The sequence below is a fragment of the Vigna unguiculata genome, chromosome 6, assembly GCF_037176805.1.
Source record: "Vigna unguiculata cultivar grain cowpea cultivar isolate G323 ecotype 2 chromosome 6, ASM3717680v1, whole genome shotgun sequence".
Lineage (NCBI taxonomy): Eukaryota > Viridiplantae > Streptophyta > Magnoliopsida > Fabales > Fabaceae > Vigna > Vigna unguiculata.
Window position 1 is genome coordinate 2,905,716 of NC_140797.1, and position 65,487 is coordinate 2,971,202.

General features: G+C 34.8%; 3 protein-coding genes, 2 long non-coding RNA genes and 1 pseudogene across 14 annotated transcripts; 5 read left to right on the forward strand and 1 right to left on the reverse strand.

The window, feature by feature from the left end:
* Positions 1-2,529: 2,529 nt before the first annotated feature.
* LOC114187805 (uncharacterized) lies at positions 2,530-3,075 on the forward strand. Its single transcript, XM_028076179.1, has 2 exons — positions 2,530-2,694; positions 2,743-3,075. Exons 1-2 carry the CDS (start codon positions 2,530-2,532, stop codon positions 3,073-3,075), a joined length of 498 nt encoding a protein of 165 aa, XP_027931980.1.
* Positions 3,076-15,301: 12,226 nt separating this feature from the next.
* LOC146885386 (uncharacterized) lies at positions 15,302-17,011 on the forward strand (annotated as a pseudogene).
* A 4,987-nt stretch (positions 17,012-21,998) lies between these two features.
* LOC114187806 (uncharacterized) lies at positions 21,999-22,445 on the forward strand. Its single transcript, XM_028076180.1, has one exon. It carries the CDS (start codon positions 21,999-22,001, stop codon positions 22,443-22,445), a length of 447 nt encoding a protein of 148 aa, XP_027931981.1.
* A 16,790-nt stretch (positions 22,446-39,235) lies between these two features.
* On the forward strand, positions 39,236-40,399 carry LOC114187807 (bidirectional sugar transporter SWEET7-like). The gene is made up of 5 exons (XM_028076181.1): positions 39,236-39,278; positions 39,402-39,438; positions 39,525-39,903; positions 39,994-40,113; positions 40,205-40,399. The coding sequence occupies exons 1-5, from the start codon at positions 39,236-39,238 to the stop codon at positions 40,397-40,399; spliced, it is 774 nt and encodes a 257-aa protein (XP_027931982.1).
* An 802-nt stretch (positions 40,400-41,201) lies between these two features.
* Positions 41,202-45,623, reverse strand: LOC114166165 (uncharacterized). 10 transcript variants are annotated; one of them, XR_003599860.2, is made up of 6 exons: positions 45,281-45,606; positions 44,233-44,361; positions 44,121-44,161; positions 43,057-43,234; positions 41,957-42,057; positions 41,202-41,625 (listed from the first exon to the last, which is right to left on the reverse strand). It is a non-coding gene; the product is annotated as an uncharacterized LOC114166165 (long non-coding RNA). The 10 variants fall into 10 exon arrangements; XR_014995505.1 differs by having other exon boundaries at positions 41,957-43,234; positions 45,281-45,617; XR_003599859.2 differs by having other exon boundaries at positions 44,121-44,361; positions 45,281-45,607.
* A 9,251-nt stretch (positions 45,624-54,874) lies between these two features.
* On the forward strand, positions 54,875-56,123 carry LOC114188802 (uncharacterized). The gene is made up of 2 exons (XR_003605458.2): positions 54,875-55,409; positions 55,696-56,123. It is a non-coding gene; the product is annotated as an uncharacterized LOC114188802 (long non-coding RNA).
* The last annotated feature ends 9,364 nt before the right edge of the window (positions 56,124-65,487 follow it).

Genomic DNA, 65,487 nt, shown 5'->3' on the forward strand with positions numbered 1-65,487 from the left:
TCTTTATGGAAATCTTACTTTTTTTTCTATCTATTCTAAAAATCTAAATTTTGTTCCATCATTGTAATATTTGTTTGTGTACTGTGAAGATAGAAACTTTCTTCCATCAGTACCCACTTTCTTTTCTGTCTTAATGTTTAAGGGCCTAGCCTTCTGTTGGACTTAAGACCGGCCCATAGGTGCCCCAAAACCCCACTCCCAGTCCTAACCCCCTCATTCTACTAATTTTCAGAAAATTGTTCCCCTCCTCACTCTTAGAACTACACAAGTGAGTTCTGCTAGGGCACAATCGGAGCACCCGCTGTTTCACTCTAACGTCTTCTCAGGGTGCGTTGAACTTGAACTTTACCCCTTTCTTTCCATTCCAGTGTCTGGGTTCTACCTCGAGTTGACGTTGAAACCTTATGCTAGTCTCTATGCGTGTATTTTTCTAGTTTCTCTACACTTGTTGGAGTTACAGTACTCCTCTCTTCTCCTAGAACCGTTGTGCTTATGTTTTAGCTCCACTCTAGGTAAGGGAAGCTAGGGTTTCGTGTTTTTAATGTATCTTGCTTGTTTTTCAATTCTGTTTCGCATTTTTGATGATTATATGGTGCTTGTGATGGTATGAAAATACACTATGCATTGTTTTAGGTAAACTCTTGTTTTTGCATGAGTGAAAAGTGGAGAGAATCTGGTATTCTCGCCCAAACGAGTGGGTCTCGTCTAAGCGAGAGTATCAGAAACCCCCCCAGGCTCTTGCGCGAGTTGTCGCTCAGGCGACAAGCTCCAGTTTTGAGCGAGAAATCATCTCGCTCAGGCGAGGAGGTCTCGCCTAAGCGAGAAAACGTGAAAGCCCCATTGTTCCATTGCTCGAGCTCTTGCCTAGGCCAAAGGAGCTCGCCTGAGCGAGAGAACCTATCTTGTCTTAGCAAGTGCTTCCTGCCTGACCGAGATCTGTGCATGGACGTGCTCTGGTGATGTTTCCTTATATGTTTTTAGTTGTTGGATACATAGTTGATTTGATTACCCTATTTAAAGCATGAAGTGTGTGAATATGCATGTATTATATGATTTATGGGTTGGAATTGATAAGCTTGGTATGAATATGCGTATGAAACATGATGGGGTGGTTGGTTGTATATTGGCATGAGATTAATATGCATGATAAATCTATGGTTGGTTGGTGATGACATGGTTATGGTATGGGTTGGACGTAATTCCATGAACCTCTTGGTGAGATCTCATGGTGGTGTCTTATGTGATGGACGTAATTCCATGAACCTCTTGGTGAGATCTCATGATGGTGCCCTATGTGATGGACGTAATTCCATGAACCTTTTAGTAAGGTTTCGCGGTGGTGCCTTAGTGTATATAATTAGGTAAGGATTCAACTAAGGATTGCATCCTGAACCTCTAAAGAGTCAGTTAGTCTCACGTAGAGTGAACTGACTCAAGTGGTGAGAGTAGCAAGAGGCCCTAGTCTTTGGTAGGATAATGACCTTAGATGTTTGAGGCTAACCTTGTACATAGTAGGGTGAAACCCATTGGCAATGGTTCTGCAGAGCAGTAGAGGCCACCACAAGTGCAAACATCCAGTGAATCTGACCGATTATATGTATCCGGATAATTGAGTCTTAGAGTCTTGCTTGTTTACTATCATATGTTTAGATGATTGATATGTATTCTTGACTTTTAAATTGCATTATTAGTTGTATGATATAACCTTTTTACTCTAGCTTACCCTTCTTGTTTGTGTAGTCTTCTTGTGTGTGGTTTCACGTTTTGCAATGATCACCAAATCTCTTGGTGTGAGCAGATATAGGAACTCCTAGTGATCATAGTGACGACAAGAATGCTGCAGCGTAGTTGGGCATGGTTTGATATTGGGCTTCTGTTGAGCCCATATTTGAAGAGTTTTCATTATTTTGTAATTCCTTGCTTATAGCAAGCCTTTGGGCATATGTTGAACGTTTTTATATTTGTTCATGGCATCTAGGGTGCCTAGTATTTCCTTCCAACATATTTATGTATAACTGTAATGGTTGATACATATATACTTCTTAGTGTGGCTCTCTATATTTTACTGTATGTGATATTCCATTTAATTAAAATTATTTATTAAATGGGATGTTACATTTATGGTATCAGAGTCGTCGTTCCTTAGAGTCTGTGGACTTGTGTGGTTGCTTTATTTTCATTGTGTCTTCCTAGTGTTGTTAGCTAAGTCTCTCGTCTAATCAAGTTTGATTGATGGTTTTTCTTGTGTGCCCAGTGATATGGCACCCCCTCGCATGAATTCTCAACCCCCTCGGGGCGATGCACCAGATATCGCAAGGGCGATAGAGGCCATGGTGGCAGCCCTGACCTAGTAAGGTAATGCTATGATGCAGCTGTATGAGCTTCCATGCAACAACAAGCGGCATCATTGGAGCAACAACAATTGGTTATGCAGCAGATGGAGGCTGCAAGGGTGGCTTCTGAGGCTGCTCAAAGGCAACATATGGAGGCCCTCTGTTTACGATCCTAAACCTCGACCTACCCTTTCAAATGGAGCTTGGAGGATTTTTTGAAGCATCACCGGCCAAGTTCAATGGCAAGACCAGTCTTGATGTCGCAGATCAGTGGCTGAAGGACATGGAGAGGATTTTTGATGCCAAGATATGTCCTGAGGAGAGTAGACTTGCCTTCGCATTGCACATGCTCACTAGAGAGGCAGAACACTAGTGGGCTAGCATGAAGTTTATTATGGAAAAGAAATAGAAGCCAGTCACATGGGAAGCTTTTAGGAGGAAGTTCCTCTCCGAGTACCTCCTTGATAGTGTGAGATACGCTAATGAGGTGGAGTTCCTCCAACTAACCCAGGGGAACAAATCTGTGGCAGAATATGTAGAGAAGTTCCAACACCTCGGCTGTTTCTACACCATGCCGCTAGATGAGGAGTGGCGATGCAGGAAACTTCAGAACGGTCTTAGGGGAGACATTTGCTTGATGGTGGCTCCACTCTACATCAAGGATTTTGCAGCCTTGGTGGAGAAGGCTAGAGTCATGGAGAGGATGAAGGTGGAGGTAGAAGCTCAACATTCCCAGCAGTAGAGAGTTGGTGTACCATCTGGGTCCAAGCCTAGGCATGAAGAGAGGAAGAAACCTTATGCTAGGTCTCACCCTCAGTCTCAAGGGTCTAGGGGGTTTTCTTCCCAACCGAGCAAAGTATAGTGCTATAAGTGTGGAGGATCGCATATGATAAGTGTCTGCCCTTAGTTAGTAGGTTTCAAGAGATGCAACAACTATGGTAAGGAAGGCCACTTCGGCATGGATTGCCCCACTCTTAGGAGGGTAGTGGCACGAACCCCAGTCAGACCCCAGCCCAAAACCAGCAGAGGAGAAAAGGCAACAGGCCTTAGGCAGCAGGCAAAGTATGTGCTATGACAGGGGCAGAGGCGACTAGTTCAGGTAATCTTGTTATGGGTTGTTGTGTGATAGTTGGAAAGAATTGTTGTGTGTTGTATGATTCTGGAGCGACACACTCTTTTGTGTCAGAAACTTGTGTGCAAAAGTTGGGTCTGTCGGTTTGTGAACTTCAATATAACCTTGTAGTATCTACTCCGGCGTCGGGTTTGGTTAGGACGTCATCTTTGTGTGCTAGGTGTCCAATGGAGGTAGAAGGGTGCATATTCAAAGTAAATCTAATATGCCTACCTCTACAAGATTTGGAAGTGATCTTGGGGATGGATTGGCTCTCTACAAATTGTGTTCTTATAGATTGTCGGGAGAAAATGTTGTTGTTCTCCAACTCAATGGAGACCGAGTTGTTGTCTTCTCAAGGGGTTATGAAGGAAATTCAAGGCAGCGCGCAATGCTTCATTATTTTCACACATTTAAAGGTGGAGAAAAAGGAAAGGACGTCAGTTATACCTGTGGTGCACGAGTTTGAGGATGTGTTTTTGGAGGAAGTACAAGGGTTGCTTCCAAGTAGAGAAGTTGAGTTCTCTATTGATCTGATACTAGGAACCGATCCAATATCGATGGCTCCTTACCGCATGGCTCCGATGGAGTTGGTAAAACTCAAGAAATAAATAGAGGAACTGTTGGGGAAACAATTTATACAACCTAGTACTTCGCCATGTGGAACACCAATGTTATTGGTGAAGAAGAAAGATGAGAGCTCATGCCTGTATGCGGACTACAAGCAGTTGAACAAGATGAGCATCAAGAATAAGTACCCCTTCTCAAGGATAGATGATTTGATGGGTCAGTTACATGGGGCGTCGGTGTTTTCGAAGATTGATTTACGATCGAGATATCACTAGATCTTGGTGAAGACGAAAGACGTCCAGAAGACAGCCTTTAGATCTAGATATGGGTACTACGAGTACGTGGTTATGCCTTTTGGTGTGACCAATGCTCTCGTTGTATTTATGGACTACATGAATAGGATCTTCAGACCATTCTTAGATAAATTTGTCATAGTCTTCATAGACGACATACTCATCTATTCCAGAATTCAGGAGGAACACGCTGAGTACCTGAGGTTATTGCTTGATATTCTGAGGGAGAAACAATTATATGCTAAGTTGTCCAAGTGCGAATTCTAGATGGGAGAAGTACAATTCTTGGGACATGTGATACCTGCACAGGGCAGAGCGGTGGATCCAACAAAAGTGGAGGCAATGATAAAGTAGGAAAGTCCCAAGTCAAAGATTAGGAGCTTCGTGGGTTTAGCTGGCTACTACAAGAGATTCATAGAAGGATTTTCCAAGATAGTGGCGCCTCTGACACAACTTACCAGGAAGGACCAAACTTTTGCTTGGATTGATAGGTGTGAGGAAAGCTTTCAAGAGCTTAAGCAAAGGTTGACGAGTGCTCCAGTGTTGGTTACCCTTGATGTTAGTAAACCCTTTGAGGTTTACTATGAGGCCTCTCATTAGGGTCTCGACTGTGTGTTAATGCAGGAGAAGAAGGTAGTGACGTATGCTTCGAGGCAGCTTAAGGTGCATGAGAAGAACTACCCCACTCATGACCACGGTAGTGTTTGCCTTGAAGATCTAAAGGCACTATCTTTATGGTGCCCAATTTCATGTGTTCAATGATCACAAAAGCCTCAAATATCAGTTTGATCGGAAGGAGCTAAACATGAGTCAAAGGAGGTGGATAAAGTTCTTGAAGGATTATGATTTTGAACTCTTATACCACTCGGGAAAGGCGAATGTGGTGGCAGATGCCTTGAGTAGGAAGATGATGCATACGACAAATCTTATGATCAAGGAGTTGGAGTTGCTAGAGAGGTTCAGAGATATGAAGCTGCAAGTTGAGTTAGGATCTAAGTTCATTAGGTGTAGTACCCTGACTATATCTAGTGACTTTATGAGCTTAGTAAAGGAAAAACTGTTGGTTGATGCTAGTCTGAAAGAGGTGAGAGAATTGCTTGGATCAGATGAAGGAAAGGAGTTTGCCTTGGGTAATGACGGTGTACTGAGATTCAGAGGCAGGGTGTGTGTACCTGAAGATGCTGAGGTGAAGCGGTTGATCCTTGATGAAGGATACAAGAGTTGTCTTAGCTTGCATCCTGGCATGACTAAGATGTACTAAGATCTTAAGGAGACCTTTTAGTGGTAGTGCATGAAGAAGGATGTGGCTTAGTTTGTATCCGCCTGTTTGAAATGTTAGAAGACGATGGTAGAGCATAAAAGTCTCGATGGAACTCAACAACCTTTGGACATACCGGTGTGAAAATGGGATAGCACAACTATGGATTTTGTGACCCATTTGCCACGAACCTTTAAAGGTCATGATACAATATGGGTGGTGGTCGACCGATTGACCAAGAGTGCTTATTTCTGGGCAATGAACTTGAGAATGTCTATGGCCTAGTTGGCTCAGTAGTACATCAAGGAAATAGTGAGATTGCATGGGGTACCATCGAGCATAGTTTCCGATAGAGATACGCAGTTCATTTCCTGATTCTAGTAGACGTTACAAAGTGCTTTGGATAGCAAGTTGACCATGAGTTCAACCTATCATCCCCAGACTGATGGCCAGTTCGAGAGAACAATCCAATCGCTTAAGGATCTCTTGAGGACATGCATGCTAGATTATTTGGGTGCTTAGGATGAAGTTTTGCCTTTGATAGAATTCACCTACAACAATAGTTTCCATGCGAGCATCGACATGGTGCCATATGAGGCTCTTTATGACAGGAAATGCAAGATCCCTCTATGTTGGTACCAAGATGGAGAAGTGGTGTTGGTTGGGCCAGAATTGTTGGAATACACTATAGAGAAAGTGAAGATGGTGTGGGACAAGTTACAGACCTCTAAAAGTAGACAGAAGGCCTATGCAGACCGAAGGAGGAGACCCTTGGAATTCGCAGTTGGAGATCATGTGTTCTTGAGGGTGACCCGTACCACTAGCGTGGAAAGGGCTATCCGATCAAGGAAGCTTTCTCCTAAGTTTCTTTGTCCTTATCAAATCTTTAGGAGTTTTGGGCTTGTGGCTTATGAGATTGCCTTGCCTCCTTAGTTGGCAAATCTCCACCCGGTATTCCATGTCTCACAATTGAGGAAGTATATATTTGACCCCTTTCATGTGTTTGAAGCTGAGGACGTACAGATCAGGGAGGATCTTACGATGGAAGTACCACCCATTGCTTTAGAGGATCACCGAGTGGAGGAACACTGAGGAAAACCAGTCAATCTTGTCAAGGTCATATGGGACCGGAGGACAAGTGACTCTACTTGGAAGCTAGAGGAGGATATGAGGAAGTCACATCCACTTTTGTTTCCTGGTAAGTCTTAATTTTTGAGGTCGAAAATTTTTTGTTGTTAGGGAGAATGTAAGACCCACTTTCTTTTCTTCCTTAATGTTTAAGGGCCTAGCCTTCTGTTGGGCCTAAGGCCGACCCATAGGGTGCCTCAAAACCCTACTCCCAGCCCTAACCCCCTCTTTCTACTACTTTTCAGAAAACTGTTCTTCTCTTCCCTCTTAGAACTGTAGAAGTGAGCTCTGGTAGGACACAATCGGAGCACCCGCTGTTTCACTCTATCATCTTCTCCGGGTAAGTTAAACTTGAACTTTACCACTTTCTTTGCATTCCATTGTTTAGGTTCTACCTCGGGTTGACGTTGAAACCTTATGCTAGTCTTTGTGCATCTATTTTTCAAGTTTCTATGCATTGGTTGGAGTAACAATACTCATCTCTTCTCCTAGGACCATTGTGTTTACGTTTTAGCTCCACTCTAGGTAAAGGAAGCTAAGGTTTCATGTTTTTAATGTATCTTGCTTGTTTTTCAGTTCTGTTTTGTGTTTTTGATGATTTTATGCTGCTTGTGATGGTATGCAAATACATTGTGCATTGTTCTAGGTAAACTCTTGTTTTTGCATGAGTGAAAAGTGGAGAGAATCTGGTATTCTCGCATAAGCGAGTGGGTCTCGTCTAAGAGAGACTATTAGAAACCCTCCTAGGCTCCAGCATGAGTTGTCGCTCAGACGACGAGCTCCAAATTTGAGCGAGAAGTCATCTCGCTCAGGCGAGTAGGTCTCGCCTCAGCGAGAAAACGTGAAAGCCCCACTGTTGCACTGCTCGAGCTCTCGCCTAGGAAAAGGAGCTCACTTGAGCGAGAGAACCTCTCTCGCCTGAGCGAGTGCTTCCTGTTTGAGCAAGATCTGTGCAGGGACATGCTCTGGTGTTGTTTTCTTATATGTTTTTAGTTGTTGGTTACATGATTGATTTGATTATCCTATTTAAAGTATGACGTGTGTGAATATGCATGTATTATATGATTTATGGGCTGGAATTGATGAGCTTGGTATGAATATGCGTATGAAACATGATTAGGTGGTTGGTTGTATATTGGCATGAGATTGGTATGCATGATAAATCTATGGTTGGTTGGTGATGACATGGTTATGGTATGGGTGGAACATAATTCCATGAACCTCTTGGTGAGATCTCATGGTGGTGTCGTATGTGATGGACGTAATTCCATGAACCTCTTGGGGAGATCTCATGGTGGTGCCCTATGTGATGGACGTAATTCCATGAACCTTTTAGTAAGTTTTCGTGGTGGTGCCGTGGTGTATATAATTAGGTAAGGATTCAAGTAAGGATTGCATCCTGAAACTCTAAAGAGTCAGTTAGTCTCACGTAGAGCGTACTGACTCAAGTGGTGAGAGTAGCAGGAGGCCCTAGTCTTTGGCAGGATAATGACCTTAGATGTTTGAATGCTAACCTTGTATGTGGTAGGGTGAAACCCATTGGCAATGACTCTATAGATCAGTAGAGGCCACCACAAGTGCAAGTATCCAGTGAATCCGACCAATTATATGTATCCGAATAATTGAGTCTTAGAATGTTGCTTGTTTGGTATCGTATGTTTGGAAGATTGATATGTATTCTTGACTTTTAAATTACATGCTTAGTTGTATGATAAAACCTTTTTACTTTAGCTTACCCTTTTTGTTTCTGTTGTCTTCTTGTGTATGGTTTTCCTTTTTGCAATGATCACCAAATCTCTTGGTGTGAGCAGATATGGGAGCTTCTGGTGATCGTAGTGACGACGGGAATGTTGCAGCGTAGTTAGGCATGGTTTGATATTAGGCTCTTTTGTTGAGCCCACGTTTGATGAGTTTTCATTATTTTGTAATTCCTTGCTTGTGGGAAAGCCTTTGGGCATATGTTCAACCTTTTTATATCTGTTCATGGCATCTAGGGTGCCTTGTCTTTCCTTCCAGCATATTTATGGATAACTATAATGGTTGATACAAATATACTTTTCTGTATGGCTCTCTATATTTTAGTGTATGTGATATTCCATTTAATTAAGTTTATTTACTAAATGGGATGTTACAATTAGTGCATCATTTTTGTGTAAATATTAATCTTTCTATTTGTATTATCAAAATGAAATCTTTCTTCCATCATCAGTTTGTTGTTTGTCTCTTTCTTTCTACATTACAACTTTCTTTAAATAATATCCATCTGTATCTATGTTACTAATTTCTTAAGAAATTGCATAGTGCTTAGAGTTTTAATGCTTATTTTAAAGTGTTTTTTTATTACTTAATTAGTTATTGTGTTTTTTTTATGCGTGTGACCCTTTTATGTGTTTCAAGAAAGATTTCAAATAGAATTAGGAAGTCCTCAGGTAAAATAAATATTATTTTCTTACATTATCATTCTTTCTCAATCCATTTGTTATTCAAACTTCTTCAAATTTAATTCTTATACTGGTCATTGAATTCAATGCTATGAAAATGTAGATATTAAAACAAAGCTCTAAAACACAAAATTTATACTGCAAGAATACCAATCATAAATCATGTTTATTATTTTTCTTTTATGTTGTTGAGTGTAAATACAAATGAAGTAAAATGCATGTAGAGTGAAGCATTTCATTCTCCAAAAATTAACACATCGTGGTAATAATTTATTCATTGACTATAAATTGAATCAAAGTTCATGGTTTTGAATTTAATACATTGTTCACAGTTTGATTTCAAATGTGTTTTGCAAGATATTGATATAAACAATACACAAGCTGCAAGAAGGAGGAAAACCATTGTTAATCCGAAATTTCCACGAAGTAGTAACACCAATTCTGTTATTAGTATAAAGTAACAAATTTATATTCTCGCATACGATTATTATTAAGATTGCATAGTTAGAGTGCTTTTACTCTTAAACTAAAAAAAGTTAGTTTAAATGAATGTGATCTGTTTTGCTATAATCTAACTTTTGACCACTTATCCCAGTGTCCAATGAAAACGATTCACCAAATTCAACAAGCAAAAGCTCCAAATTTGTCAATGAAGATATAGACATGTAGAATGAAGAATTTGATTTTTCAAATAGCATACCACTTTTGGACTTGACACATCGTGGTAATTTTGTTGTTATTGAATTTTAAATTCATTGAAATTTAGAAGAAATGGTACCACGAAAGAGGTATTATTATCAGTGATCATGTTGAAATGTATTCTTTGATTTTAATTTATCCATATTCACTATATATCCAATTGAATTGACAAAGATGGAGAGTGAATCAATTCATGTTGCAAACAAGAAGCCATTGACTGAGTTAGTACTTGGTGGTAATTTTCTTCTCATTCATCTTTATATTGAATATACTATTTCAGTTGTAAGTTCCATAAATTTTTTAAACTTTGTTTAATTGCATTTGCAGACATTGAGCTAAATAATTCAAAAGATGCACGAAGAAGAAGGAACATTGATGAGATGCCTCTAACCAAGGGACCCACAACAAGAGCAATGGCTAGGAGGATACAAGAGGAATGGGCCTCCAATGCACATATAAGGCCCAAGATGAACTTTACATGGGCCAAGGAAGATGTGAAGACCTAGCCTAAAACTCTTTGTTTGTAAATATTAGAAAAGGGTTTATTTTTGGGCTTTGTATTTTGGGCCTAGTAGAATAGGGTTTTCTTTGGGCCATGTATTGGGTCTTAGAGGAAATTGGGCTTTAGAAGTAATTTTGGACCAAAAAGGGGAATTGGGCCAAATGGGCCAAGAGTAGTGTGTCTACTCTAGAAAAGCCTATAAGCTTCTCAAACTTGCTCTCCAAGGATGAGAGTTAGCTTCCCATGGCAACACAAGTGTGACTTGCTTAGGTGGCAAGTCACACCTCCCACATGCTCCTTTTTGGCTCCAAAATTTAAATTTCTAGACTCCTTTTTCCCTCCACTTTTTGGAGACTCCTTGGTCTCATTTTAGCCTATAAATAGAGAGCTTAGGATGCTTGTATTTTCATTCGATGAATATAGTAGAGAAACTTTGTTGAGATGACTCCAGACTCCTCTCTTTTTGTGAATCAACTTAGGCTAGAGTTCTCCTTCTTGGTTTCCTCTAGACTCCTTCCTTGAGTGTTGGCCCAACCTCACTTGAGAGCTTCTCCAAACACCATTGCCGCACCACTTCTCCTCTCATCTTCTAACTTCCGCACCTTCATCCTTCTCCATGGAAGCTTCATCAATTCCGCATGGCTTCTCCTTAGCTTACTTACTCTTGAAGATGGACTCATCATGTGGTATCTAGAGCCTTGGTTGATCAAGCTTGACGTCAAGAGATAAGTTCATCTTCCTTGTGGTTTTTCTTTCAATTTCCGTGTTGTTCATTACTTCCTTTGATTGTCTTGTTGTTTTTCTTCTTTTCACCTCATTGGTTATATGGTTCTTATCATAGTTCCTTTGGAACCATTCGACCATTGTGCCTAAGAACTCAACCATGGTGAATTTGTGTGCCTTTTACATTTTCATTTGAGTCTTGTTCATTTTCTATTTCATCTATTTGAGTCATTTTAATTTTCTCATCCATATGTTTTGTCTAGAGTAATGTGTAGTTCAATTATGTCTTAAATTCCTTTGTTTAGCTTTCCATTTTGCTACTGTTTTGCTTTGCTACTATTTTGCTGCTATTTTTGGTTCATAAATACACCTTCTATTCTCCCTTAGAGCCTTGGAAATGAACCTTCACATCTAGATAACCTTTGTTATCTTAATATCTAGTGGGAATTTTCCTCGTGCTTGTTGAATCACGTAAGTTTCATTTTCTTTCTAGTGTGCTTTGTGTGCTTTTAATTTTCGCATTTGAGTTCATACTTGTTAATTAGTTCTTGGCAAGTTCTTTATAGTTAATTTCCATTGTGTTTCCTTGAGTTTCATAATCTTCTTTTGATCAAGCATAGTGTGATGGTGATTCTAATTTGTGGTGGAAACTAGCTGCTGTAAGAGCTATAAAAAAAGAAAGAAAAAGAGCACAAAAAGAGTACAAGCAAGTGCCAAAAATAATCAAAAGAAAAGATCGAAAGAAAGTGGCAAAATAAGTACACTAGAATCACAACCATCACTTGAGTTTGAGAGCATTTTTCTGTTGCATTTTACTGTTGTTCCAGTTCTTTCTGTCTGCACACTTTCTGTATTTGTTTTATCACAAAAAAATTGGCTATTGCAAATCCAGATCTGATTTTGCCTCTTGTAGCTAAAACATAGACAAAAAAAAAAAGAAAACAAAAATCATTGAAAATGTTGAGAAATGAAAAAATGATAAATTGCTGAAGTAGAGGCTGAATTTCACGTTTTTAGACAGGCAATGGCTGAAAATTCAAATTCTGTGCAGATTTCTAGCTTGTTTTTGGTTGTTTTTAATCCATTCTAGTGTCATTCTTTAGGTAATTCATTTGAGTGCTTAACTTGTTTCTTTGTCTTATTTCTAGTTTGTCTTTCTTTGTTAAATCTTTGAGTATGTTTCAACTATATTCCACTTGAGTTTAGCTCTTCTTTCATTTAAGCTTTTCTTATTTTTCCTTATTGGCTTCTTTGGTTTGGTGTTACATTCTTGGTGGAAGATTTCTTTGGAGGTAACCAAATACTCAAGGTAGCATCCTCGGAGGTGGAAACCAAAGTGGAACTCCAAGCTACAAGTGAAGTTCACAAAGGAGAAAATTCAAAGCAAACACTTGAGTGAGACAAAAGAAGAAAGAAAAGAGTGGAGTGAAACACTTGAAGACTTTTAAAGTTTGCGCAAATTTGTGATTGTATTCATTTAAGTTGTATTTGTTCAAGTTTTCTTTCTTGTATCTCTTTGGACTAATTAAGTGTCTTGGGGGAGCCTTAGGTGTTATCTCATCTCTTAATTAGAACCTTCTTAAATAGTAAAAGCGCTTGTAGACGGTGAGTGTGTCTTGCAACATCAAGCCTCACCAAAGTAGGCCGCATAGTTAGACTCCAAACTTTTTTGTTTTTTTTTGTTGCTTAATTGTTAGTGTGTGTGTAATTCTATTTTAGAATTTTTGTGCAATATTCTTTGAATTACTTTGGCAAGGAAAGACTTGGTAAGTAAGCAATCCAAGTGATTCACCTCTCTTTCCTGGAAGATAATTCAAGAAGTTTGCTATTTACTTCTTCTTTAGAATTTCTTAGTTAGCTTTTAGTAATCATGGCTAGTCAACCCTCCCTACATAGTGCAAGTGATTATGAGGATTCAATTCATAGTTTAAAACATGTTTCTCAACAACTCAAATCACTTGAACTATGGAGACAACAAGAGGCAATTTACAAGGTGAAAGATCAATTGGAAAGAGATGGCCAAATTGCTCTCTTGGAGGAACAAATCAAAGCTTTAAAGAAAAGAGATGAGAAAATAAAAAATAAGCTAAAAAGTAGGAGTAATTCTAGCAAAGGGTCTAGAAGTGGAGTGATGAGTTCCAATTTTTGCCCTCATTTAATATTTAAATTTGGGGATTTAATTGAATTTTTTGTGCTTAAAGATTGATTTAATTAGGATTTGTGATTATTGGATTTATTGAATAAGTGAGGTAAAACTGGCGTAAAAATTGATTTTAGTTGCATAAAATATTATTGGATATTCTAACGTTTGTTAATGCAGCTGGAATTTATTTTTGGTCATTAATAATGTGGATTTAAAATATTCAAAGTTACGAAATAAGTCCAAAATCAGAAAATTCTAGAAAAGAATAAATTAGGAGCTAAATGCACCCCCAGATTTTATTTGCACACTCCTTTTAAAGTGGACCACCAAAAACCTGTTCTGCACCCCCAGTTTTCACTAAGTTGCACCCCTCCTACCACTTAAACTCCACTCAACCAGATCATGCCATGTGGCAATTCCCACCTTTTAAAATTAGCCAACCAGAACAAGCCACGTGTCATAATCCTCCACTCACCAAATTGACCACTCAGATCTTGCCACATCATCATCTCCTCTATCTCACACATGAAACCCTAACCCTAATTTTTCTCCTCTTCCACTATCACCAGCCGCGGCAGCCGCCACCTCCTTGTCTGCCACCATAGCCACCGCACCTGCAATGCACAACAACGACGAGCAACACCATGAACGAACCTCCACGGATCTGCACCAAGCATCAGCATCTTCGTTGCCGCAATGCCATCCCTACATTGGAAACGAAACAGCACCGCTCTTGAAATCACGTCATCGTCAACGGAAACCTGCACTCAGAACCACCACCATGGAATCACCGTCTTCATCGCTGCAACGAGACAGATTTGCACATGCATCTCGAACCAGCAGCCACGGCAGTACCTGCACCAGCTTCGAATCCACCATTTTCGCATCGCAAACCTCCATGAACCAGCGGCAGCGGGCAGAAAGAGCAGTAGCGCATACAGCAACAACACCTTCACTGTTCGTCAGAGCAGCACCACGCTAGCACATCCTGCACTTCACCTCGCAAACGCACTTGCACCAGAACACCATGAGCACACTGTCGTGAGCACCACCGCGAGCCAGTTCGGAGCAGCAACTGTCACGCGAAGCCAAGGGACGACTGTGAAAGTGAAACCCTAATTTTGGAGAGAGAAAGCACTCTGCCACATGTCAGGCTGCTATTGGACAGTCAAACTGGTCAACTGGTCAACACTGGTCAACTGGTCAAAGCTAGCAGTCAGCTCTGGTCAAAACCGCAAAACTGGTTAAATAAGAGGGGCAAAATTGGAAATTGGACAGGAATTAAGTTGCTAATTAATTAAATAAAAATAAAAGATTTTAGCAACCAACAGATAAAGTCCAAAGTCCAGTTGAAGCCTATATAAAGAGACTTAAGGGAGCAGAAGGGACAACTTACAACTAAGACACTTAGAACTCTCTGGTTTTGGCAGACACCGTCATCCATCACATCTCTCATTCTCTCTTTTCTTTTATTTTCTTTCCTTCATCATATATTATCATGTATTCCATCAAAGCCATGGAGGGCTAAGCTTTAAGGGTTGATTCCACTGGATTCTGAGGTTAGATGAATTTATGTGTTTGTTATTTTGATTATTGTTGTGGTTTTTGTTTATCTATGTCCTTTGCTTCTTAATCGAATAGAAAATAATGATTTTAAATCTACATGCATGCTAATCATATGAGTTAAAAGGTTTTTAAATTAAATTGGGACTTTACTTTGATTTTATTTAGAAACTTTCATTTGATTAAATAAGTTTTTGCTAATAATTGAGACTTTACTTTGATTAGAGGTAATTACTTTAACTAAAATTAGTCAAGACTTTACTTTGATTAATTAAGTTTTCTATTTGGTGAAGAAACAAAGGAATAGACATGATTAGGCATAGTAAAATTTAATTGAGACTGTACTTTGATTGAATTTACTATGGACAATCTAACAATTCTCACTTTTAATTGAGACTATACTTTGATTAAAAGTGAGAATGCCAACAAATGAATTGAATCTTTACATTGATTGATTTGTAAATCAACAATAGTAATTAATTTAACAATAATCTCTAGATAACCAATGAAGAATCTTATTTAGAAAAAGCAGTGGAATTGACCTATTTACTATTGCTGTGTTTACAATCTTCCGTGTCATTTTCTTTGCATATCAAAACCCCCTATTTTTATAGTTGCTAGTTTTAATTGCATTTTTAAGAATCAAATATTTGAGATCAATTCCGTATTCGTTGTGAGACGACTCAGGGTTATCTTAACCCTAACTATTTTGTTCACTACTAACTTGGCAATACTGAAGTTGCTAAAGTTAAGTAGTGGTAATTTGATCGCCTAACGACAACGATATCATGGAGCTTCAATATATGGGGAAGAGGAAGGATTAAGATTAGGAGAATATTATCAAAAACCTTCCCATATTAGGAGACAAAGAAAAGACCCTACTCCTAAAGAAGTTAAAGTAGACTTGCCTCACTTTCAAGGCAAGGATGATGTTGAAGCTTATCTAGATTGGGAGATGAAGGTCGAGCAACTCTCTACTTGCCATCAAGTTAGTGAAGAAAGGAAAGTGCCTCTTGCTACCCTAAGCTTTCAAGGGTATGCTATGTATTGGTGGACTTCTATAGTCCAAGAGAGGCTAAGAAGTAATGGACCTTCAATTGAATATTGGAATGATCTTAAGTCAGCCCTTAGGAGGAGACACATTCCCTCCTACTATAATAGGGAGCTCATGAACAAGCTCCAAAGACTCCAATAAAGAAATATGTTTGTGGAAGAATATAGACAGAAAATGGAGTTACTTATGATGAGGGCGGGAATAATTAAGGAAGAGTCCATTACCATTCCTAAGTGGCTTAAACCTTGATATAAGAGATAAAGTTGAGCTTCTACCTTACCAAGATTTGAATGATTTGGTGCAAATATGCATTAAGGTAGAACAACAAAATTTGAGAAAATCTTTTTCAAAAAGAAATCAAGCTCAAACTAACTCTTATGTTAAGAAAGATTTTAAGAAAGAAGAGAAAAAGGAGGAGCCACCTAGGAATCTAGGAAAAGGTAAAGAAGGGAGTGCATCATCACACACTCGCACAAGTGAAATCAAATGCTTCAAATGTCTTGGTAGAGGTCACATAGCATCTCAATGCCCCCACCAAAAAGACCATGATTCTTAGGGGTGTTGATAGATATAGCAGCCAAGATGAAAATGAAAGTGAGACTGGAAGTGAGGAATCCAACGAGTCTAATATAGAAGATGCTCACCCTTGTGATGGGGACCTTTTAATGGTTAGAAGGATCCTCAACAATCAACCTAGTCCACAAGCACTAACACAAAGAGAGAACATATTTCACACAAGGTGTAAAATTTTGGAAAACACTTGTTCTCTAATTGTGGATAGTGGCTCGTGTTGTAACTGCTGCAGTACTAGGTTGGTTGACAAGTTGTCTTTGACTGTCTTACCTCACCCAAAACCTTACAAACTTCATTGGCTTAATGAAGATGGGGATTTGGCAGTCAATCATCAAGTAAAGGTCAAGTTTTCCATTGGGAAATACGAAGATAGTGTGCTATGCGATGTAGTACCTATGGAAGCTTGTCATATCTTATTGGGGAGACCTTGGAAATTTGATAAGAAAACCATGCACAATGTTCTCACCAACGAGATTACCTTTACTCACAAGGCTAAAAAGTTTGTTCTTCATCCTCTTTTGCCATCACAAGTGACTGAGGATCAACTTCAAATGAAGAAAAAAAGAAAAAAAGAGAAAGATGAGGACAAAAAAAAAGTCCTCAAAAAGTCCAAAAGCTAAATAAAGATAGATTTCCTAAGAAAAGGAAGTCTAAACTTAGCCCTCGAGGTGATGGTCCCTATAAAGTGCTAAAAAGAGTCAATGATAATGCATATAGGCTGGAGTTGCTTGAGGAATATGATGTACATGCCACCTTTAATGTTGCTGACTTAATACCTTTTGCAGGTGGTACAGATGATGAGGCAGAAATTTTAGATTTGAGGACAAATCCTTCTCAAGAGGGAGTGGATGATGAGATGCCTCTAACCAAGGGACCCACAACAAGAGCAATGGCTAGGAGGATACAAGAGGAATGGGCCTCCAATGCACATACAAGGCCCAAGATGAACTTTACATGGGCCAAGGAAGATGTGAAGACCTAGAATAAAACTCTTTGTTTGTAAATATTAGAATAGGGTTTATTTTTGGGCTTTGTATTTTGAGCCTAGTAGAATAGGGTTTTCTTTGGGCCATGTATTGGGCCTTAGAGGAAATTGGGCTTTAGAAGTAATTTTGGACCAAAAAAGGGAATTGGGCCAAATGGGCCAAGAGTAGTGTGTCTACTCTAGAAAAGCCTAGAAGCTTCTCAAACTTGCTCTCCAAGGATGAGAGTTAGCTTCCCATATGGCAAGACAAGTGTGGCTTGCTTAGGTGGCAAGTCACACCTCGCACATGCTCCTTTTTGGCTCCAAAATTCAACTTTCTAGACTCCTTTTTCCCTCCACTTTTTGGAGACTCCTTGGTCTCATTTTAGCCTATAAATAGAGAGCTTAGGACCCTTGTATTTTCATTCATGAATATAGTAGAGAAACTTTGTTGAGATGACTCCAGACTCCTCTCTTTTTGTGAATCAACTTAGGCTAGAGTTCTCCTTCTTGGTTTCCTCTAGCCTCCTTCCTTGAGTGTTGGCCCAACCTCACTTGAGAGCTTCTCCAAACACCATTGCCGCACCACTTCTCCTTTCATCTTCTAACTTTCGCACTTTCATCCTTCTCCATGGAAGCTTCATCTATTCTGCATGGCTTCTCCTTAGCTTCCTTATTCTTGAAGATGGACTCATCAAACATACTTATGAATTAGAAGACTACACAAAAAAGTAAGAGCACTTCAGATAATAACAACTAATGAAAAATTCAACATATATCTATTATTATTTTACCTTTATTTCCATATCTGTCATACTTTTACTATTACTAAAAATTATTAAATAGACCTACTAACATTTCAGGTAAAAAAAATCATGGTTCTACCTCCATTGCAGTTAGAATTGAATGTAGTGCAGTTGAAATCAATGATATTTAAAATTTGGACAAAATCAATACTAACAACACATGTATCAATCGAAAGTAATATTATTTGATTGACAACCACCACAATAATACTGATATTGGTGTTGGAGTGATGTAGTACAAAATATGATATTTAGTTACTTTATTCTTAGATCAAAAAGTATGCATCCACATGAATAATACATCACTTTATATACCAAAATTTAATTTGAAACTACATGAATAATATATCACTAAAAAATGCTAACTAGAAGTAGTAACATGTCAAGCTAACAAACTTATCTTAGTATTTCAAATCCAACAACAATTCAATTTTCTACAATTCAAGTCAATCATAATTAAAATGTGGCACAAAATTAAATCAAGAAGTCAGGTACAAAATCATATATAATCAATTTATATTTGATATTTATATAAAGGCTTAAATAATGATTTAGTCATAGTTTTCGTTTAGTTTTTTCAATTTGGTCATACGTTTTATTTTGTTTTTAATTTAGTCCTAATATTCGTCAATTTTATTTAATTTGGTCATTTTTGCTAACACCGTTAAAATAGTTAATGGGTTGTGAACAGTAATTGCCACAGGTCATTTTGTGATTTTTTAACTTTTTTAATTTTTTTATTTAAAAAAATGTCCATGTGTTAAGCTCATATCATGCCACGTGTTATTTTGTGATCTTTTTAATTTGTAATTTTTTTATTTAAAAAAAATACCACGTGTCAAGCCAATATCATGCCATGTACCAGGGTTAGTTTTTTATATTCAATTTGGTCCTAATATTCATAATTTTTTTTTTCAATTTGGTCCTAATTTTTTTTAATTTAACATTTTTGTTCCTCTTCAAATTGAGACAAAACTTAATTTGTATATAAATGTTATATGGATATTATTATTAAAATTCATATTTTTATCAAATATTTTTAATTTGGAGTTAGAGTTGGTTTAAAATTATCTCTTAAAAATTTAAAAGTGGGGAATAACACAATTAATTTAAGTATTTTTAATCTTTTAAAATTTTAAATTAATGGTGTTATTGCCTACTTTGAAAATTTTCATTTTAATTTTAAACCAACTCTAACCTTAAATTAAATTAAAAAAAATTAGGACCAAATTGAAAAAAAATTTACGAATATTAGGACCAAATTGAATATAAAAAACTAATCCTGACACGTGACATGATATTGGCTTGACACATGATTTTTTTTTAAATAAATTTTTTTAAATTTTAAAATAAATTCAAAAACAAAATTAGAAAATTAAAAAAAAAAAAGAAAAATCACAAAATGACAAGTGGCATGATATAAGCTTGACATATGGACTTTTTTTAAAAAATAATTTTTTTTAAAATTAAAAAAATAAAAAAATTACAAAATGACACGTGACAATTATTGTTCACAATCCATTAACTATTTTAACGGTGTTAGTGAAAATGAACAAATTGAATAAATCTGACGAATATTAGGACCAAATTGAAAACAAAATAAAAGTAGAACCAAATTGAAAAAACTGAATGAAAACTAAGACTAAATCATTATTTAAGCCTTATATAAATGTTGAATTGAGTTCATTAAGTTATACATATACTTACAAGTATGGTTCAAACTGCTTATAGTGGAAGAAGAAAAAGGAAATTTACTAATACATGACACCTATTGAATAGAATTAGTAACATGTTAGGTAAACAAAGTGTTGGTAGCACCTCCAGTCCACCTTCAATCGAGTCTTGTGCATATTCTAAAATTGTTAATTTTTGTGATGTTGACAACAATCAAAGATCTGCTAAGTTTTTCTATTAACAAAATTACGTTAAGAAAAAGGAAATTACATTAATTTTGTAGTAAGGATGCCATCATATCTATTTCAAAGACATTGGATTTTGACACTACTTCTAATCAACATGGAAATCATGGTAATCAATAATGGTTTATTTTAAAGACTTCAATTATAATGTTTATAATTTAATGCCCCTGCAACTTTTCAACGATGCATGGTAAGCATTTTTTATGAATTGCTAGAAACTTGCATGGAAGTTTTTTGGACGATTTTACGGTGTTTGAATCCTCATTTGGTAATTGCTTGTCAAATCTGGAAAAAGTTTTGGAAAAGTGTATTGAGACTGATTGGGTGTTGAATTTTGAAAAATGTGGTCAAAGAAGGGGTAGTGTTAGGGCACATCATTTTTTAGAAAGAGCTACAAATAGATAAATCAAAGATAGATGTTATTTCTACTCTGCCTTCCCCCTCTACTATCAGGGAAAATTGTTCTGTTTTGGGACATGTAGGTTTTTACAAGCGGTTCATTCTGAATTTTAGTAATATAGTTGTGCCATTGTCTAGACTACTCTAGAAAGATATTGTGTTTGTGTTTGTTAAGGACTAGAAGGAAGCATCTCATGAACTTAAGAGGAGACTCACAACCGCACTAATTCTTCCACCTCCAAATTGGGAACTCCCATTTGAATTAATGTGTGACGCATCAGACTTTGCATTGGAAGTTGTTCTGTCACAAAAATCTTGAAGGTTCCTCATGTGTTTGCTTATGCGTCCAACAACAACGGAGAAAGAGTTGTTAGCTATCATCTTTTCTTTGGACAAGTACAGGCCTTATTTGTTGAGATAAAAAATAGTCATACATAGACCATTTTGCACTTAAATTTTGATGAAAAAGGCTGATTCAAAACCCAAACTTATGAGATGGCTATTGTTGATGCAAGAGTTTGACATAGAAATCAAAGACAGATTTGGGACGCTAAATCAAGTGGCTGATCACTTAAGCAGAATAGAAGGGAAGAAAAGTGCATTGCCAATTAATGAAAAATTCCTTGAGGTTTTTTTCTCTATTACAACTACGCTTCCTTGGTACGGTGATTTGGTTAACTATTTGGTTGTTGATATGTTTCCTTCCTGTGCATCTAAACACCAATTTTATAAACTCAAAGTTGATGCTAAACACTATGTTTAAGAAGAACCTTGTTTATGGAAATTCTACAGTGATGGAGTTATTAGAAGGTATATGCCAGATGGAGAGATTTTAGATGTTTTAAAAGGATGTCATGACACTGTAACATGTGGTCATTTTGGTCCAACTCAGATAGCTCGGAAGGTGTTAGATAGTGGCTTCTTTTGGCCCATGTTATTCAAAGATGCCTATAAATTTGTCAAGAGTTGTGAGATTTGTCAAAAGGCTGGAGGAAACATCACAGAAAGGAATGAAGTGCCTTTGCAAAACATAATCCCCTGCAAAATTTTTGATGTATGGGGCATTGACTTCATGGGACCCTTACCAAATTCTGCTAGGTATTCCTATATTCTGTCAGCAGTTGACTATGTATCCAGATGGGTTGAAGCCAAGGCCACAAAAGCAAATGATGCCATAACAGTCTCACAATTTCTAAAGATCAACATCTTCTACAAGTTTGGTGTACCAAAGGCGATAATCAATGATCAAGGCACCCACTTTTGTAATTAGATGATTGCAACACTTTTCACTAAATACAGAGTCACTCACAAAGTCTTCACTCCTTGCCATCTGCAAACAAATGGCCAGGCAGAAGTTTTCAATAGAGAAGTGAAGAAGTTGCTGCAAAAGTTAGTTCAACCCAACAGAAAAAATTGAAGCCAACTGGTGGATGAACTCTAGGCACAGAGAACAACATATCACACACCTTAAGGAATGTCTCCCTTCTAAGTAGTTTTTGGCAAAGCATGCCATCTGCGCATGGAAATAGAACACAAAACTTTTTGGGCTGTGAAAAAATGCAATCTGGATTACAATGAAGCAGGGAAGAAAAGAATATTACAACTCCAAGAGTTAGATGAAATAAGATTGGAAGCCTATAAAAATTCAAGAATATATAAAGAAAAGGTGAAGAAATTTCATGATATGAAGACTCTTAGGAACGAGTTCACATTTGGGCAAAAGGTTCTCCTCTATAATTCCAAAATGAAACTTATTGCTGGCAAAATAAGATCCAAATGGGAAGGTTCCTACACTATTGTCAAAGTATTTCCCCATGGAGCGGTAGAAATAAAAAAACCAGAGATTGAGAAGAGTTCCAAAGTTAATGGCCATCAATTGAAGATCTTTCATGAAAAGCAACCATCAGACTTTGAGAAGAGCACAATGCCCTTCAAGGAACCTGTCATGGAAGAACAACCACCATAAATGAGCTTTTTGAACCCTTTCTTTGGACATTTTTGTCTTTATTTTTGTGTTTCTTTTCTTTTTGAATAAAGTATGTGAATCTCACCCATCTCTTTCACACATTGAGGACAATGTGCCTCTTAAATGTGGGGGTAGGAGGTTGAGCTGAGCATCATGTTTGTGTGCATTTGTTTCTGTTTGCTATCATCTGTTCTCTATTATTTTTCTATTGCTGCCAACTATTTTCTGATTATGTTTCCAATTCTGCTTTTGCTTCTGTTTATTTTACTGTTTATGTTTTTGTTTTCTGTTTCAGTTTACATTTTGTTGTTTATTGTTGTCTGTTCTAGTTAAATGTTCTTCCATATTTTCAGTTTTTATTTATGTTTTGCTGCTGTTTTGAGAATAATTTTGTTGTCTGTGTGTGCTGTTTTGTTCTGATTTTGAAAATTTTGAAGGTTTGTAAATAAAATGCTAGAAATTTTTTCTGTTTTGCTGAGTTTTATTATTTGAAGCTCTGAAAGATAAAGTTTGCTTGCTAGGATTAGTTAGCGTTGGTAGAATTGCTTAGATTGTTTGATGAATCACTTTTAGAATCAGTCTTGTAAATATTTTGCTTTGTGAGTCTTGAGCCTTCAATTCTTTGTTGTGTGTGATTGCATCTAGGCTAGTACATTTAAGAATTTGTGCAGTTTCTTCTTGATATAGTTGAACTGTGTGATACTTTTTTATGTGATTCAGGCCTCCTTCATTACTAGTCCACTAGCCAAATAGCCCACCCATTCATACATATTCCATTGCTCCTTTATCTTGAGCTTGCAACCTTTCCTTGTTCACTAACCCATTCAAAGCCAAAAAAAAGGTCTGATAAACCAAAGAAAAAAAATACCCGATTAGAGTCTTGTGAGGGGTTGTTTGAGGATTGGAATTGTTTTAGGAACTTAAGTGTGGGGGTGTGTTGGCTATAACAATGGCTGAACTTAAAAAGATAGAAAAAAATGAAAAGAAACGAAGAAAAAAAAATTCTTGGGTTGATGTTGAAAAAAAAATGATGAAAATCATAAAAAAAGATAAGAAAAGAAATGTGGGAAAGTCTGGAAAAATAGGAAAGAAAAAAAAGTATGTAGTTCAGCCTAGAATAAAACGCCCTGCACCATGCACCCTGCATTTATCTTCACTATTTTCCCCAACATTCTCACAATTATCTGATTTTAACCTTCTTTTCCATTCATTTAGCCTACTTTCACCCTATTCCCATTTTAACCTTGAATAAAGTCCTGATGATCTCCAGTGTTCTTGCTATTTCAGTGGTTAATACTACAATTTGCACAAGCATATGGTAATGTCGCATGTCCTACGATGCTGAGTGAGAAAATTTTGCCCAAAAACACACGAGAGTTAGAGTGAAAACAGTTTACCTGTGAGGACAAGGCTGAGTCTAGGTGTTCATTCATTCATTGTCTGTTGCATATTCCTTTCTTTAGCATGTCTTAGCAAGGATTTTAAGCAACCATTGTGTGTGTTAGCAGTTTTCAGATTTTCCATTCTCAGCTCTGTAGTGATACTTTTCTAGTGTGTTTAACTTTTTGATTTAAATCTTGTTTTCGGTTTTCTGTTTTGTTTTTTTCCTCTGCCCAGAAGTGCAGTGTGTTAACACTCCAATTTCCATTTCTTTTCCTTTCTAAAACTTTTCTTTTAGTTTAAATAAATGTGTTTTTGTTGAGTGTTTAGAAAAATAGAGCTTTTAAGATAAATTTGAAAAAAGGTTGATTTTAAGAGTTTTTTTTATGCATTTAGTTTGTCTTTTTAGAATTTCCCTTTTCGAATAATTTTGTTTTCTTGGAAGTCCTTTATTCTTATTGAATTGCATGTAAGCTCTTAACTCCAACTGTTTCTTTTTGCAGAGACATCCCAAATTAAGAGAGGGCAGCTTGGTCAATTCGTTTTGGGGGAACCAATTAGAGAAGGAGAAGAATGGGGATTTGAGCGTGGCACGGACTGGACCTAGAAAGGAGCTACGAAGGAGCGGTGAATGCGGAATTGTTGCCGGAATCTTGGCATGATAAGTTTCTTCTAGGAAGATGAATTGAACTCGAAGAAGAATCAAGAATGGGTAGGGAATCCAAAGAATTAAATGGAATCCGAACAAAACTTTATTTACGTAAAAGAATGCCAAGAGAATTACACTGAATGAAATTATTGCCCGCTACTCTTTACAATCTGCTATATAGCAGTAATCCTCTAACAGACTAAGACTTCCCAAAATTGAAAGTTCAACAGAATTAACCAACTCATTATATCTCCTAATGACTCGTGTCCCTCATCTAAACCCATCAATAACAGTCTTAACAAATCTGAATTAATGTCCTGCATCATGGCATGATGGTATTAACAGAGTGAATCCAGCTTTGCTGTGCTGAATGGGAGCGTCGTCTTAAGGGATTGGAGCTGAAGCGGGTTTGGGCGCTGAGCAGAAAAGAATCGTCTCATTGCGCATTACAGTCCAACTCTTAGGAGAACTCTTGGACTTTTCTTATTGAACTCAAGACGTTTGATTTCCCATTGTTATTAGAATTTTGCATTTATTTTTTTCGTTGAAGATGTTAAGAATTAGTGACTCTCTGTTACTGCAATTTATTTTGTTTAAGATGCATCTCAGCCTCAAAACCCTAATGATTAAATTTAAGTTTCAATGTTTTCGTTAGTATTTTGAGTGTTTGAATCCTTAAATCTGTTTTCAATATTTTCTTTCATGCTCGCTTTCTTGATTGGGGTAGTTTAGTGTGGCTTGTATTACACTAACTCATATCCTATGTTGCCCGGATACGGATACGGATATGGGTACGGATACGACACAGACACGGATGCGGAAATACGGCTAAATTGAAAAATCATAGGACACGGGCACGTTGTGTATATACATGTTAGAATAGTTGCGATTGCATAGCTTGAGCATCCACATTCTACTATTGTATTTCATTGCATTTTGTGAGAATCTGACTGAATAATGTTGATGCTATCACGAACCAATTTCTGCTGCACCATTATCTAAGTTCCTGTTGCCATAAGGGTCATGCACATTGTCATCTATATTAGTGTTGCATTCATGGCCTCTTTCACGTTCGTTCTAGTTTAGATCAAAACAGCTTGCATTTTCAGAAACTTTTCATGCCTCAATCATTCACTTAGATTCACTTTCATTCCAATTTAATTTAGTTTCATTCATGTTAGGTTCAGTGCGTTCTGCATATGAATTTAAATTCATCTTTCCTTTAGATTTTAACCATAAACCATATACTGCATCTTATGGTACATATTAGCATTTTCATTCATGCATAAATTTCTACTGGAAGTTTTCAATTGGTTCAACTAGCACTTTGCATTTTAGTTTTTGCTTTCAACTTACTGCAACCATATTCTGAACTCTACAACCATATAATTTTGTGCATGATTCTTAGTAGTGTGAAACTAGTTGAATCTATTTTCTGCTTGCCATTGTTGTAGTAATCTTTACTGTCACAGATCATACCTCTACTACTGTTGTGATTCTGATGATGCTGTCATAGACCATGATTATGGATTGAATTCTGCACTGCATTCACATGAATTCTGCATTTGCTGTTATGATTTGAATCTCATGTATCATGTCCTCACATCAATAGGTTTATTACTTTCATTCATGCATAACCCATTCAACTATGTTTTCGCTCACTCCATTTATTTTCAATTCACCATGACCATTATTTGTTCATGCATGAAGCACTCATCTAGGTTCACCATCATTCCAGTTTAGCTTCATTTCAATTCCTCGTTCCAATAGGTTCCATGCACCATTAGATCATGCATTCATGACATATTTTCATCTCATGCATAACATTAATCATTTCCATCTTGAATTTAGTTTAGCTTTTACATGAATAAATTCTACCTCTTCTTTCTTGTCTTTTCTTTATTTCGTTTTCCCCCTTTGTTTTGTTTCAAACTAATTTTAGCAAGATTAAATTATACACACAAGCTAGACTTAACACGCACCATTTCCTTGGATTCGATCCTGAATCATTTTCCCTATATTTCATTAGGATGAATTATTTGGATTTTTGTTTAATTCTAGAAACGACTAGAAAAAGTGAGTTAACACGTACTTAGGAAAAAATTTATTTTAATTGTAAATACGTAGTTTAAAATGTCCATTGGTAAAAGAAAAATTCCAAATCTATATCTTAATACAAATGGGAACTAACAAATAGTAACTTTTTCAATTAAATAATATTATCACACACTTCAATTCACAATTTTTTATCTACAAAAAGAAAGAAAGCTAACATGTCACACTCTCCTAATTTTTATACTTCGAAAAAAAATTCAAAAAGAAATACATTTCTCTCTCTTTCCACTTTCTCGTATCCCAATGCATATTTCTCCTCTTTCATCGCAAACTCTTAAACTTCTTCTCTCTCTCTTTCTGACGTTTCCTCTCTCATTCTCACTTTCAAACCTTCAAATGCTTCATCTTCTTCTCATATTCTTCAGAGTTTTTCTCTCTCTTTCTCACTGTCACTCGTTCAAACTCTTCATCTTCTTTTTCGATTCTTTTGATTTTTGTCTCTCTTTCTCAGGCCATCGAAACACCATGGACTCCACATAATGTTCATCTTCAGATCTCTTTCTATTTTTGCTTTTTTTTTATTCTTGATCTCAATGTGTTTTTGTAACATCTTCAAATCTGTTATTTACTTTGTTTTATTTATGTTCTTTCATTTTTTACAAGTTTTTGAAGGAAACAGTTGATCTTTTTTTTTACGCATGTTTTGTTGTATTGTTTTAGCTTCTTCTCTGTCTTCCTATTTTTCTAACCTTTTATCTCTTTTGAAAAAATTTTTAGACGCATGAACGGAATATAATATTGTTCACGGCTAGAATTCAGGTGATTGAACTAAACATTTGATGTTTTCTTTTATTTTTACCCAGGTTTCGTTGTAAGGTTTCAACTTCTTCTTTGTCATCCGATTTTTCTCACCCTTTCCCTGTTTTGGAATTTTTTTCGGATGAATGAACTGAGTAGAACTTTTGGTCGCGGCCAGGTTTCGTGTGATTACCTAGATTTCGTTTTTTGTTCAGTTTTCTCAAGCAAAAAGTTCATATTCTTCTTATATTTTAAACCAGATTTCGTTGATGCTAATTTTTAGAACTTACAGGCTTGAAATGAAGAGTTCCAAAGCATGCAAGAGTCTTAAAGACCAAAAAATGGTCAGTCTTTTTCTTTGCAAATCTCTTTGGGATTTTGCTTTTTTTCGATTCTTCATCTCAATGTGTTTCTCTAACATCTTCGCATCTGTTATTTTTTTTGTTTTATGTGTGTTCTTGAATTTTTTGGTGCTGAATGAACTGAGTATAACATTGATCACAGCCAGATTTCAGGTTTTCGAAGGAAACAATTGATCTTGCTCAATGTTTTTTTATCTTATTCTTCTATTTTTACGGAGATTTCTTATTTGTTTTATCTTCTTCTTCTATCTTTACCCATATTTCTTCTTTTTAAAGCTTTGATTCTCTTTTTTTTTTGCTTTAAATGTTTTTATTCAAGAGTCTTGAAGACCAAAAAAACCGTCAGTCTTTTTCTCTGCAAAACTCTTTGTATTTTTCCTTTTTTTTATTCTTCATGTCAATGTGTTTCTCTAATATCTTCACATCTGATATTTTTTTTTGTGTTCTTTAATTTTTTCTTGATGAATGAACTCCGTATAACATTGGTCACTGTCAGATTTCAGTTTTTCGAAGGAAATAGTTGATCTTTCTCAATGTTTTTGATCTTATTCTTCTATCTTTACCCGAATTTCTTATTTTTTTTATCTTCTTCTATCTCTACCCAGATTTATTTTTGTTAAAGCTTTGATTCTGTTTTTTTTGGTTTAAATGTTTTTATTCAAGAGGTGGAATTTTATTTATTCGTATTTTTATTATCTTCTTAAAAGTTAATGATCGTTTTACGAATTTTCATTTTATAATTTTCATTTTATAATTAATATTTTCTTATATTTTAAATTTTTATTTTTACTTTTTTTAATTCGTACTTCATTTTAAGTTTTTTATTCCCAAGCGATTACATTAATTATGAAGCAGTTTGTCTAGTAAGTACTGACGCTTCGAACAGGTATGACTTATCATATTCTTTTTATATATATTCCCAATGTTTGCACCTCTGTTAAGCATTACTAACTACCGAGTGACAAATCTTCTTTTTCTTCTGTTACCTATTATCTTCTCTTACTAATCTTCTTCCTCACCAATTTATTATCGTGCAATGGCATCCATCGCCACCCCACAATCTATACTGTCTGCAAAACTTATTAGCGGATTCCTTACTATGTTTCTGAAGGACCAAGTTTTTTTTTTATTCCTTCACATTTATTTTTTATCTTTATTTTTATTTCTTTATTCTGAACATAAAATATGTTTAGTGGTATAAACTATCAGTTTTGTAAAATTACAATGAAAAATTCCATTGAATCAATAGACCATGGTATTTGGGATGCGACTGTGAGTGAACCTTACACTCCTAAATATGTTTTTGAGAATAAGTAGGTGAACAAGCCTTGGACTAAATGGACAGAGGAAGAAAGGAGAAAAGCTCAATATGATTACAATGCAGAGAATATCCACACGTCATCTTTGAACATGGATGAGTTTTGTAGGATCTCCCAATGTAAGAGCGCAAAGGAAATGTGGGATGTACTTGAAGTCACAAATGAAAGGATGAATGATGTGAAGAGAGCAAGGAAGCATGCCTTGATTTAAGAGTATGAGCTTTTCAATATGCAACAACGAAAGTCCATAGTTGAAGTACAAAAAAGATTCACTCGCATTGTCAACCACCTCATAGGTTTAGGCAAAGAATTTGACAAAGGTGACTGCCATCTTAGAATCTACGGATTTATCCATCATCACCACAGTTACATTGTTTGGCAAACTAAATAAGTGTGACATCAACGAAAACAGAGAAGAAGATTCCCAAGGGAAGGGAGTGACATCACAATTCCACACAAAATCTGCCAACTTAGTGTTATTTATTTTTATTCTTCTACTACGCCTCATTCTTCCTAATTCTGCCATGTGTCCTTTTAATCGTGCCTCATTTTCTCCATCCTTATTCTTTTTCTTTTCTGTAATAGTTACTATTAAAGTATAATGCAAATTCTAGAAGAATCTAAAAAAATATATAAGATAGAGTTATTGAAATGTAAAGAAACTTCTAGAGTATTGGAGAAAAGCCTAGGATAGAAAGAAAAATCAAGAACATTCAACTATGTAGAAAAATCTAGAAGTATTTGCATTAGTTCTAGTTAGGAGTTTCTAGAATAATCTATGGGTCTATAAATACCCATGTATCCTACCATTTTGTAACATCAAGAACAACTAACACAACATCCAATACAACTACTCTCAACTACAAATACACTTCTCCAACTACTACTTTCACACTCTACTATCTACACATTTTCTCTATCCCTTCAACTATCCCTTTCACAACCTTGAATTACTATCAGTGGTATCAGAGCCTGGTTCGGTCATCTACTGGGCGTAGATAAACTTTTCAACTACTTCAAAAAAATTAGAACTTCATTCTATACTACTTCCAAAATATTTTCTCAACCTATGGCCACTACCAATCAAACATCATCAATTCCAGTACCTATTTTCACAGGAGAAAATTATGATTTTTGGAGTGTCAAAATGAAGACATTCTTTCGCTCCCAAGACTTATGGGACATTATAGAAGAGGGATTCACTATTCCAGAAGACACTTCCACTCTTACTGCAGCTCAGAAGAAGGAGTTGAAGGAAAACAAACAGAAGGATTCAAGGGCTTTATTTGCTCTTCAACAAGCAGTTGATGACAAAATCTTTCCGAGAATAATAGGTGCCACAAATGCAAAGCAAGCTTGGAACACAATACTAGAAGAGTTTCAAGGAAGTGATGAGGTGCGCAATGTTAAACTTCATTCTCTAAGACGAGAGTTTGAATTAATAAAAATGAAAGAATCTGAGACCATTAAAGACTACTATTCTAGAATAAAGGAAATAGTTAGTCAGATGAGAGCCTATGGGGAAACTATTCTTGACAAAAAAATCGTTGAGAAAATTTTAATTTCTATTCCCCAAAAATATGATGCAATCGCAACTGCGATTGAACAAACAAAAGATTTGGCCACATTGTCAGTAACACAACTAATGGGCTCTCTTGAAGCTTATGAACAAAGATTGAAAAGGCATGAAGAAGACTCAGTCGAAAATGCCTTTCAATCAAAACTAAAATTACGGTCTCAGAATAAAGAATATGAAGGAAATAAAAGTAGAGGAGAAATTTCTAGAAATAAAGAAAATTCTAGAAGCTTCCCTATGACTCGTCAAGGAAAATATCCCCCATGTGGCATATGTAAAAAGACAAGTCACATGGAAAAAGATTGTTGGCATCATGGAAAACCTCAATGTCAATACTGCAAGAAATTTGGCCACGTAGAGAAGTATTGTCGTAATAAAAATAAGCATCAAGCAAACTTTGCTGAAGAACATAATCAGGAGCAACGCTTATTTTATGCCAATCAAGAATCTCCTAACGGAGGAGAAAGTTGGTACTTGGATAGTGGATGCAGCAATCACATGGCCAAAGATCAAAGCATCTTCAAAGACATTGATAAATCTGTCAATGTCAAAGTTCGACTAGGAAACGGTACCACAGTGGAGTCTCAAGACAAAGGAACTGTCGTGGTGGAGACAAAGAAAGGTACGAAATTCATCAAGGATGTTTTATTGGTTCCCAATCTTAAAGAAAATCTTTTAAGTATTGGTCAAATGATGGAGAATGGATATTCTCTCCACTTTGAGAAAGATACATGCAAAATTTATGACAGTAGAAAGACAGAAATTGGCCAAGTAAAAATGGAGAAGAGAAATAGAAGCTTTCCCATAAGCTTCAAACCTGGAACTAATATTGCCATGAAGGCAGAAGTTGATGACTCGTGGCTTTGGCATAGGAGATTTGGCCACTTCAACACATATGCCTTAAAGCTTCTATATAAGAAAAACATGATGAGAGATCTTCCATGCTTAAAAGAGAATAATGAATCATGCGAAGGATGTCTCCTTGGTAAACAACATCGATTACCATTCTCGACCGACAAAGCATGGAGAGCTAAAGACTTACTAGAGTTGATCCATACTGATGTTTGTGGACCAATGAGGACGCCTTCACATCACAACAACAGGTACTTCATCCTCTTCATTGATGACTTCTCTAGAATGACATGGGTTTATTTCTTAAAGGCAAAGTCAGAAGTCTTTGGAATATTCAAGAAATTCAAGGCCCTTGTTGAGAAGCAAAGTGGAAAACAAATAAAAGTACTTAGAAGTGATCGTGGAAAGGAGTATACATCTCGCGAGTTTGACAAATTCTGCGAAGATGAAGGCATAGAGAGACAACTCACAGTCGCATATACTCCACAACAAAACGGTGTATCAGAAAGAAAAAATCGCACAGTCATGGAGATGGCAAGATCAATGCTAAAAGAGAAAGGTATGCCTAACACTTTTTGGGCTGAAGCAGTCTACACTGCAGTTTACACTTTAAACAGATGTCCAACTAAGGCAGTCAAAGACAAGACTCCTATTGAAGCTTGGAGTGGAAGAAAGCCATCAGCCAAACACCTACGAGTATTTGGATCTATCTGCTACATACATGTTCCTGATCAAAGGAGGCACAAGCTTGAAGACAAGACTATACGAGGAATATTCTTGGGATATAACACACAATCAAAAGGCTATCGAGTTTACAACCTACAAACAAAAAAGCTCGTCATTAGTCGAGATGTTGAAATTGATGAAAATGCTTCTTGGAATTGGGAAGAAGAAAAAGTTGTTAAAAGCACCACCTTAGTTCCAGTGCAACAATATCAAGAAGAAATTCAAGAAGAGGCAGAAGCTTCAGGTACGCCTTCTCCACCTCCATTAGAAGATTCTTCACTAGAGTCCACTCCAAGACGAGTAAGATCTTTGGTAGACATATACGAAACCTGCAATATGGCCATGATTGAGCCTAACTGCTATGAGGAAGCATCAAAGCAAGAAATATGGGTCAAGGCTATGGAAGAAGAGGTTAAAATGATTGAGAAGAATAACACTTGGGAGCTCGTAAACTGTCCTCAAGGAAAAGACATCATTGGAGTGAAATGGGTATATAAAACAAAGCTCAATCCTGATGGAACTATACAAAAGCACAAGGCCAGATTGGTCGCAAAAGGATACTCACAACAACCAGGAATCGACTACAATGAGACATTTGCTTCAGTCGCACGACTAGATACAATAAGAGCTCTAATAGCCCTAGCAGCACAAAAAGGATGGAACATCTATCAACTAGATGTCAAATCAACCTTCCTAAATGGAGTGCTCGAAGAAGAGATTTATGTTGAACAACCTCAAGGCTTCATCAATAAAGGCAATGAAGGCAAAGTACTAAGACTAAAAAAAGCCTTATACGGCTTGAAGCAAGCTCCTCGAGCATGGTATAGCAAGATTGATCAATACTTCATCGATCAAGGATTCAGGAGGAGCAAAAGTGAGCCAACACTATATATTAAAGCACAAGGTCAGTATCACCTCATTGTCTCCTTATATGTCGATGATCTTATCTATACAGGAAACAATTTGGAGATGATGAAAGAATTTAAAGAAGACATGATGAAGACATTTGAGATGACCGACCTTGGGTTGATGAACTATTTCCTCGGTATAGAGGTGAAACAACAAGAAGACGACATATTTATCTCTCAAAAGAAATATATTGAAGCCCTATTGAAGAAGTTCAAGATGTATGATTGTAAACCTGTCGCTACTCCATTGGTGGTAAATGAGAAACTACAAAAAGATGATGGAGCACAAGAAACAGATGCATCACGCTACAGAAGTTTGATTGGAAGTCTCTTATATCTCACAGCCACAAGACCAGACATTATGTATGCCACAAGTCTTCTATCAAGATTCATGCAAAAGCCAAGTCAGATTCATTATGGAGTAGGGAAAAGAATTTTAAGATATCTACAAGGCACAAAGGAGTTTGGAATATGGTACAAAACCATGACTAACTCAAGGATCATTGGCTACATCGATAGTGATTGGGCAGGATCAATAGATGACATGAAGAGCACCTCAGGCTATGCTTTCTCGTTTGGATCGGGAATATTCTCTTGGGCATCAAAGAAGCAAGCAACTGTTGCACAATCAACAGCTGAAGCAGAATATGTGGCTGCTGCTGAAGCAACAAGTCAAGCTATATGGCTTCGAAAGATATTCAAAGATATGGGAGAGAAACAAAGTGGACCTACTACAATCAACTGTGATAATAAATCAGCTATCGCAATGACGAAGAACCCAATACATTATAGTAGAACAAAACACATAGCAATTAAATACCACTTCATCAGAGAAGCGGAAACAAATATGAAGATATGACTTGAGTACTGCCCGACAAAAGATCAAATTGCAGATATCTTCACAAAGGCCTTACCAAGACCAAGATTTGAACTACTACGCGTTATGCTTGGAGTTACCGAATTTGCATCAAGGAGGAGTATTAAAGTATAATGCAAATTCTAGAAGAATCTAAAAAAATATATAAGATAGAGTTATTGAAATGTAAAGAAACTTCTAGAGTATTGGAGAAAAGCCTAGGATAGAAAGAAAAATCAAGAACATTCAACTATGTAGAAAAATCTAGAAGTATTTGCATTAGTTCTAGTTAGGAGTTTCTAGAATAATCTATGGGTCTATAAATACCCATGTATCCTACCATTTTGTAACATCAAGAACAACTAACACAACATCCAATACAACTACTCTCAAGTACAAATACACTTCTCCAACTACTACTTTCACACTCTACTATCTACACATTTTCTCTATCCCTTCAACTATCCCTTTCACAACCTTGAATTACTATCAGTTACACTTTAACACACAAGGAATAAGAAAACATCAACACAACATACGTACACTTTTAAACAAAATCAGAGGGAGACCTAGTTGGGAATCAATTACCAAAAAGTTACTTAGCCAATAGGGTTTATCAGTTTTAATCAACAATCTAATAAATGGGGCTTCAATCACTTACCTAATCACTTACCTGATAGTTTTAAAAATCCAGCTGGAACAAAATCGTGAATGATAACCCCCTCACCTCGTAATATCTAGGTGTTACCACTCAATCGCCTCCCAACCTAGCCTATCAATCAGCTTTTTCATAGCACAGAATGAAGTAGCTTCGTTGTTCGTAGAGAAATGATCTTCTTCGTCTATTTGCAGGTGTTCAAAGTTTGTTCGCAGGTGGTGTTCATTCGCAGGTGGTGTTGACACACAGGCGGTTGTCATAGATCTTTAGGATGAAGGAACTGTCGCTCAAGGCGGAAGCTCGACTGAAGGGTCGTCATAGGCGGTGTTCACTCATTGAAGCTCTCCAAAGGCTCCCAATCTTTGCATTCATCCGTAAATACAATTTTTTTTTATCATCTAAATATATTTTTCCTTAAACTAGATAAATAGTGAATTGTCACCCATGTGTGAAATTTCACTCTAATCTATCCCATTTTTATGGAAGATGATAGTTTAACCAAAAAATTTGACAAACTTTTGACAAATTATTTTTTTAAGTAAAAAAAGTATTACAATTATTTCTTTATTTTGATTAAAAAATAAAAAATAATCTATTTAATTCTATTTATAGAAACTTTGTCAAAAGTTTGTTAAAAAACTATTTAAAAGAGAAAAATTTAATATTTAATAACAAATTTTAAGCATAAATTCAAATAAAAATACAATGCATAACATTTATGAATTTTAAACAAAATGCAAATAACTCATTTAAATAGTGTTGAAGAACCGTTTACAAATAAATAAATATTTTTTAAAACCAACTGATAACAAAACTTTGTCAAAAGTTTGTTAAAAAAATATTTAAATGAGAAAAATTTAATATTTAATAACAAATTTTAACCATAAATTCAAATAAAAATACAATGCATAATATTTATGAATTTTAAACAAAGCGCAAATAACCTATTTAAATAGTGTTGAAGAGCCGTTTACAAATAAATAAATATTTTTTTAAACTAACTGACAAAAAATATCACATTTTCAATCCATGTGTTAATGTTTTGATAATTTTTATTTTATTTTTTTAGTGTAAATTAAAGTATAGCGAGTTTGAGTATCTACAGCTACAGATTCTATGATACCCGTATCCGTTCATTAACATTTAGGTATAAAAAGTACTCGTACCTGCTACTTGTAAATATCCATTTGTATCTAGTGTGGATTTCATCTGTAAATACAATTTTTTTTTTTATCATCCTAAATATATTTTTCCTAAAACTAGATAAATAGTGAATTGTCACCCATGTGTGAAATTTCACTCTAATCTATCCCATTTTTATGGAAGATTATAATTTAACAAAACAAATTTGACAAACTTTTGACAAATTACTTTTTTAAGTAAAAAATGTATTACAATTATTACTTTATTTTGATTAAAAAATAAAAAATTAAGCTATTTAATTCTATTTATAGAAACTTTGTCAAAAGTTTGTTAAAAAAGTATTTAAAAGAGAAAATTTTAATATTTAATAACAAATTTTAACCATAAATTCAAATAAAAATACAGTGCATAACATTTATGAATTTTATACAAAGTGAGAATAACCCATTTAAATAGTGTTGAAGAACCGTTTACAAATAAATAAATATTTTTTAAAACCAACTGATAACAAAACTTTGTCAAAAGTTTGTTAAAAAAGTATTTAAAAGAGAAAAATTTAATATTTAATAACAAATTTTAACCATAAATTCAAATAAAAATACAATGCATCATATTTATGAATTTTAAACAAAGTGCAAATAACTTATTTAAATAGTATTGAACAGCCGTTTACAAATAAATAAATATTTTTTTAAACTAACTGACAAAAAACATCACATTTTCAATCCATGTGTTAATGTTTTGATAATTTTTATTTTATTTTTTTAATGTAAATTAAAGTATAGCGAGTTTGAGTATCTACAGCTACAGATTCTATGATACCCGTATCCGTTCATTAACATGTAGGTATAAAAAGTACTCGTACCTGCTACTTGTAAATATCCATTTCTATCCAGTGTGGATTTCATCTGTAAATACAATTTTTTTTTATCATCCTAAATATATTTTTCCTAAAACTAGATAAATAGTGAATTGTCACCCATGTGTGAAATTTCACTCTAATCTATTCCATTTTTATGGAAGATTATAGTTTAACAAAAAAATTTGACAAACTTTTGACAAATTACTTTTTTAAGTAAAAAAAGTATTACAATTATTACTTTATTTTGATTAAAAAATAAAAAATTAAGCTATTTAATTCTATTTATAGAAACTTTGTCAAAAGTTTGTTAAAAAAGTATTTAAAAGAGAAAATTTTAATATTTAATAACAAATTTTAACCATAAATTCAAATAAAAATACAATGCATAACATTTATGAATTTTATACAAAGTGAGAATAACCCATTTAAATAGTGTTGAAGAACCGTTTACAAATAAATAAATATTTTTTAAAACCAACTGATAACAAAACTTTGTCAAAAGTTTGTTAAAAAAGTATTTAAAAGAGAAAAATTTAATATTTAATAACAAATTTTAACCATAAATTAAAATAAAAATACAATGCATCATATTTATGAATTTTAAACAAAGTGCAAATAACCTATTTAAATAGTGTTGAACAGCCGTTTACAAATAAATAAATATTTTTTTTAAACTATCTGATAAAAAATATCACATTTTCAATCAATGTGTTAATGTTTTAATAATTTTTATTTTATTTTTTTTAATGTAACTTAAAGTATAGCGAGTTTGAGTATCCTTAGCTACAGATTCTATGATACCCGTATCCGTTCATTAACATGTAGGTATAAAAAGTACTCGTACCTGCTACCTGTAAATATCCATTTCTATCTAGTGTGGATTTAATCCGTAAATACAATTTTTTTTATCATCCTAAATATATTTTTCCTAAAACTAGATAAATAGTGAATTGTCACCCATGTGTGAAATTTAACTCTAATCTATCCAATTTTTATGGAAGATGATAGTTTAACAAAAAATTTTGACTAACTTTTGATAAATTACTTTTTTAAGTAAAAAAAGTATTACAATTATTACTTTATTTTGATTAAAAAATAAAAAATTTATCTATTTAATTCTATTTATAAAAACTTTGTCAAAAGTTTGTTGAAAAAGTATTTAAAAGAGAAAAATTTAATATTTAATAACACATTTTAACCGTAAATTCAAATAAAAATACAATGCATAACATTTATGAATTTTAAACAAAGTGCAAATAACCCATTTAAATAGTGTTGAAGAACCGTTTACAAATAAATAAATATTTTTTAAAACCAACTGATAAAAAATATCACATTTTCAATAAATGTGTTAATGTTTTAATAATTTTTATTTTATTTTTTTTAATGTAAATTAAAGTATAGCGAGTTTGAATATCCACAGCTACATATTCTATGATACCCGTATCCGTTTATTAACATGTAGGTATAAAAAGTACTCGTACCTGCTACCTATAAATATCCATTTCTATTTAGTGTGGATTTCATCCGTTAATACAATTTTCTTTTTTTATCATACTAAATATATTTTTCCTTAAACTAGATAAATAGTGAATTGTCACCCATGAAATTTCACTCTAATCTATCCCATTTTTATGGAAGATGATAGTTTAACAAAAAAATTTGACAAACTTTTGACAAATTACTTTTTTAAGTAAAAAAAGTATTACAATTATTACTTTATTTTGATTAAAAAATAAAAAATTAATCTATTTAATTCTATTTATAGAAACTTTGTCAAAAGTTTGTTTAAAAAGTATTTAAAAGAGAAAAATTTAATATTTAATAACAAATTTTAACCATAAATTTAAATAAAAATACAATGCATAACCTTTATGAATTTTAAACAAAGTACAAATAACACATTTAAATAGTGTTTAAGAACCGTTTACAAATAAATAAATATTTTTTAAAACCAACTGATAAAAAAACTTTGTCAAAAGTTTGTTAAAAAAGTATTTAAAAGAAAAAAATTTAATATTTAATAACAAATTTTAACCATAAATTCAAAAAAAAAATACAATGCATAACATTTATGAATTTTAAACAAAGTGCAAATAACTCATTTAAATAGTGTTGAAGAACCGTTTACAAATAAATAAATATTTTTTAAAACCAACTGATAAAAAATATCACATTTTTAATCATGTATTAATGTTTTGATAATTTTTATTTTGTTTTTTTTAATATAAATTAAAGTATAGCGAGTTTGAGCATCCACAGCTACAGATTCTATAATACCCGTATCCGTTCATTAACATGTAAGTATAAAAAGTATTCGTACCTGCTACATGTAAATATCCATTTCTATCTACTGTGGATTTTATCTGTAAATACAATTTTTTTTTTTTATCATCCTAAATATATTTTTCCTAAAACTAGATAAATAGTGAACTGTCACCCATGTGTGAAATTTCACTCTAATCTATCCCATTTTTATTCCTGTTTACGTGACAACTTGTTCTACAACTCATGTCACAAACATGATCTACCAAACTTTGCCACTAAACTAAAATGCACGTCTTTTATGTTAATTCATTCATACCATTAGCAACCAATATCATATTATTAGTATTCAATATCACTTCTTCAGCTTGGAAAAGAAACATGGTTACTGCAGATATTGTTCGAACAGTGGTTGGCATCATAGGTGTGTGCGAGTGACTAAAACCTGATCACTTTCTGAACTTCATTATCAGCAAAATTTATAGAACTCTAACATATGAGCACATGCATGTGATTTAACTTTCTCATTTTTTGCCACAACAATCAGGAAACATCATTTCGGGGTGCCTTTTCTTGTCTCCAGTGTAAACTAATCTATCTCTTTGTCTCCCTCAGATTTGTGTGTTTAGGTGGCCATTGATTTGAGTAATAACATGATATGATATTGCAGGCCAACATTTGTGGAGATATGGAAGAAGGGATCAGTGGGGGAGTACTCAGCAGTGCCATACATGGCCACACTGATGAACTGCATGGTTTGGACTTTGTATGGTCTACCAATGGTGCACCCTCACAGCTTGCTGGTAGTGAGCATCAATGGCGGAGGATGCGTGATTGAGATGATCTATGTCACCCTCTTCTTCCTCTACTCTAATCGCACCAGGAGGCTCACCCTCTTCCTTTGCCTCTTCTCACAACTCCTCTTCCTCACGCTTCTCTCCATTCTCACCTTCACTTCCATTCATGATGTCGACAAACGCTCTGCTGTTGTTGGAACCATCTGCGTTATCTTCAACGTTGCCATGTACGCTTCGCCCTTGTCCGTCATGGTCACGCATCCTTTCTCAACACTTTTCTTTCCTTCTTCTTATCTTCAAAGTCTGCATGTGTTAACAAGTAAATGTGTAATGGGGTTGCAGAAACTGGTGGTGAGGACCAAAAGCGTTGAGTACATGCCATTTTCCCTCTCTCTAGCGTCCTTTGGCAATGCTGTGTCTTGGACTGCATATTCTCTCATCCCTTTTGATCCGTTCATGGCTGTAAGTTCAAACAAAATCACTAACAAACCCTCTACATATTCAATACAGTAATTAACTTAACCCGTTGTTGTTGTGCTTGGTAAATTTTCAGATACCAAATGGGATCGGCACAACATTTTCTGTGGCACAACTAATTTTGTATGGAACCTATTACAAGTCCACAAAGACGCAGATAGAAGCAAGGAATGCCAAAGGGGTAGGGGAGGTGAATCTCTCAGAGGTGGTGGTCGGTAACAATAATCAAGATCCTAACAATATCATTGCTGTTCTTCCCGATGGTTTTTAATTTCAGCTTCATGCCTGTTGCCTAATGATTCATGGATGCACTCTTTTACCAACTCAAGCCTTGGTAATTGTCATTAGATATAGTCACTTTATAATATATAGTCACTTTTTATTGATTAGTGTCCTAGCCCTATTTTGTTTATGGTGATGTGCATGAAAATTTGAAGAAAAGCGGAGGTTGGCAGTCGAATACAAAGTGAACAAACTTGCCACATCCACCGACTCCTCTTTACCTTTACGCACATCAACGTAGTTGTTCCTTTTATACTTAACTAGGTTTTTCATTATCTCAATGCATGACTTGTTCTTTGCTTTACCGACTTGTTATTAACCGTGTGCTTGTCAAACTCCTTTTGACCGTGTACTTGTTATTTACCGATTCTCATTTTCAATTAACAAGCTTGTCTTGTAGAATTGCATCGCCTTTAACCTCATTTTCAATTATTTGTTGCAAATCACCTTTTGCAATATCTAGCCTTTGGCTAACAAGCACTACAAAAAAAAAAACTAAATTACAGGGATTTTAATTTCGTTTAGCAGAGGTTTTTACCCTCCACAAAATATTTGCAGGGGTTTTTCAAACTTCCACAGATAGAGTCCCCACAAGTTATTTGTGGAGGTTTTCTACAACCTCTGGTACCAGGTTTATATTGTGAAAGTTTTTTAATGGAGAGTTATAACCTCTCCTATTCATGACTATTATTTTGTGGAGGTTTATAACCTCATTTATTTCCATAAACCTATTTGATTCCAAAACTCCTATTTTTCCTTTTTTTTTTTGTGGGGGTTAATACCCTCCTCAATTTGAGGATTATAAAACCTGTTTCGTTTGTATTATTTAATTTGTGAATTTATTACTGTATTTTTCTTGCATTATTCAAATCTCATAAAAAACAATATTTTGTTTATAATTAGAATTTCCTACTATACTTGACAATGTATGTCACAATTTGAGGTACTTATACTTTATATCAACAATATTTTTTTGTAAACTTCAATCAAAGTGCTCAAATATATATCATTAGAACTTTTGATTCTCAAAATCAACATATTAACATAAAAGCAATTTAAATTGAAACAATTACAACTTAATCCATACTTACTCAAAGTTCATAATACACTAAAATAGTTTCATCTTAAAAATATCATCAACATCCTAAATGTTGCTACCACCAGATGATCCTCTTGTACCCATAGAAGACTCAGGCTCATTTGCATACTGGTTTGCTGAAATTATAAAAGATAAATATTAGCTGCAAGAAGGACGTCAACCTCAAATCATGAAATCAACATGCATATACTAAAATAGTTTATTACTAGATCATTGACCTGCACAAAAATCATGATTATTTGGTATTGATGATTAACTCACACCGATACAATATAATTCTTGTATCAAAAATCACATCACAAATAAGTACCAAGATAATTAGTTTCCAAAGGGAAAAATTCTAGGATTTCAAGCAATTGGATTAATAAAAATGAAATCAAATTTCACATTAAACAATCCCATATAACTAAAGAATCACTGCGAAATCAAATCAAGAATTTGAAGTACCTGGAAAGAAATTCAGTAACAATTGAAAGATTTGGAGGTCGAGTTACTGCTCCCATGAAGAGAACAACATTTGGATGCCTCAATCTTTTCATTATTTTGACCTATTGAAATTAACATCATAAACTTTCTGGAATTTAATTTATAAAATAGTTGTTGGCATTCAAAGTAAAAATGTACATTAACTTGATGAAAATCACAGAAAGTAGCTCTAATCACAGAAAAATTTTCATTAGAAAAGACATTACTTTTAACAGAGGAGAAAGACAATATATTCTCATCAATAAATAAGCTAGAAAATAGATAATCTCTTGGATTATCTCATTTTTTTTTTATATTTAAAGGGGTTTTAAGCTACTTATGTTGAATTTTAAATTAGTTTGCTTTGAACAAAACAAATTTTAGAAAACTAGTGTGAAGGAGATATTCTGTTAAGTTTAGTTAGGATTTTCATTTATTTCTCAATATTTTCTTTATAATTTTAGTTAAGAAATAAAGAAGAGAAATTGAAGTTTTAAAAGAATAAAGCATTTAAAAGCATTGAACCTGGACATCTAGACCATACATAAATAGGATTAAAGAAAGAAATAGGGAGGGTATTTTGATCTTTTTCACTCACTTTTAAGAGCATTCATCATATCTCCAGAAGCTTGGGTATGAGAAAGGACAAAAAGGGTGGAAACTCAAGTCTAATTCTCTTCAAGGGTCTATAGAGTTTTTTCTTTATCCCTTCTCTTTATTTTTGCTTCTATTTCCCCTGTGTCTAGCTTTACCCTTTTTGTTAGGATTGGCTGAATTTCAATATAATTCTAATCCCTGAATCTCTAATTTAGATTATTAATGAAATTTTATTTCTTTATCTTCGTGTTTATGTCCCGTCTTCTTAATGCTCTCAATATCTCTAGGATGTTCTACACAGAAAACTTTTAAATTTCACCTATGGAATTAGGATTTAAATAAATTTGAAAATCTGTACGTAAACATAGCGGAAATTAAATTGACCCAATACTCATTTTAAAGCAAAAGCTAAAATCCATGCTAATTGAAGTATACTATAATTTTCAAATTAGACTAGAAAAGTAAATAGTTTATCTCTCTTGTACCATCTCTTTGAACATATCTTCTTTTCAGACCACTTCCACCTGCATCTCCAAACTCAAGCTATGATCCTTAATTTCAAAAGGAACTTTGCATTAACATCACTTGTGATTGGTTTAAATTGCCAACATGGATTGATTATGATGCTTTATATAGCAGAGATGCTATATAATATTATAGCAGCTGCAATCAAGTGAAAGACTCTTGGAATTCAGGCATGTATAGTAATTTTTAGGCTTGCTTCACTTTGCAGCACACAAAATTATTGATTCATAGCCAACACATTCATATTAATGATAATAATGCATTCCAATTAATATTATTGATGGTGTTATTATTATTCTGGTATTCCTTTGAGATGCTTTCATTTGACAGAAAAATAGAGCAGAAAGCTTGCCAGAAGAACAACAAGTAGTGAAATTATATGTATTTTTAATTATAAACTATTATTAATATATTTAATAATGGAATTATTTAATATAAATTTATTAATGTTCTTTTACTTGATTATTAAATATTTAAGAGTTCACTAATATTTAATTTTGGAAAGTTTAACATTAAACTTTTAAGTTTTAAGAAAAATAGGTGAGAAAGTCAATTATTTTATCTAAATAAGGAAATTGAATATACTATTTTAATAAAAGCGGCAGGTATATTGTACATTGGATTATACTATCATAACCCTTTGAATATTTATTAAGTTAATTTCTAAATAATTAAATCCTTCAAATCATTCAAAGAATTTATTTTAAAGATATGAAACACAGTATAAGTATAAGTAAATATATAGGCTTTGTTAAACTAATATGATACAAGATAGTACAAAAAAATGAATTCAGCTCTTCTAAAAATACACTTTAATAGAAAATAAGAAATTATAAATTTGGATTGCGTAGAAGTAATATTACTTTATTGTGTTGATTCTTGGCATTGGCACAGACACATTCAATTCATAAAAAAAATGCATTTTATAGATGGTAGCACATACCCAGGTGTGCAAGTGCATACCACATGATTAGTGAAAATAACACAATCAATAGATTCAAGTTCAAGAATATAAGAAACTCACTGTTCCACGCCATGCACCACGATACACCTCCCCATACGATCCTGCATGTCAAACGTGCAATGAACTGTTGTTAACAACTTAACATCGTACTAGTGTAGAAGTAGTAGATTACCTCATCCTCAGATCTGGAAGGATGTTAAGAGCTTGTCGATTGAATCTCTAGACATTGTAAAGCTCCATGATTCTGTCATAATTCTCACCCCACCATTTTTGAGCTTGCCACTTGTCAAAAATCTCTCGGCTTCAAATTTAAATGGTAAGTGCTTTCAGTCTCTAACTTCATTAAAACAACTAATAATATTCTCTGTATAATAATTTCTTTCTCATGATTCATAGAAGGAATTACACAAAACAGAATCAATTTCTTAGTATCAAGTATCAGACATTTATAGTGCTTGTTGCATTGTCACCATTGTAGTTGACAGCATTCACAAGCAATGAGATTTTTAGTAGAAGATAAACTTTTATATTGCAAACTGGATTTTCTGAGAACCTATTTACATACTCATCATACTTTGCTAATATGAAAAAACGTTCCTAAAATAAAATTTCAAAACCCATTTATTTAAAATTCTATAAACTAATTATTGAGCACACTATAACTCTGTTTCAATATTTAGTGGATTTGTCCCTTGCCTACTTGAACCAAAATTTGCATCTGCTAAAGCAGTGCCTACTTAATAGATTAGCAACTTCACCAAATAACCATGCTACAATCTCTTAATAAATTAGCAACTTCACCAAATAACCATGCTACAGTGCATAATAAACTAAGCAATCCCTCTGCTTACCGGTTTCTGAGAGAATTGAGCCAGAAAACACAAATTCAACCATTCAATTCAACGAGACAATTGCCCAAATACTTTCTCCATCATAGACCTAACCCACACCTAACCCACTGAACTATGAAACTCACAAATAACTATTAATTGAATTATAACAATTAAAGAATTAAAAGAAAAGCAAAGAGATATATAAATAATGTAGATCGGAGGAAATTTGATCGGTTATGTGAAACAGAAACCCTTGGAGTGCAATAGAATGGGAAATGTTAAAGGGCTGTGTATATTGTGATGTGCTGCGAAGAAAAGAGAATGCGTAATCGATGGAAGATCGAAACCCTAAAAGGAGAAGAGAAAAGGAAATGAGAGGAGACTTACACGACGGTCAACCTTGGCGAGGATTAGATCCGAAGCAGAGAACACAGGCGAAAACAGAAAGGCAAATGCAAAGAGAAGCGGAAACAGATTCGACCTCATGATGTATCTTTTCATTGTTTTCTTCGTCTTCTTCTTCAGCCTTCTTCAGCCACTGCTGCTTCAACTCATTCGCTGCTGCGTTTGGGACCAAACAGACCACAAGACTTTGATGTGTTGTTCTTGGTAAATTCAACTATAAGAGAGTAATTTACCACTCTGCACTCTCTCTACTGTTAATAAAAATAATAATCAACACATTTAGAGTAACAATCACACGTCAATTCGGTCATAGAAGAATATGTTCATTTTGCGGAGGTCATAAACCTCTTAAAAAGAATAAAAAAACTCCTTCTATTATTAACTTTTATAAAATCTATCATAATCAATTCATATAATTTTTATCTGTGGAGGTCTTTTTAACCTCCATCAATTGACCTCTCCTATATATCTTTTTTTTTGTAGTGAAGCTTGTCTTGCTTGCACCCATATCAAGATACCACACTGATTTATTCAAGCTATCTAGATGCCCTACCAAGTTATCTGGTCTATCTAGAGGCACCCTTTGAATTAACCAAGCTATATAGATGTGCCATTGAGTTATTTGAGTTGTCCAAATGCCCATTCAAGTTGATCAATTGCATGTGTTTGGTATCCGAGCTACTAATAAAGTTGAGATTGACACCAAAGCTTTGTGTCATCCTTAACAATGCTTCTTCCTCTTCAACATCTTTTGTAAAAGTCGGTTGTCTCCTCCCTTCTATTCTCAGATAGGCAATTTTTAACTGAATGCCCGAGAGTAACACTCTTTTGCATAATGGTCATATTTGTCATACTTAAAGCACTAAAAATTTGAGGTGCTCAACTAACCTTCTCTCCATGGACCTCGTCCTCTTTCACACCAATTTTGTTGATCAGATTGCTTTTTCTTTTCATCTTGACCAGGACCTTTACCTCTACAACTATTTCTTCTAGCACCTCAGCCTCATCCTCTACCTTGTGTGTTATGAGCTTACTACTCATCTTTAATTTACACCTTCATTTGGAGTACTTGATCAATTGAATCCACCATGAACCTATTCCATCTAGAGAAGTTTGCATTTTTACAACTTATAGATCGTCAATGTAATCCTCTTCTATAACTTTTCATAAATCTCGCTCTTCTAGAGAACTAGTTTGCATTCTTACAATCCATAAATCATAATTTTTGTTATTAAAGAGTGAAATAACGATTTGTGAGAATTTCTATTCTCCATCCATTATACAAGTTCTATAACAATAACTTTGATGAGCTTGTGATATATTTTATAAATGGGCTCTCGATATATAAAACATAAATGTAATAAATTATTAAATACTAATAGTATCATAATCATAGTTTTTAAATCTAAATAATAAATGAATATATTTTTATGTTTATGTAAAAGATATATTAAAAAAATTGAAATTTTATCTACAAACTAGTTTAAATAAATAATTAATATTCTTAAACATTTAATATTTATTTATTTGATATTCTCAATAATATATATATATATATGGAAATTATATAATTATTAAAATTTGAAATGTGATTCTTTTTCATACTAGCTTCTATTATTTTAAAGTCTTTGAAATAATTATTTGCTTTTTTTTCTTTCATAATTTTTAAACTAACACATTAAAGATACTAATTAAAGTTTCATAATTTTTAAACTGCTAGAATTTATAAATCCTTGAATCTAATTTCTAAAGAAATAACAAGTTCTTTCACTATAGTAAACATTCACTTAAGTACGCATTTTGATCTTGAGAGTGTAAGACCCACTTTTTCTGCTCTTATGTTTAAGGGTCTGGCCTTAACTATTGGACCTAAGGGCCAGCCCATAGGGTACCCAAAATCCTTTTTCCAACCCTAATCCCATTTACTTTGTCCCATTCTCAGAAAACAAGAACCCTCCCCCCTTCCACTATTGGACCAAAGAGCTCTGCTAGAGCATAATCAGAGTACCCACTGTTTCACTCGAACGTCTTCTCTGGTTTACAGCACCGATTGGAGTTACAGTGCTCCCCTCTATGTCTAGGTCATATGCAAGAGGGAGTAAGAATTAAGACGGTGGTTTTACAACAATTATAATCAAGTGAAGACTGTTCAAGTTTGTGTGTCCTATGGTTATCAAAGAATTTAAAATTCAAGTCGATTTGATTTGTTCCCTTGGTAAGGGTGGGATAGAACATCAAGGATGAATTGGTTGTTTTCTCAATCTCATTCCAATGAGTTGGGACAACAACCGAGGTGATGTTCTTTGATTAAAAGAGATAAGTTAGTGGTTGCGTATGAAGTATGGATCAAGCTAAATAGTGAGGGGGCAGAGTTTCACGTGAATCAAAGTCATCTGACAAAGGAAAGTGAATAATAGACGCAAAGGATCTCAATGGAAGAAGATTTTATAGACGTGTTTTGAAGCAAGTACTAGAATTTTGACCTTGGTGTGGTGGAGTTCACTTTTGCATTGGTGTCTGAAGAAGAACTTGTATCAATAGTTCCTAATTGGATGGTTCCTATTGAGAGTTTGAAGTGAATACGGAAGTGGAGGAGATGTTGGAGAAGTAGTGGTTTACACTAAGTATAATCACAAGGATGACTGCAAGTTTGGTGAATCTTAGAGGAGAGGTAGTGGTATGATAGACTGTTTAAGGGTAAACGTTGGATAAGGGAGGATTGGCTTTTCGAGCTTATAGTTTTAAAGAGTGGAAACATGATGAAGGTAAGGAATTTCAAATAGGTTAACGACAACATCAAGGTTTAGCGACAAGTTTTCCTAAGTGTGAAGAGAGTATTCAGAATGTTCAAGAAGAGTATTGACAAAGGTTCGAATGACTAGTAGGACAAATGGTTTTTAAAAGGATGGATACGATGTTGAGAAAATGGACTGCTAAGACTATAAAAAGGGGAGTTCAAAGGGTTTTTCAAATTTCATAGAAGTTTTGGAGGAAGGTTTCTCAAATGATTGCTTCCTTGTCACGACAAACATGAAAGAGCATCATCTTGAGTAAACAAATAAGTGATTTTGTGTGTGGATCAGAGTAGCGCAACAAAATGGTGACAAATGACACTTATAAATAGTAAGAGGTGCATGTGAATGACTATCTTATTCACGACCTAGAGGTTACTACGGTAACTAGTCCTTTCAAAAATAGTGAAGGTGTCTTTCTTATAAGTATCAGTTAAGGGTGTTCAGTGATCATTTAAGTTTAGAATTGTGGGGTTACTCAAAGAAAGTTGGGCAAGCAAAGTAAGAGATGGTTTGAGTTGTGATTTCAAGTTAAGGTGCCAACCTAGAAATGAGAAAGTAAGAGTAGATGTTCCGCCAGAAAAGGGAATTTGAGATCTTGGTTTGACAAGGTAAGAGTAAGAAGGGGTGGAGAAGTATAAATGTTTGAATTGGGAAGAGAAGGTGTGAGGAGATTTCATTAGTCTAGTCACCTGACACGGACGAGTGAGTATTTCAAAAAGGTTGGGAAAAAGGCAAATCGGTCAATCTTAGTTGGGGTGTACTGTAGGGTTGATTGGTACAGACCAAACTAGAGATTTGAAATCAAGGAAAGTTATGGTTCGAAGGTTTTGTGGAATGATGGTTGCAAGTTAAGGGATAAAAAATGAATATAGGATGCCAAAATGCATATGGTGGTTAGAATAATTGAAAGTTTTAAATTGGAAATGGAATAACTTGGTAGTGAACTTCGTTACCTTGGTTGAAGCCAGCAAAGGAAGAAAGATGTTATGAGTCAAGAGTGTCAATGGTGGAGCAGTAGGCCAGAAGTCAAGTGTGACCAAGTCAGTGGAGTGTTGCTTAAAGGAGAGAACAAGGTGACGTGAAGTGATAACTAACATACTTTAGTTTGAGACTTGAAGTCATCTAAGACTTTGGTAAAAACCTACAAGAGGTAGTGGAGAGCATATGGTAGGTGAGTCAGTATATCAGATACAAGTTGGTTGGTCAGGTATGAAGGAGCATTCAAGTTGTAAGGTGGGAGATTGGAAGTTGCTTTGAGGGTAGTGACTAAACTAATCTACATTGTTGAACACATATCGCTTAGCACAAGGGCAAATTTTCTAATGACTATAGGTGTTGGAGTCGTTATATCAGTCATGTCTAAGTGGTGGTTGTTAGAGAAAATGAGGAAAACATAGTTTTCTTCCTACTTCATCGGTGAATTTTTGAGGTCGAAAATTTTTGTTGTTGGGGAGAATGTAAGACCCACTTTTTCTACTCTTATGTTTAAAGGTCTGGCCTTAACTACTGCCTAAGGGTCAGCCCATAGGCTTCCCAAAACTCTTTTCCAACCCTAATCCCTTTTACTCTGCCACATTCTTAGAAAACAGGAACCCTTCCCCCTTCCACTACTAAAGCAAAGAGCTCTACCAGGGCACAATCAGAGCACCCACTATTTCACTCGAACGTCTTCTCCGGTTTACTGCACTGGTTGGAGTTACAGTGCTCCCTTCTTCCCCTAGGACCGTTGTGCTTACGTTTAACCCCACTCCAGGTAAAGGAAACTAGGGTTTCCATATTTTGTAATATGTTCATATTTGGCTAATGTTTCCTGATTTAAAATGTTGGATTGATGTTTATACTTGCATGAGATTGTACTGGTTGTGGCTCTGTACTATTTTCTTGGTGCTATATTGGCCTGTTTGTGCGAATAGTGGAGGAGCCCGATATTCTCGCCCAAGCGAGCTGGTCTCGCCTAAGCGAGAGTACCTGGAACCCTCCCTGGTTTTAGTTTGCGTTGTCGCTCAGGCGGCGAGCTCACATTTTGAGCGAGAAGACCTCTCGCTCAAGTGAAGAGGTCTCGCCTAAGCGAGAACACGCGAGAACCTCACTATTGTTGCTATCGCATAGCGGAATGTTTGGCATTTGGACAAAAACCAAGATGGGGGGTGAATTGGTTTTAATTAATAAAATTAAGGCTTAATTACTCGGATCATACCCATTTTGGTTCGAAAATTTCAAAATGGTACTCACTTTGAACTTTGTCTCAATTCAGTACCCAATTTTGATTATTACATCAATGTAGTACCCTCCGTTAAGTCTTCACATACGGCGTTAACTACCTTGCCACGTGTCAGCCTCTGGATTTTTTAATTTTTTTAATTTTTTTTAATTTTTTTTTGAATTTTTTTTTAAAAAAAATTGTCACTTGTCAAATCCTTGATGTGACACGTGGCAAGGTATCGCCACGTGTCAAGGTACCTGACAAGTGTCATTTTCTTCATTTCAACTTAGTCTCCACATGTGTCTATTTGTTTCAATTTAGTACCCATATATGTTTATTGGTTTCAATTTAGTACCCAGTTTATTTGTTTTAATTTTGTCTGAATATTTTTTTACAAAATAGAGAAATATTGTGTCTCCCTTAAAACCAAATTTATTATTTATATAAATGTTATATTTATATTTGTTATTAAAAATGACTTAGAAGTATGTTATTCATGACTTTTACTATTAACTTTAATATAAATTTCAATACTTAATTTTATAACTCATTTTTAGTAACAAATATCACTATAACACGCTACAACAAAAATCACTTTAGACAACAACATAAAATTATGATATAAATTATAAAAACCGTGGTCTAAAGATTAGACCACAATTTTTTAGGCGTGGTATAGGTGAGTGTAGCTATAGGTAATAGACAACGGTTTTTAGTATGACAATATTTTTAAAACTGTTGCTTAAAATTCTCACAATAAACAACAATTTTACATGTTGAATTTATACCTTACCTATGTTTTTAGACCACATTTTTACTAGTTTTGCCCACATAGTTTAAAGCAACAATTATATAATCATGGACTTTCATGATATTTATACATCATTTATAAAAATGTTGTTTATTATATGTTTAGGCTTCATTTATTTAGCCGTTGTCTATTTTAGTGTGGTCTAAACTATAAATTGTTGTAGTGACATTTATATAAATAATAAATTTTGTCTTAAAAGAGATACAATATTTCTCTAAAAAAAATATTTGAATAAAATTCAAACAAATAAACATATATGGGTACTAAATTGAAACAAATAGACACATATGGGGACTAAGTTAAAATGAAGACAATGACACTTACCAGGTACCTTGACACGTGGCGATACCTTGCCACGTGTCACTGACAATGCCGCGTGTCACATCAAGGGTTTGACACGTGGCAATTTTTTTATTATTTTTTTAAAAAAATTCAAAAAATAAAATAAAAAAATAAAGGTTAAAATACCTTTTTGGTCCCAATTTTCGTCAAGTTTTTTCAAATAAGTCCTAATTTTGGTTTTATGTTCAAATAGGTCCCAATTTTCGTCAATTTTGTTCAATTGGGTCCTTTTTTGCTAACACCGTTTAAATCATTAACGGCCATGAACAGTGACTGCCATGTGTCACTTCGTATTTTTTTTGAATTTTTTTATTTTTATTTTTATTTATTTTTTATTTTTTTTAATTTTTTTTTTAAATTTTGTTAATTTTTTTAAAATGTACACTTGTCAACCTAGGAGTGTGTCACGTGTCACTTCGTTCTTTTTTTGAATTTTTTGTGAATTTTTTTAAAAATTTTTTTTTTTTTAATTTTTTTTAAATGTCCACGTGTCAACCTAGTAGCATGCCATGTGTCAAAGTCAATATTCTAAATTCAATTTGGTCCCTATATTTGTTATTTTTGTTCAATTAGGTCCCAATTTTTGTTAACATTAACCAATTTGGTCCCTCTCCAAATTAAAACCAAATTTAATTTTTATATTAAAATTCATATTTTTTATTAAATATCTTTATATAATATATTAAAATTCACATCATTATAACTTTGATATAAAAATTAAATTTGGTCACATCTTCTATAGGGACCAAATTGGTTAATCTTAACAAAAATTAGGACCTAATTGAACAAAAATAACAAATATAGGGACCAAATTGAATATAGAATATTGACTTTGACACGTGGCACACTACTAGATTGACACGTGGACATTTAAAAAATAATTCAAAAAAATAAAATAAAAAGTTCAAAAAAACCACAAAGTGACACGTGGCACACTCCTGGGTTGACATGTGTACATTTAAAAAAAAATTAAAAAAATTTAAAAAAATAAAATAAAAAAATTCAAAAAAAAACACGAAATGACACGTGGCAGTCACTGTTCATGGCCGTTAATGATTTAAACGGTGTTAGCAAAAAAGGACCCAATTGAACATAATTGACGAAAATTAGGACCTATTTGAACACAACACCAAAATTAGGACTTATTTGAAAAAATTTGACGAAAATTGGGACCAAAAAGGTATTTTAACCAAAAATAAAAAAAAAATTTATAAAAAAATTAAAAAAAATTAAAAAATCTAGAGGCTGACACGTGGCAAGGTAATTAACGGCGTTTGTGAAGACTTAACGGAGGGTACTACATTGATGCAATAATCAAAATTGGGTACTAAATTGAGACAAAGTTCAAAGTGGGTACCATTTTGAAATTTGCGAACCAAAATGGGTATGATATGAGTAATTAAACCTAAAATTAATGCTTTAAAAATTTCCGAAATTTTAACGATTAATTTAAATATCAATTTCTTTAAAAGTAATAGTAGATAAAATAAAGAGATAGAGAAGAGGAAATGACACAAATATTTATACGGGTTCAGATCAAAAGATCCTACGTCCAGTTGTTAATCTCTTCAAATAAAGAGATTAACTCAATCACTAACAAATATCATATTATAATCGGATAACAAAACAATAAGGAAAGAAAACACCTCTCTTGAAGAAACAAGAGATGAACACCTTTCTCTGAATCACACAAAGAACCTTGACCTTAGCTTTCCTAGCAACAACAACAACACTCAATCTCCTAGAAGACCTCTCAAGAAAAGTTATCTCTCTACCCACACTAGGTTTTTCAAAGCTCTTTTGAGAACACTCAGAGAACTCTCTTTGCAGTCACAACACTTAGCACTCTAGCTTCTAAAAAAGGCAAGTTCGAAGTAACTCGGATGTTCCTTAAATATGGGTTCCAAAAATTAGGTCAAAAATTGAACAGTCACGTTCAAACTGACAGGGATAATCAATTATCAGTGTATTTTCTAAAAACAAAACTTTGAGCAGATAATCGATTATTAGAGGTGATAATCGATTATTCTAGTGTTTTTCTGAAAAATTGGACTTAGCTCAGGATAATCGATTATCCTAAGTGATAATCGATTATCACATTGGTTTTTCGAGAAATACTAGAATTTTGATCTTACTTTTGATTCTAATCTATTCTAAGTACAATTTACAAGATAACTTTAAACATAACAACACATGTTATTCATATTGACTTCCAGAAGGTTTTAGGCTTCTTTTATCATCATCAAAATCTTGCTTCAGTATTTGACTTGTCTTTTGCTTTTGCCAACAATCTCCCCCTTTTTGATGATGATTAAAACAATATGTTTAAGGTATCTGCAATCAGAAATCTCACAAGTAGATTTGTTAGTAGCACTTTTTATTTAAACTTTTTCTCCCCCTGTTTTGATCATTTGAAAAAAGTTTAAGAGAAAAGCTCCCCCTCAATTAGAAAATGGTAAATAAAATGCACTTTTATTAAGAAATCAAACATTTTACAATAGCAATAAAAATAATAACAATGATACAAACACCTAAAATTCTAGACTCATGTCATAATCTTCATCATATTTGTCAAATTTATTTTCTAGATTACAAATCCTAGAATCTAGTCCTCTAAGTAAGCTAATGACCTCTTCATGTCGGGTAGTGGAGATGAGAAAGAATTCCTCAAGTCTTTGGTTTAAGTTTAAAATGTGATCCTCTAGAGAAGAGGATGGACCACCAACCCCACTCGATGAGCCAATATTGGTGTCAACAGGATGAATGTGAGTAGTGGGAGGTTTTCTTCTTCTTCATTTTCAGAGGGAGGCAGGTCATCCTTGTGAATGTAAGTATTCACAAAAGGAATAAATTTCATTTGTTTCAAGGAATATTTTGCAATTTTGTTTGCATCAGTGGTTTGATGAGATTGTTCATCAGAAATGTTGACGCCTTTGTACTCACAAATGTGAGAGATAAGTAGAGAATATGGGAGTGGATATTGACGCAGTCGCTTGGCTTTGAGCATTGTGTCAAGAATAATGCTTGCCCAATGGATACGAATGTGATCGAGCATAGCATAGATAAGCATGAGATCAACTTCACTGCTCTGTGCATGATTTATACCACGTGGAGATAAAATCCAGACAATGAGATAGTGAAGAACATGCTCATCAACTTTGAGAGGGTCTGCTAGCAATTGTCTACCACTACAAGAAAATCCTGATTTATCTACCGATTATTACATACAGATATAAATCCGTAGGTAAATTAATCATTATATACGGATATTACCTACCGATTATAATCTATATATAAATTCAACATTTATATAATATTTACCTACCGATTATAATCGGTAGATAATTTAAACTTACATACAGATGTTACCTACAAATGACTTCTCATCTCACTCTAACTATCTCGAGTATTTTCATTCCCTCCATCTTTATACTTACTATTTTCGTTCTCTACATCTTAATAATATTTCTCTCTCATTTTTTCGTTCTTTCCCGCCTCTCTTCCTAAAATCCCTAATTTTCTCCCAAACTCTCCAACATAACAACTCCTCCCATACCTCCTTTCCCACTCCTCTTCCTATAAACCCTAAATTTTTCCCAAAATCTTCCAACACAACAACTCTTTCCATACCTCACCGCCATTAGACTTCGATGTTGTCGTACTTGGCCTTACCACCACCATCGCGACACACCTCACCTATAGCTGAATCATGCCCTGCCGCACCTGAACCTCACCACAGGCATCGCACTTGAATCTCAAATATCGAAGTCAGTTATTGTCTTTCCTTCTTCCACTTTCCATTTCTGGTGACCTAGATTTTTTTCCTTCCCTCTATATTTTCCTCTATGTACAGATTCTTGGCTCCTCGATTCCCCTTTCCCTTAGGTTGCCTTGATAAAGTTGGAGGCTGGTATGTACGACGACAACGACATTGATTCCCTCGACAACGATTTCTACAGTGTATGATTTAGATCTTTTTTTTTGTTCATCTTGGTTATATTTCATTTCATTTGAGTATTTTTTCTGTCTTCTCAGTGTGTGTGAGTGTATGATGCCCTAGTCCTGTATTTTGGGCATTTGTTGTGTTGGGTTGAGATGTTTCTTATGAATCTTGTGGCCATGGCAGAGTATGAGGTTATAAGCCTTATAGGTTTTAGAATTGTTCAATTAGTTTTTAATTGATTTTATTTTTTTCTCTTTCTTAGGCTCTATTTGTATTTAATTATTTTTCTTCATTTACTTGCAGTATCTGTTTTGAAAATCATCCTCGGACTAGAACTAAAATGGCTTAATCTATTGAATCTCATACTGGGAAGGTGTTTCTTCTATGATATTACTCTAACCTTTTGTAGTAAAGGACAATATTTTTCAATGCAGCAAATTTTCAAGTGGTGGATTTTGATGTATTATTTATGCCTTGGGCATTGAATGGAATGCTTACTACAGTGTATAGAGATGGAGATAAAGAAAGTTGAAGAAAAGAAACAATCATTATTCTCCAAACATAACAATAGAAAACAATAGAGAGATTAGAACAATTGTTCTTAGATATTATGTTGATAGTTGGAATTTTTTTAATTAAGATGGTTGGATTGTATTATTGTTAAACTGAGATATGAACTTTGTAATAACAATTATTTGTATTAATGATATTTTTAATTATCCATTTCTCTATATTTATCATTTTAATTACTATTTTGTATTTTAATGTGGTTTATGATTGTGTAGGTACTGTAGAAAAATTTAATTTAATTAAATCGATTAAACACATTACCTACGGATCATGTCAGTAGGTAATTATCTACGGATCTGATCCGTAGGTAATTACCTACGGATATATCCATAGATAAGTTAGCTACGACCACTTTACCTACGGATTTTTATCAGTAGATAATCCGTAGGTAAAACTATTTTACCTACGGATTTTACGTGTTACCTACGGATTTTTGTTGTAGATAATTTCACTTTTTCTTGAGGCATGCCTATTTCTTGAGCAGGTCGTCTCAGGAATGATCTATAGGCAAATATTCTATTAAATCCTTCAATGCCAACAGTAAGTATTGGAGAGGTGCCATCATGAATGGGAAATTGAGCAACATTTTCCCAAATATCATCATTCAGAATGATGTCTACTCCTTTCACTTTTGTAAGCACCACCCCATCTCTGAATTTGTAGTTGTAGTAGAAGGCTCGTACCAGATCAGGATAGTAGGTACCCTGCATTTTTGTGAAGAATTTTACCCCTTGTTCAGTAAGCAATACAAGGATTGTAAAACGACGATTGATTAATCATTGAGATTTGATGAATTTTGGAGTGATAAGAGGTTTGTCTTTCCATAAAGTGATGAATTCAGATCTCTTTTCTTAATCTGAAATCCAACCTCCAATGGATGCAGTCCGAGATGTAGTTGAAGGTTGAGTGGCACGAGATGCAGTTCTTCTGCGGGTAGGAATCTTTCTCTGAGATGCTTCAGCCATTGTTCAAGTGGAGGAGAAGAGAAGCTTGAAGGCTTTTGAGAAAATGGAGGGTTCTTGAGTTCTGGATGGGTGAAAAGAGTGTAACAGTGACCGAAATGATTTGTATTTATAGGGAAGTGTCTCCAATGGCCAAATGCACGTACTTTAATGCAAATCTAGTTGTTACAGTGGCTAGTTTTTGAAATAATTTGGTCCAACAACGTGTAATAATCGATAATCTGAAAGTGATAATCGATTCTTGTTTCATCCAAAGAATTTGAGCACAACAGTTTCCAGCTGCTATGTATTGAGCCTCTGTAGTTGACAAAGCCACACAAGCTTATTTCTTGGAGTGCCAAGAAACTAATGAACTTCCTAAGAGGTGACAAGTACCACTGATACTTTTTCTATCTATTTTGCAACCACCATAGTCAGCGTCCGAATAGCCTATCAAACTAGGAGATGCTCTTGAAGGGTTCCAAAGTCCAAAGCATGCAGTTCCTTTTAGATATTTTAAGATTCTTTTTACAGTAGTAAGATGTGATTCTTTTGGATTGGCTTGAAAACGAGCACACACACATATAGATTGCATAATATCAGGTCTACTTGCAGTAAGATATAACAAAAAACCTATCATACCTCTAAACATAATCTGATTTACCTCTATTCCTGATTCGTCTTTGTTTGAATAGCAAGAGGTTCCCATAGGAGTACTTACTTCCCTAGCAATATCCATTCCAAATTTCTTAAGTACTTCTTTACAGTACTTAGATTGAGAAATGAAGGTTCCGATTTCCATTTGCATAATTTGTTGGCCCAAAAAGAATGTCAATTCACCCATCATTGACATTTCAAATTCTATTTGCATTATACTTGCAAAGCCCTTACATAGAGATTTATTAGTAGATCCAAATATGATATCATCTACATAAATTTAAATTAGTAAAATATGTTCACCTACTCTTTTAATAAACATGGTTAAATCAATTTTTCCTCTTTAAAAATTATTCTCTAACAAAAATGTGCTTAATCGTTCATACCAAGATCTAGGTGCTTGTTTTAATCCATACAATGCTTTATTCAATTTATAAATGTGATTAGGAAACTTATAATCTTCAAAGTGAGGTGGTTGTTCAACATACACATTTTCTTTAATAAATCCATTTAAGAAGGCACTTTTAACATCCATCTGATATAGTTTAAATTTCATGAGAGAAGCATAAGCAAGAAGTAAACATATAGCTTCTAACTTGGCAATTGAAGCATAGGTCTCATCATAATCTATACCTTCTTCTTGTCTGTATCCCTTTGCTACAAGTTTGGCTTTGTTCTTAGTGATGTTTCCATCTTCATCCAGCTTGTTTCGGAACACCCACTTTGTTCCTATGACTTGGTGTGAATCATCCCTAGGAATGAGTTCCCAAACTTCATTCCTTTCGAATTGATTCAACTCTTCTTGCATTGCAATACACCATTGATCATCTTGAAGAGCTTCTTCTACATTTTTGGGTTCTATCTATGAAACAAAAGCAACAATTATACATAAATTTGACATATTTCTAGTTACTACTCCCTTTGATATATATCCAATTACATTTTCCAAAGACGATCCTCTAGGTGATTTCCAGCTTTTGGCAAGATCTTCAAGTTCAGCCAGTGGGTTCTCATTTAGGTACATCTCATCAAGAGCTTCTTTAAGATATTCTTCATCACCTGCATTTGTTTTATTTAACTCAAGAGGATTGTCCTCAAGGTCCACAATTTCATCAAGGACAACATGCATGGATTCTTCTACATTCAAGGTTATTCTATTAAAAACTCTATAGGCTTTACCCAAATTTTATTTTCCATTATTTAGGACAAAACATTTGCATCCAAATATTTTTAAATGTGCTACATTAGGCTTTCTTCCTTTAAACAATTCATAGGGGGTAATTTTCAAGATTGGTCTAATAAGCATTCTATTTAGTACATAACAAGCAGTGCTCACATCATCAGCCCAAAAATATTTAGGCACTTCATATTCATTCAACATTGTGCGAGCTAGTTCCTCTAAGGATCTATTTTTCCTTTCTACAACTCCATTTTGTTGAGGAGTTCTAGGTGCAGAAAAATTATGCATAATGTCGTTTTCTTCACAAAATTTTTCAAACAATTCATTTTGAAATTGTCCACCATGATCACTTCTAAAAACTTTATTTTAAAGTCTTTTCAATTTTGAATTACTTTTGCAAATTTCTTAAAAGCTTTAAAAGCCTCACATTTTAATGTGAGAAAGAAAGTCCAAGTATATCTTGAGTAGTCATCAACAATAATAAGAGCATAGTAATTTCCCCCAAAGCTTTTTGTCCTTGAAGGACCAAACAAATCCATATGCAAAAGTTCTAAAGGCTTTGATGTAGAAATCACATTTTTTGAATGAAATGATGATTTTTTTGTTTTCCTTTTTGACATGCAGCACATAGTTTATCTTTTTCAAACTTATTTTTGTCAATCAAATTACTAATTCTTTAGAAATCAGTTTGTTTAACTGTTGCATATGAATATGAGCAGCTCGTTTATGCCACAACCATGGATTTTCTTCTTTAACAACCAAACAAGTTATATCACTTGTTGAAGCATTATCAAGATCAATCAAGTACATGTTATTATGTGTCATACCTTTCAAGGCTACTTCCTTAGAGTCCTTTTGATGAATGGTGCAGTAGTCACTCTCAAAAATAACTTTGAGTCCTTTATCACATAATTGGCTTATGTTGAGAATATTGTGCTTTAGTCCTTCCACAAATAGAACATCCTTGATCTCCAATGTATTTCCTCCACCAACATCACCCGTTCCAAGTATTGTTCCCTTGTTGTTATCCCCATATGTAACAAATCCTTGTTCCTTTCTTTTAAAGTTCTTAAACTTCCTTTTGTCTCTAGTCACGTGCCTTGAACAACCACTGTCAAGATACCACATTGATTTCCTAGATTTAGACGTCATCGGCAAAATAAGGAAATTATTCATTTAGGTCCCCAATAATTTGTTTGGGTCTTTGGGGTTAGAAGAAAAATATCTAACTATGAACAGGCACCCAATGATACTTCCCATTTGGAACACCAAAATGTTTAATATTGCATTTATTTGAAGTATGACCCTTTTTCATGCAATAAAAACAAGTAGCAGTACATGCATATGCATTAATAGAATGAGAAGTTCCTTTTTCTACCCAAACTCTACGAGTACTTTTAGTTTTGTTTTTCTTATTATAATTATGAGCATGCTTGTTCTTATTTGGATTTTTCTTAAGATCAAATTCTTCAGAATTTTTATTTTCCAAAGCATCTTCAAGATGTTTCTCCAAAATACATATATCAAACATGTAACTTTTACAGGAAGCACATTCGATAGTTTCTTTTTCTTTGTTTTCTAATATTGAAATTTTATTTTTCTAACTTTGAAGTCAGATTTTAATTTTCTATGAGCAGTATCCAATTTACTAGATTTAACAAGTAATTGTTGAAATGTATCATAAAGATCGTCATAGTCATTTTCATTACAAGTAGAGCTTACCTCACTGTCAGAATCATCATGATTAGCCATCAAACAGAGATTCACTTCTTCATTATCAGAATCACTGGAATTTGATGTGCTTGAGGCATTATCTTCCAATGCTATGTATGCTTTCTTCTTAAAAATTTTATGTCCTTCTTTTCTTCACTTTTCTTTGAATTTGGACAATCAGCTTTGACATGTCCAGTTTCTCCACATCCATAGTATTTGAAGTTTGAGGATGATCCTTGATTTTCCTTCTTGTTGCTCTTGAATTGATTTTTACCTTTGGCCTTCATGAATTTTGTAAACTTCTTAATCATGAGACTAAGGTTCTCATCGTCATCAAAATCTTTTTCTTCTTTTTGCTTTTCGCCTTTGACAACTTCAGTTTTGAATGCAATTCTTCCTTCTTCCAATATCTTCTTCTTCTTCATTTAATCTACCCAATTCAAGCTCATGCTCCCTTAGCTTTCCAAATAGTGCCGCCATTGTCATCGTTGCAAGATTTTTTGACTCAGTGATGGTCGTCACCTTTGGCTGCCAAGTCCTGTTCAAGGATTTCAGAATTTTTATATTCAATTCATTAGTGTCAAAAGTTTTACCTAGACCTGTGAGATGATTAACGATGTATGTGAATCATTTCTGCACATCGTAGATGGTTTATCCATGTTGCATCTGAAACATTTCGTATTCTTGGATTAAGGAGTTCTTGCGTGCCCTTTTTACGTCATTTGTTCCTTCATTAGTCACATATAAAATTTCCCACATATCTCTTGCACTGGTGCAGACTGAGATCTTGTAAAACTCATCAAGGGTTAAAGCAGATAAAATTATATTTCTAGCCTTTACATCGTACTAAGCTCGTCTATTCTCGTCTGCAGTCCATTGCGAGAATGACTTTGGTTTCTGCACACCATTTACAACATTAACAGGCACACATGGTCCATTTAACACTACATCCAAAATATATTTATCAACAGATTCTAGAAAAATTTGCATCCTAACTTTCCATAAAGGATAATTTTCACCAGTAAAAAGAGGAGGTCTATTGATAGACGCACCCTTGGCAAAAGTTTGATTTTGTCCAACCATTTTCGAAAATTTTGAAAAATTATCAAAGCAAGCTTTGATACCAATTGTTGGTATCCGCAGTGAAATGTTTGGCATTTGGACAAAAACCAAGAGGGGGGTGAATTGGTTTTAATTAATTAAATTAATACTTTAAAATTTTTCTGAAATTTTAACGATTAATTTAAATATCAATTCCTTTAAAAGCAATAGTAGATAAAATAAAGAGATAGAGAAGAGGAAATGACACAAATATTTATACTGGTTCAGATTAAAAGATCCTACATCCAGTTGTTAATCTCTTCAAAAGAACCTTGACCTTAGCTTTCCTAGCAACAACAGCAACACTCAATCTCCTAGAAGACCTCTCAGGAAAAGTTATTGCTCTACCCACACTAGGTTTTCAAAGCTCTTTTGAGAATAGTCAGAGAACTCTCTTTGCAGTCACAACACTTAGCACTCTAGCTTCTCAAGAAGGTAAGTTCGAAGTAACTTTGGTGTTCCTTAAATAGGGGTTCCAAAAATTTAGGTCAAAAACTAAACAATCACGTTCAAACTAACAATGTATTTTCTGGAAAAAAAAACTTTTAGTAGATAATCAATTATTAGAGGTGACAATCGATTATTCTAGTGCTTTTTCTGAAAAATTGGACTCAGCTCAGGATAATCGATTATGCTAAGTGATAATCGATTATTACATTGGTTTTTCAAGAAATACCATAATTTTGATCTTGCTGTTGATTCTAAACTATTCTAAGTACAATTTACAAGATAACTTTAAACATAACAACACATGTTCTTCATATTGACTTCCAAATGACTTTTAGGCTTCTTTTATCATCATCAAAATCTTACTTCAGTATTTTACTTGTCTTTTTCTTTTGCCAACAACTGCCGCTTGAGCTCTCGCCTAGGCGGAATGAGCTCGCCTACACGAGAGACCTTTCTCGCCTGAGCGAGGGCTTCCAGCCTCGAGCTAGAACTGGGTGAGGACATGATCAATTGTTGTTTTCTCCTTTATTCTTGGTTGATGGTCACATGTTTGATTGAATTATTGTGTTGAAGAATGACTGGGGTGTTTATGCATGTATTAGATGGTTTATAGGCTGGATTTGATGAGTTTAGTATGATCTTTCGTATGGAACATGATTGGATGGTTAGTTATGTATATTGGCATGGGATTGGTATGCATGATAATTCTATGTTGGGTGGGTGATGCATGATTATGGAATGGTCAAGACGTAATTCCACAAAGGTTTCGTGGTGGTGCCTCATGGTCAGGACGTAATTCCATGACCCTTTTGGTGGGAACTCATGGTGGTGCCTCATGATTTAGGACGTAATTCCATGACCCTTTTGGTGGGAGCTCATGGTGGTGCCTCATGGTTTAGGATGTAATTCCATGACCCTTTTGGTGGGAGCTCATGGTGGTAGCCTAAGGGGCTGAAAAACAACTCCATAATGGCCTTAAATGACAATTATCATTAGCATTAAACCCAATTTTTGTTTTGATAATTAATCCCCATTAAGATTTAATTAAAAGGCAATTTGGAGGTGAGAAAAGGGTTTTTCTTGGCCTCTGATTGTATTGCACGTAGGGCGAGAGAAATCAGAGTGAAGAGAGTGTGTTCAATGAATCATTGAGGCAGATTTGAGGAGGACTAAGGGAGGCTATTGAAAGCAAGTGGGAATCTAGAGCCATTAAAGTTTTTAAGCAAAAGGATCCAGGTTAGGGGAGTTTTAATGGTTAGTTTTATGTTTAAGAAATGATTGCATGAAATGTATGTTGAATTGAACGCGTATGCTTGGCCTATTTTGAAAAATTTTGGGTTTCTAGAAATTTTCCAGAAACTGCCTAGCGGGTCGGTCATGGCCGTCATGAGATTCATCCCAGTACAATGTATTATGGGTTTCCAAAAAAGAACCGCCTGGCGGTCAATTCTCAATCGCCAGGCAACACGTGTTATTTTATTCAGTTTTCTAGGTTTCTATTGAGCTGCCTGGTGGTGATGAACTACCGCCAGGCGATGCGAGTCATTATGGCTCGATTTTGATGTTTTGATGTGTTTGGGTTGATTCTGAATTGGGGAATCTAGGGTTCTATAGATTGTTCATTAATTGAGTGTGTTATATTGTTGAGTTCCATGAGATTGGAGGTTAAAATTAATGAAATTGCTATGAAAGCTAGTTTATGATTGAAATTCTCGGATTTGATTGTACCACAAAATAATGGATGTGGTTTGGTTACAAATTATTATCATATGGAGTGAGATTGAGTGGGAATTGATGGAGATCAGCGAGCAAGTGGAAACTGGGAAAAATTGGGGTTTTCAGATGCATGAATTTCTAGAAAAATGTCTAGAATTCTATGCACCGCCTGGCGGCACTTGCATAGCCGCCAGGCGATGGGTGCCAGAGTAGAAGAAGAGTGGCTGTCAGGTTGTGAGCCATACTGGTGAGATTGGGTCCTTGTGGAAGTTAAAATTTCATGAATTCTATTACGAGTTTGGGCAGGGACTTAGGATGGTATAATGATGAATCGGTGGTAGGAATTAACATGGAATTAATTTTAGAAATGTGGAGGATCATGATAATAACTATATGGCAGTAGAGATGAATAAAGTAGAGTCTCGTGGGATTAAAACTGGAGTGGGCAAGGGATATAGCCATAGGTTGAACACACAGGACTTGGCCTTAATGATTGGTTGGGGGTTTATGTAAGTTAGTAGAAAATGTTGGCAGAAAAGTGGTATGACAGTGGATGGCACACTCTGAAATAGGAAGTGTGAACTTGTGAACTCATTGGGGTTATGAAAATCAAATTGGTAAACTAGAATAGAGAGAGAAACATAGCTAAGTAACTAATCTTGTGGTTTTGGACCAAATCCATTTGAGTATGAATGGTATAGATGTGAACCAACTGAATTGGGGTGGAAATGTTGTAGATTATAGGTCCAAGTTTGGGCTGCAAGCTGTTGAGAGTGCTTAAAATTTAGTATTGCGCGATGTACTGGTGTGGCGCTTGGCAGAAGTATTACAACCGCCAGGCGACAACTAGGAAACAGTGGGGTCCTGGTGCGAGTGGTGCCTGGCGGAGAGGGAGGTTCCACCAGGCGATAGCGACAGAATTAGAGGGCTCCTGGAGTGCGTGCACCTGACGGTGTGGGCTGTCCCGCCAGGCGGTGTTTGGACCGTTGGTGGTTCTGAGGCGCTTGGTGTCAGGCAGTACGCATCGCCCGCCAGGCGATGTCTGCAGCGTTGGTGCTTGGCGGTACGCGTTCCTCACCAGGCGGTCTAGAAGCGGCTCCGCCCGACGGTACGTGTCCCCCGCCAAGCGATTGCTACTGCAGCAGTATTAGAGTTTTGATGTTTGGGATTGCTGGTGTTCCTTGAGTTGAGCTCGGAACGTATCCCTTGAGTTGACCTCGGGATAAGGGTTAAGCACGTGGCATTCCTCAAGTTGAGCTCGGAATGACATCCCTCGAGTTCAGCTCGGGATGGCGGGTGAACACGAAGAACCCTTGAGTTGAGCTGGTGTTGGCGAGTGTTGCCGGTGTGAGTGTGCTGGTTGTGGCCAGTACGAATGGGTCTAGATAGATTGCCCTCCTCAGTATTTAGCTGATGAGTTTGGTAGTCTTGGGACATTGCGAACTATGTTCGTATTTGGTAACCCCACCTGACGTTATGGTGTATGATCTGTAGCAATGGTTTCCCACACGTGCTCTATCGGTTGTGGCTGATAGGTATGGCAACAAGTCATCTTGAGGTAATCACTAGAAGATGTAGAACACGATTCACATGGTTGTGGCCATGTGGTATGAAATCAAAGGGTGCAATTCTTTTGAAGTGATTGTGTTGCATATGTAAATGTGTTGTATATGTGTATGCATTTTTATATGTTTTATCTGTTAAGCTCACCCTATCTGCTTGTGTTTGGCGATGATCGTGTACGCGGTACACGTAAGCAGATGATGT

Excerpts from the sequence above, each read along its gene's own strand:
- LOC114187805 (XM_028076179.1), top strand. The coding sequence starts at position 2,530 with ATGGAGCTTGGAGGATTTTTTGAAGCATCACCGGCCAAGTTCAATGGC. Across the intron at positions 2,695-2,742 it reads TGCACATGCTCACTAGAGAG|AAGCCAGTCACATGGGAAGC; the intron begins GCAGAACACTAG and ends GAAAAGAAATAG.
- LOC114187806 (XM_028076180.1), top strand. The coding sequence starts at position 21,999 with ATGGAAATAGAACACAAAACTTTTTGGGCTGTGAAAAAATGCAATCTG.
- LOC114187807 (XM_028076181.1), top strand. The coding sequence starts at position 39,236 with ATGGTTACTGCAGATATTGTTCGAACAGTGGTTGGCATCATAG. Across the intron at positions 39,279-39,401 it reads AACAGTGGTTGGCATCATAG|GAAACATCATTTCGGGGTGC; the intron begins GTGTGTGCGAGT and ends CACAACAATCAG. Across the intron at positions 40,114-40,204 it reads CTTTTGATCCGTTCATGGCT|ATACCAAATGGGATCGGCAC; the intron begins GTAAGTTCAAAC and ends GTAAATTTTCAG.